We start from the raw sequence: 72,089 nt of genomic DNA, 5'->3' as shown, positions 1-72,089 counted from the left end.
TAAGAATCACACTACTAACAAAGTGCAGGAAGCTCTCCGGCAATGAATACAGGATTATGCTAACCTGGCTGCCCTCATTGATGGTGGACCCATTCAACTTCGCCAAATTGAAGTGGACCATCATGTTAAGCACATGTTCACGAACAGAGGTGCCTTTTTCCATTTTAGAGTTGAATATATATTTAAGAGCCTCATGCATAAGCTGTTCAGACAATTGTCCAAACATCCCCCACAGGGACTCCATGATCTAACGCGCTAAGACCATGGGCTCATGTTTCTTGGCCAAGACTTCAGAAAGACTTGCCAAGATGTAGGCTCGGGCCTTTTCATTCGCCCATGTTCATCACTCGTATGCCTCCCGAACATTTCGAGTGGCATTTGGAGCTGGAATAGGAGGACAAACCTACGTAAGAGCGAACATGAGATTCTCGATGATTAGGATCGTCGTGACCATGTGTTTCCATGTCAAAAAATTATTTCCAGTTAATTTTTCAGCACTTAGCAAAGCTAACGTGACTGTTGCCATTTTGAAAAGTTGTTGCTGAAAATACGAACAAAACTTTATAAGATTTTGCTAAACTAAAATTAACCAATTAGTTTTGCAAAAAAGTTTCAAGTACCCTAAGTGAAAGACTTCTATTTTGTAATGATGCCCCAGTAAGACAAAACAAACATCACCAGTGGGGTGATCAGATGCCTTTTCGCTGGGATGAGATATTCTCAACCATTAGGCAGAACCAACTCTTGTAACTGAACCTAACAACTACCATTTTTCGGTCTAGAACTGTTAACCTTTAAGAATTCTGCGTCCCTCGCTTTTGGTGCCAGAGTCCTGCCCTAATAAGCCCACCGTAGGGAAGAAGAAGATTAGGACAAGAGACTAAGTTACCTTATCCTCTTACAGGAGATCAAATGAAAAAACGGCCAAAACTGCCATCCTTTAGGGGGACACTCCCAGGGTGCCTCGAGGCGATGTGCAGTAACTTTATTCAATCCAACGAAGGAGACCGAGGGATATGCTGTCGCACTTCCCGCTCCCACTTACTATGAACACTCTGTCCATCCACCTTGATATTGACCTACCCAAACACCATCCATTAGGGAGACACGCCAAAGGTGCCTCAAGGCCGAGAATAGATCTCATGGTGTGGACTATTTAGGAGAAGCGTGAAAGGTTTAAGTGAAGCATCTTATGCCCCAAGTACCTCCCACTGAATGTTCTACCTAGGGGTTGATTAACCTAGACAATCCGGCTACAGATTTTAGTCTAAGTCGTCTTTTTAATTCCTGCTCATAAACCATGTTTGTCTATGAAATATGAACATGTTAATGTAGTCACATTTAAACACTTTAATGGACTGTCCTTAACTTGCATGCATGCATCAAATCTATCTAATTCACCTTTCCAAGTAAGTTCCCAGGTAGGGGTGTTACGTTTCTATCAACTTAAATACCCCAGCCTAGATAGAACCCACCTTAGACAAAAGGTCCCTTATAGATAGATTTGCTACACTTTAACCTTTTATTAGTCAATTTAATCCTATTAAACTAAGTAAAAGATTAAAGCCTTAGAGTTGCTAATCATATTAGAACCGTGATCTTAGGTCTATGTGATCCAAGTTTTAAACATTTTAAAACCATGAATTAAACCTAAGTGAGCATACATGTCTTTCTTATTTCTTTTAGTTCTAATTTCTCTTTAACTTTTAAAAGAAACAACTAAAAAACAACATTGCGCACAACAAGGGGTTTATAACACTTATAAAAGAACCTATGTGTCATGCTTCATGTAATGTCTGATCATTACTATACATAACTTTTATATACACGTAATAACCAAGCAAAACATGCTTACCATTCACCCTTATACTATAACAATTATAATATAAAGATGATGCATGTCAATACTTCTTATGCATGCATAAATATAACTCTAATATTATATGATGCATGAGCATGCACTTACATAGTTAAATCATGCCTCTCTAAATTATAACATTTACAATAAAGAGATGATGCATGACCAATGCATAACCTAAGGTGGGATTTACTATATGTTCATACCATATGACATATAAAAACCATACATCGCATGTATTAAACTAAGGATTAATGGACCGGGATGTGCCTTTACAAAAAATCGAAATGAAATAATCCAATCTATTACATTTTCCACCGAGCGAACCGTTTCACAGGTGATCCGGTTCTTGAACCGCCAGAAGGACTCCATCGTGTAGTAAACACTGAAGGTAGACAATCGCTCAGCGCGCACTAGACGATAAGCGCAAAAAAAAAAAATTAAACAATCACTTAGCGACAACGAGGCTACGAAGCTTGATCATCTAGGCGGTCGCTAAACGCGGCGAAAGGTAAACGATTTACCATGCGTTGCTAAGCGATCATTTAGTCAGTTACTAAATGATGAAGTTTGCTGAGCTAAACGATCGTCTAGTGCGCGCACGCATTAAGCGATACGTGAGCATCCCATCGTTTACACGACCCGCTACCCAGCGATTGCTTACCCCATCGTCTACACAACTTGATTAACTTTTGATCGTCTCCTTCCTCGAAGAACTATAACCCTTGCTTCGATCTTCTTTACGAATGACTCAAGACTCAAACTGACTTTGAATTACAGACTCGATAACGATTATCAATGCCTAAAAATGCAAAGGCCTTTACAATCAACTGAAAATGTAAAATAATTAAATCAAGCCGAGGATAACATGCATGAAAACATCCATTAATCCGTACATCCACGACAATTTAACAATTAAATAGATTGTAATTCGTTGTAACAATGAAATTGGAATATTAGAACCTGGCTCTGATACCAATTGAAGGAACTCTTAACTAAGAGCATCCATGAGCGTGTTCGGATCTTTCCGATTTCATTGTGATCAAAATACAACATATACATTCTAACATATAGTTATGCGAATTAACAATAATTAATGACATGCTTCGAACAATAAAACACAAGGGAAAGAGTTCTCATACCAATTGAAGACTCTCTTCAAACGTTAAACTCAAAGTAGCGGAAGAGCCTCTCCACTAACTATCGCCCAGCAAAACAGTCGACTGCGGTAGACCGATCGTCTATATGAACGGTAGCAACACGAACAGTCACGAACAAGCAAACAGCAGGGACGACACCACCAGATGGAGCCCTTGGTATTCTCAGAGTGAGAATCCAAAGTGTGGTCTTTGGTGAATTTGGTAGTGGTAGGAGAAAAGACAGATCGTGTAGACGATAAGCAAGTGGGAGAGAAAGAGCTATCGTATAGCAGGGATGCTTATCGTTTAGATGAAGCTACACGATCGTGTAGGTTTTACTAAGCAATCGTTTAATAAAAGGTACACGATCGTTTAAAAACACGACACACTATGTGATTGTTTAGGAAAGCCAAGCGATTGTTTAGAGATAGGTGTGCAATCGTTTAGGTGCTGGTGTGCGATCGTTTAGACAATGAGCTACTATCGTATAGGCTCTCAAGCTAGGCGATCGTTTACGTTTCCACGCCGATTGTGAATTTTTGAACTTTTTGCCAAATGAAAACAATTTTCATTTTATTCATCGGTTACCATAACCAAATGTGGTTGTTCCCACTAACGCACGATTGAGGAGAATAAAACGGCCAATTATCTCATTATTAACCAATTTAATAATTAATGGATATAATCATATTATATTCTTATAGTTTTATATCACATTTCTACTATAATAATTTCTCTTTTGATATAAATCATATTTATATCTAATTTCCTCTAAAATAATGTATCTCATACATTTAGCCAATTATATCATATATAATTAACCAGTTCAATTATTTCATATATAATCGAACTCCTCTTGTCAATTTGAACATTTCAAACCATCCTAAACACTGATTCTCGACTTTATCCAAGCTACCCAGAGGACCTAATGGACCTATGGCTCGAAGCTTCAATGGTCCGGAATAGCTAACTAAACTCTTTAGCCACGAGATCCACCATCCGTTAACTATCAAGCATTCCACTAAAGACCAACAGCTGAACTCTTCTTACCACAGATATATTTTTGTGTCCATCGGATATAACCAATCATGAGTATGATGACCCTTCACAAATGCTCGTAAATACAGCTAGGCCAATTTACCGTTTTGCCCCTGTAGTTACATCTCGCTCCTTAAGTACCACTGATCTAATGAACAATACAACATAGTCCAACTATGTGTGAACACCTCTCGAGCAAAGAGAAGGTGTGTGGCGTCACATCATTTAAGCCCTGGAATCAACCCTTAAGGGAGTTATCTATCTACTTACCCCTACCTTGGGGAAGGAGTGAATTTCATCTTGTGTAGCTGAGTTCCCAGCTCCTAAATCAGACGAATCCCCAAAATGGTAGGTTTAAATCGGTGGCCTGGCCACTCTCACCCATACAAATCAAAGGACCACCCTCAATGGTAGGAGTTCCCAACTCACTCAAGATTGAGGTCATGTTACCTATGGTCATCCTAGTGAAGTGAAGTCTCTGTCATGAACGATGTTATATAACGAGACGTTAACACTTTGTGGTCAGGTCTTATACAAACTCTTTGTATAGGACACCCCCGCGAATGATCAGGATCAGACTATTTGTGTCAAGTCATAACACTTGTGACCATATGACAAAGCGAGTCGCATCTGTAGCGTTACCAGGATAAGGTTTCCCTCCTACATCCATAAACTACAGACTATTTTGGTTATCACTCAAGACATGATCCACTTGTATGTCACCACACACATGCTTAACTTATATACAAATAACCTGGGATTTTATGTTTATTGGTTTGAGGTAAAGCAAATAAAACATACAACTGAGCAAAATCAAGATGTGAAGTAAATATCATATATTATACAACACAAGCGTTCGTATAATTTGTTTACAAACTACAAAACACGAGACTTTAGGGCATCAATCCCAATCGGTGTGAGAATCCAGAGGGTGGGCTCTGTGTGGACATGGTTTGAGGTAGAAAAAAGGAGGAAACACAATCGTGTAAGCGATTGAGCAAGTGGGAGATGAAAGAGCCTATCAAATAGGTCAATGCCCAATCATCCAGCAAAATCTAAGCAATCATCTAGCAAAAGCTATGCGATTGTTTAGCTCATCGCTTAGCTGAGTGTCTATCTCTTACTAACACTCCATGATCGTTTAGCTAACTCCAAGCTGTCACTTAGTAAATCTCATTTACTTGACAACTTCCCGTGAGAATTTTTCGAGATTGGAAATCTCAAAACATCAATTTCTCAACCCTTTCACTTCTTAAAATTAGGAAAGCATTTTTCCTTTTATCTCACGGTTACTATGAAACCACCAATAACCTCCCACTCAATTGGTTATTAGAGAAAAAGATATAATTATCAAATAATTAATATTATTATAAATATAAATGACAACTAACTTATCATACTATATTTATAACCTATAGTTTTAATATTTCAACTCATGAAACATTTAAACCATAGCTCATTTTCTATTTCATGGAACTTAATGTAAATCTCATTCATATAAATCCTTCATTAGATGTATCTCATACACCATACCGATCATATCATATATAATCGAATTACCTCTTGTTAATTTGAACATTTCAAATCAACAACAAGAACTGATGCCCAATTTGAATCCATTGAGCTACCAAGAGGACCTTATAGACCTGTAGCTCAAAGCTCCAATGGTACGTGAATAACTGACTAAACTCTTTAGTCACGGGATCTACCATCCGTTAACTGCCAAGCACTTCACTAAAGACCGATAGCTGAATTCTCTTTATGACAGATATATTATGTGTCCATCTTAACTAATCAGTAGTGCGACAACTCTTCATAGATTGCTTGTAAGTACAGCTCGACCAATAACCATTATTACCCTGTAGTTACATCTAACTCCTTAAGTACCACTAAATCCTGTAATGAACATAAGTCATAGTTCTGTTATGACTGAGTCCCCTCTTTCAAAGAGAAGTTGTGGCCACTATATTCAAGCCCCAGAATTAGCCCGCTCGTATGTCTCCACATGAAATGGTCAGGATCTGCCATTTGTACTAGTTTACAAGACTAGCAAACCTCTACAAAACAGGCCGTATCCGTAGTGTCACCAAGATCAAGTATCCCACCTTAATCCTTATACTACAGACCTATTTAGGTTATCACTTAAGGCATGATCCACTTGTATATCACATATACATGCTTAAGTTTACATAAGATAACCATGGAGCTTTGTTTATTGGGTATGAGTAAATGCCAGAATGAAATAACAATTATTTTATTCTTAAAAATATGTGTATCATTACAAACAACGAGACTTCGGGAGAATTTGGACACCAATCCCAACAATCTCCCACTATACAAATACCTCGGGAGACAAATGTACAATACAATACAAAACATGTACAATATACAATAAACTAGGTATACCCAAGTATCATCTTCCACTTGCCCTAGACAAGGTGCCACATGTCCCGCAGACCCAGACTCTCTAAGTGACCCTCGAAGACTTTAGCCATGAAAGCCTTTGTAAAGGCATCAGCAACGTTGTGCTCCAACGCGATCTTTGTGACTTTCACATCACCACGATGCACAATCTCCCTGATCAAGTGGTATTTCTGCTCTATATGCTTACCCCGACGATGACTCTAAGGGTTTTTTGAATTTTCCATAGCCCCGCAGTTATCACAATAAAGAGTGATAGGCAAATCCATATTGGGAACAACTTCCAAATCTAAAAGGAATTTCCTCAGCCAAACAGCTTCCTTAGTTGCTTCACAAGCGGCTACGTATTCGACTTCTATAGTAGAGTTCGTGATGCATCACCACACTACAGCCTCTTCATTCAGAGTGAACACTGACCCCGATGTCGATTTATGAGAATCTCTATCGGTCTGAAATTCAGAGTTTGTGTATCCTGTAAGGATCGGATCCTTATCTCCATACACGAGCATGTAGTCCCTTGTTCCCTGAAGATACTTGAGGATCGTCTTAACTGCCGTCCAGTGATCAAATCCTGGATTGGACTGATATCAACTATCAATCCTTACTGCATAGCAAATGTCGGGTCTGGTACACAACATTGCATACATTAAGCTTCCTACAGCGGAAGCATAGGAAATCTGTCTCATCTTCTCAACCTCTTGAGGTGTCTTAGGACATTGATCCTTAGACAAAACGATTCCATGCCTAAAGGGTAACATACCCCTCTTGGAATCCTGCATCCTATACCTGATCAACATTTGATCGATGTACGATGCTTGAGACAGGGCTAACTGTTTATTCTTATGATCCCGAATGATCTGGATCTCTAGAACATATTGTGCCTCACCCAAATCTTTCATTTGGAACTGGGAAGTTAGCCACTTCTTAATGTCAGTCAAATACCCTACATCATTCCCAATGAGTAGAATATCGTCCACATATAGTACTAGCAAAGCTACTGAGCTATTGATGATTTTCTTGTAGACACAATGCTCATCAACGTTCTGATCAAAGCCAAACGACTTGACCGCAATGTCAAATCTGATGTTCCAAGATCTAGATGCTTGTTTCAGCCTGGACCTATTAAGCTTACAAACTCTTTGCTCTTGATTTGGAACTCTATAATGCATAGTTGTGTCGAGCATAAGATCGTGCCTATCTCTAGGAACAATGCATACTTCGCTTTAGTGTGTTCCACTACTCTCCCTCTCAGGCTGTTAGTTGCGACTAATCATTCATAGAAAAACATTGCAACAGCCCATAAACAAGCATTGCTACAGCCTCACACCAAGTGAAGAGGATTAACTCACTATACTCGCATAACATACACCTCTTGGTGGGTTGCTACATGCGTTCTATCTCTAGGCTACACGATTGAGTATGCAATCGCCTTTGATAACTAAACGATGAAGGTAAGCGATGACAAAGATGAAGAAGATGAAGAAGATGTCGCTGAAGGAATTAAGATATGCATTGATTACAAAATGTATTAATATCTTAAGCCAAAATATAATACAATACAGAGACAGGAGGAGAAATGGAAGGCTAGATGAAAACAATATCTTGTTTTTCATCCAAAATGCGTCAAGACTACTGGTGGCGCCATGGATGGATGGTGAGACGTCTCTCTCGAGCTCTATCTCTGGCGAAAAATCTGATCATCACTCGGAATGGCTTATAGAAGTGAAGAATTCTCAAAGAAATCTCACTCATGCTCTCATCTGTGATCACAAGCATCTACCTTAAGGCAGAAGCTCGGATGCTTTAAAGTGAAGGTCCAAGGTGCTATTTCTAGAGGTTAAACACCGACAATGTTCATGATTGTGTTCTGCCTCCCTGCTACCTTTGTCGTGGTATAGGCAATGTCAACGTCATCTTATCTTGTTGATGCTCCCAAGGTATGCGTCCGAGCTTATTTATCCTAAAGCGCCAACGCATTCCATCTACCTTGCGAGCAGACTTTTATCACGATTATCACTCTGTGGACGTAACATTCCATGTGGCGAACTAATCTTTATGACAATTAATTCATGTAGTCAACGGCGATCTGAGACCAACACATGCAATCAGTTCCTGTTATATCTGCAAAAATGGACATTTTGACGTGGAATAATGCATGGTATAGGGTTAGTAAGGATTTTTAGTGCTAGTTGATGTAAGCTCACTTTTCACATGAATTCTTAGTATTATTAACACATACTTTGATTGTTAGCCCTCATAATTCTAAGTAAAAGGCTACAATAGCTTGTATTTCTACGAGCTATCAGTCAGAATATGCTAAATTTTAGGGGTTTAGGCCGAATCTTGGAGCTGAAGTATGGAGGTCAAAGTCAAGCTTTCTTTCTTCTTCTATTCCCTTTAATTTTTAGTGTCCTTAGGTTAGATTTATTTTATTTTCAAATTATGAATTTGTATTGGATTGTATCCCATTGGTTTGTCTATGAATCAATGAGGTAATCTTTCGATTAGTTCTTAGATTAAGCATTCTTGTATTTTGATGAGTTTCCAGTTCAATTTTTATGCTATAATCTAGAATTATGTTTTTCTTAAATCTTGTTTGATTTATATTTGCTTTTATGTGTGGATTAACGCCCCTATCATGAATGCACGTCTTTGCTAGTTAAATTCAAGTTCGCACGCATCCTTGTATCTTCCATACTTTGAATTTACCCTTGTAGCACATATTAGATAAGCATGCTTAGGTTTTTATGCTATCCATGAATCTTTGTATCACACGTTTAATCTAGATTTAATGAACAAATTGATTATTTGAACATAGCTTTCCTGACACTTAATCAACATAGTGGAATCTTGAATCTTAATGCATGTGTTTCTAGTTCTTTATGGCCGCTGAGGACCCAATTGCATCTAAGAGTATGTAGGTTAGTTAGGGCACGACTTTCCAGCCTCAACTATGAACTATGATGCTCAATCAATTCATATTAATTGATTTTCGGGCTTATAGAGATTAGTTAATTCGCATTGATTGGGTACTTATGCATGCATAATTCAAATATATGATATTTTGGCTAAAAACAATGATTTAATTTACATTGAATGAATACTTGATCCGAGAACTAAATGAATCCATCATCGTTTCATATATCCATTGCATTTTATTTCAATTTCATACATGTTGTCTCTTCCACATCAAAATCCCCCATTTATCGCTCTAATTAGAAAATTAACTTAACAAAACCAATCGTGCTTCTCTACGGATCGACTCAAACTTACCACTGTTACTACATCATTGTAGTAATAGAAGTAGTTCGGTATTATAAATTTTCTTTTGTTTCAATTTGGAGTCGAATTAACGACTTCAATTCCCGATCTGAATAGTGTGGGCAGTGGAAGTCAAATAAAAAAGATCAAGTTGGTATCTGATATGAAAAGTTCATGGCAAAGCCAATGAATCTCTGACGCGAGGCAGACTACACGACATGACATGAAATTTAATGCAAGGGGTCAATATAATCATTAGGAAGAGGCATGGAACCTTCCTTTTTGACAGCTATAATAGTCCATCGAAGAATTGCCTAAGTATCAGACTTCTAACCAAGAAATTGGTCAAAGCTCTACTCATTTTCCATCTCACATCCACCATAGCTATCACCTTTTAAGCTTTTCTTTAAGGAATTTTGGGTGAAAGCTCAATTTTCTCTCTGAAAAGGAGAAAGAAAAACATCACCATCATTACAATCGTCGTGAAGTAGCAACCATCGGAGCCAAGGACGTAAGAAATTGCAGTCTGGTGCTTAACATTCTCTCTTGTCTTTTTATTTCATTCTTCTTATCATTAATATTTGTATTATTCTGTAGAGATTGGAAAACTCTCATTACCATATGAATTCCGTTATATTTTTTCATCCATGTCTCTTCCATCCAGCATGAGCAACTAAATTCGTAATGGCTTGGGAAAGATAAGACTAACATGTTACTAAGTAATACATGAGTAAGCATTCATCTTGTTCAGCGTATGCTTCATGAACTATTTTAGATTAAATCAAAATATTTCTCTAAATACAATTAATCACTTCTTAAGAAATTAAGAGAATTTAGAATTCATTAAATAAGAGGATAAGTAGCTTTAGAAATAAAAAACAATCTTCTGCATGAAATAGTCATTGCATGCATCCTAGAAATAGGGTATTGTGACTGAAAGCACTAATAGGTGAAGTTTATAATTTACGAGTAATTCGCATGAACGCGTGACTTATGCATTGCTTAGGAAATGTTAGTAGAAATCTTTTTCAGCCCTACTTTGTTTATTGAAATCCCATCTCTCAACCCCCACAAGTTACTTCTTTTCACTTTGTATTTGTCATTCCATACGTATCATCCATCGCATCATCACTCACACACCCACCATCATTTATGCACTATACTTGTAATTAATAATTTAGATTAAGCAAATCCAAATCATCACATAATTGAAGAACATTTCGCATAAGGTCGAAATAATTATTTCATCGTGAGATTAGATGTGATCCCTGTGTTTGACCTTAGACTCTCCAAGACTCTTATTGAACTTGCACTTGGGTTCAATTGGACAAAACAATGCATTTATAAGTTTAAAAGGCACATGTTAGGATTAATTTTCATCACATCACACAAAAAACACATCAAGTTTTTGGCGCCACATGTCTTGTGTTCCTAGTAACATTTTTATCTTGATGCTCCAGTTGTCATAGTTAAGCTTGATAAGCATCGGTCGTTGAAGCGAACTCATCCCACCTTTGGCTATTGTTCTCTTAAATTTTCTATAAGACTCTGATACCACTTTGTTAGAAGAGAAAAATGTGTGCATGACACAAGTATGGAGAAAGTGATATCTTCATCTAACTAAACATGCATTTATATAGGCTTACAGAAGATAGGTATAGAATCTCAATGGTTAAAAAACCATAAATATTACTTAATACTCATAACTTCTAACACAAACAAAACTCCCAAAGATCTCAATGGACACTATTGATTACAAAATTCAAAAGTCACGGATATAGTTTAATAATGAAACTTTCATACTCTCATTATTAAGGAAACCTTTCATATTCTCAACAGAATCAAGCTCTCCTATGAGAGGATATTCTCACTTTAGTAACTAATTAGTGCACTAAATCCAAGTTATTTTGTAATTATGTTGCTTCTACCTCTCAATTGGGAGGCTTTTCTTTAGCTTGTCCAAGATACTCTCTTATTATAAATGAAGCTCAGCAGGTCATATTTCTGTCAACGAATATAAGTACCTTTGACAAAAAAGAAAAAAATTATAAGTAGCTCAAAATATCAATTTGTTTTCGTTTTTGTTTTTTTAATTCATATATAATTGCAACAGTTGTCTTTTAAGTTCTCATGTAACAAATGTACAAATGTTTTTTCCCAAACAAAATAAACGTACAAATGTCTTTTTTGCTTTTTTTTTTTTTTTGGGTAAAGAACACAAACTAGTTCATTCTTTAGTCACTATATTAATTAATTTTCATTTCATTATTTTAGGTTAAATTTATGTCAATTCCTGAAGTACAAATCTAAATTAGAGAATCATCAAAGGTTTCAATATAGAGTTGAAATTAAAGAAACTTTTTGAGAAATATAGTTATAAACCAAAAGTACGTTTTTTCCCACTCATTAATCCGAATCTCATAATGGTCTATTACAAATATACAACAAAAGTCAAGAGGCAAAAGCAAGATATAGGATATGCTACTTTACCTAAATGAGGAGGAAAACCCACTTTTTCAAATATGAATAAATAAGCACTGATCTCTAATTTAAAAAAAAATAAAAAAATAAAAAAAAGTAAAATTATGTCTCATTTAATAACTATTTGATTTTTTATTTTTTAAAATTATATTTGTTTTCTTAATCATGATTTTCATCTATTCTATGTAAACATTTGAATTGTTAGCTAAATTTAAAAAATAAAATAGATTTTTAAAAACTTTACTTTTTTAGTTTTCAAAGTTTTGTTTGTATTTTAAAAACAATCTAAAATGTAAGACCAATAGGTGAGAGTAGTACTTATAAGCTTAAATTCTTAAAAATTAAAAATTAAAAATCAAATGGTTATCAATAAAATCTCAATCATCTCAAAACAAATAAATAAATACCGTTTGACTCCCCCGGTATGTTATCATGAGGAATTTATTAAAAAAAATAATAGAAAAAACTCTTCAAAAAAATTTAAAAAATAAAAAAATCTAATAGCAAACAGAAAAAGGGTAAGATTACATTGAGGGGCTTTTTGGGTAATTAACTTGCTCCACCCATAAGTTTTCTTTTTCTTTTTATTTATTATTATTATTTAGGTAAATAACTGAAAAATTAGAGATGGTAATGACTCACTAAAATTGTAGAGATTGAAAAGAAGTTTTGTTGTTTTGGAGAGAACAGACAAGACAAGACTGGTTTTATTACAAGACATCCCTTTTTTCTCCCTTTACTTACTATGATTGAGGTTACCCAATTGTCTCAATTAGGGATTTCAAAAAATCCGTTAGACCAGAAAAAATCGATCAACCAATTTAATTTATGTGATTTGGATTGAGTTATCAATTCAATTAGTTTGGGTTGGGTTCAAACAAATAAAAATTGTATGAGTTGTTTAGTTCATGAATTCACCTACTATAACTCAAACCGACCTGAACTAACTCGAATTTTTTATTAACTTTAAAATATATATTTTTTGTTACTTACCATACAATTATTTATACATATGTTAATTTTAGTTTTATTTAATTTCTTTATCTTTTTAATAATTTATTCTCCAACAATTCTTAAAAATAATTTCTTAACAATTTGAAAAGAAATCTTTCATTATAAAAATTGAAGTTGAGTAATTAATTTTAATCCAATATATGAAAAAAAATTAAATTCGATTTTTACATATTTACATTTTGCAAAATTTTAATAAATGACCTGAATAACCCGAACCAACCCAACTCAAATATTTTATGGTTGGGTTGGGTTGGATTTATTTTTTAATAAGAATTATTTGGGTTGAAGAAATTTATAATCCAAATAATTAAATTGGATCCAATAAGTCATTCAACTCAACCAACCCAATTCACGAATACCACCAATCTCAATTTCTTTATCAATATCTTTCTTTCTTTTATCCCTTTAAATCATACGTACCTCCTTCTTTCCTTTAAAATATACTATTCAATAACAAATTTGTTTCTTGGGTCAAACAATCAAAACTTGTTAGTAATTATTAAAATTTTAACAATCTAGTTAAAATGTCATGTACTATGTATTTTAGTTGGCAATCAATAAACATACTTATGCAGTAAATATGTAATTACTACTATATTTAGTGTTCTAACATATATGATAATACATTAAAATTATTTCTTTCAATATCCCCTAAATCTCAAACTGATTAAGACGATAGTATGGTTTTATTTATTTTGGAATTATTAAACCAACAATTGTTTAGAGTTCTAAAGAGGACTTTTTTTTAATAGCAGTTTTATTAACCACAAAAAAGGAATACAACTAGCTATTCCTCACACATGTGAAATCTAAAATGTCTAATTCAGAAAGTTGAACAAAGAGGTCATCGCTATTTTTCTATTTTACTTATATTCGATATCCGATTTTCGGTGGATTTTTCTCTTCTTAGCTAATGTGAAATCTTGTTTACAATTGTAATAATCCTTTTTCAATAACAAAATACTACTTGAGTCTCGCTTCGAACAATTTTATTTCGTTTGTCCGTTCTCAATTGACAATAGGAATTATTTGCTCTTATGAAGAATCAAAGCAAGCTTAGATAAAGCATGACTACAAATCATTTTGTGGGACGTACTTGGTGTTGACATTTATTGTATCTTTATTCTTCTACTCTCGAATAATGATATACTGGTTCTGTTAGTCTACCTAACATTTCGATATAGAACGGTTTTTCATCTTTCTGTTAGTCAATTATAGTAGTAATTTTATCTATACAATATTAAAGAGTTTCTCCATTTCTAACCCATGTGAAACAATTCCATTATAGCAAATAGCGTTGCCCCTCCATTTGTAAAAATCAATTGATTTGTTTCCTTCCCAACCTAGGTCTGAAAACACCCTGATGTGTGTAAAATTTCAAAAAGAAATTTATATGCATTTTTTTACTAAGCCCATGGGCATAATAAATGTGTTATGGGCTTCACAATCATGTTTTACCCACCCCTTTTGTGTGATGATTCAGCCCAATTACTATACCTTGGCCTGTTTTTCTTTTTTTCTTTTTTCCTCTTCTTTTCTTCTACTTGATAGAATACTTTGTACATAATTTAGGAGTAAACATCCAAATCCGATAATCAATTTTTTTTTTTTTAATTAAAAACTCCATTTAGAATGGAGATATCAATCTTTGGCATCTTAGCCATTAGTATTTATATATTTTTTGACTAATCTGACTAACATTTGCATATATATGTGAAAGAATTAGAGTTCAACGATTTCACATGGTCTTTCTAAGACAATTTTCTCACTTCAAATGCATTTTTTGATTTTCCCAATTTTTGTGCATATGATTTTATGTAAATCTATAGTGGGTTTTAGTTATTGCCAAAAAAGATAAATCCAAGTGGTTTTATTGAATCTTATATTGTCCTGAGAGGAAGCTTAATGTTTGATCTCCACCTTCACTCATATGAATAGAATCATATTAGCACCACTTGATGATCTCCACGTCACTAAACATGATCAGTATTCCAGTGCATATTTATTTTTCCTTATTGATTTTTTTCTTAGAAAAGTTTTTTTTTTGTTATTTGGAAATGCAATTATTATGTACTTTTTATTTAAATGGTATCTGCATTAACTTTTTAAGAAAAATTTTGCATACATGAGATACTAAATATGTTTATTATTATTATTATTGTTGTTTGTTCAAGATTTTTTCTCAGTAGATCTTGAATTGTTGAATTATTTGTGATACTTTCTTTGTTAGAAGTGAATTAGGTCCCTGAAAATTGATTTGTTTATGATTTTTTCTCTCTCGGCTCAACTTTACAAAAATATAAAAATAAATCTCTTCTTTTGAATTGCTTAGTCATTGGGAACGTTTTTTTCACTTCCATTCGGAGATTTTTATATATATATATATTGAGAGTGGGATATCTCATATTCTACTTTAGAAGAGATGATCCTCCTTTTATTCTATTTCTTCATAGATTGAAAACAATATTCCATCGACATGAAATTCAACATTTGGTATATGTGCAATGGGTTATTTTTCTTTTTCTACACTAATGTCATTCAACAGTCATATGTATGATAATAGTGATTTATGCCATACGAGTATGAACTTTTTTTGTATTATTTTTCATTGGCTTATTTTAGTATGTTTTTACTATTATGCATAATAAGTATAATGTTCTTGTGTCGTTTTACATTTTGAGCCTAATGAATAATATCTCAAGTTTATTTGTTGCCTTATTGGTTTTATTTTGTGAGAACTTGTTTGGTATAATTATTTTACTTTATTTCAAAAATATTTGATGATCGGTCTCACAAAAATATCATCAATGATATGAAATTGTTGTACCATATTTTGGTGGAAATCATTGAGTAAAAAAGGGGAGGGGGAAAGGAAAGCATGGGAGGTGGATGGCGATTAGCGAGAGGAGAAGTGAGATAGAGGTAGGGGGAGGCAAGAAAGAGCACGACTAACATATACATTTAAAAATATATAAAAATGAAAACTATGCCTAGGATTAATTTCGACAATAGGGTAGTTTGTAAAAAAAATGATAAAAGTAGGGTAGTAGCATTTTTTTTCTTTAAAAAAAAAACAATATAGCTTAAAAAAATTTAAAAATAGAGAAGTGAAAACTATTGACAAAAATGTGATTGGTAAATCGTATATAGGGTACACGATTTCAGAAGGCTTAGAATGTTGGTGGTATTAGGTGGCATCCGATCCAAGACATGCTTGTGTTGCACTCTATGTGATTAAAGTCGTGTATCTCGTCTACGATTTATCAACCATATTTTTTTTTCAATACTTTTCTATCTATCTTCTTTTTCTTTTTTTTTTTTTTATAAGATATTTAATAAAAAATTTTCATGTCCCATATTTCAATTGCTTTACTAGAATTAAAAAGAAAATACATTACTATTTATGAGAATTAATGACAAAAAAATGCAAAAATGAGATTACTCACCATTCAAAAAGTTGCTTGATTTTGGACATTTTCCTCCACAAATAATACAGTAATCAAGGTACAAACTTCAGCCAATTGGTGAGTTATTATTTCTCTTTCCATCTCTGTTGGGTTTTGGAATTTGTGTATTGGCCATTTATTTTTTTATTTGCTTTCCTTGCTCATAGGCAAACAACCCATGTAATTGATGGACTCAACTCAATCAAGACTCTATCAAAGTGATCTTAATGGATCTCTTTCCATATCTATTTTTTCTCATTCTCGTGCCTATTACGAACTAATTTCATGTTTACTTGTGAGGTTCTACATGCATAAATTAAAAAGTCATTTATAAAGGTAATTGATTTAGATATTTATTATTGGTTAATTTCATGTTTAGTTAAAAATTTATTTCATTTTTAATCGATAAATTTATAAATTGTGATATTTTTATTGACTTGGGATCACGAAATTGTGTACCCGTCTATGATTTTGTGGTGGCATCCAAACTGGCATGAAGTCCATGAACAGTAATCTATATGGACTAAAATTGTGTATTCTGTCCACGATTTAACCAAAATTGTGCACCCCATCCATGTTTCATTAAGATACATGTAGATCCGATATATAATTTTAAACAATCGTGTATCCCGTCAAAATTTTTCTACCCACCCCATTTTTATTATTAGTTATTAAAATAACATTATTTTAAAAAAATCGATACCATTACATTACTACTAAATAGTTTGAAGAAAAATCCAACACCAACTCCAATTTCTATTAAATTAATCATAACAATGTTAGAGTTGTATTTTAGTGGCAAAAATTAAAAAATGTCTAATAATTTTTTTAAATTATTAAAATACTATTAGATTCTTAACCATTAAAATGTAATTGAACTTTTAATTTTAAAATTTGATAAATCTTTGATTCTACTAACTTGTATATTTTTCTTAATTCAGAAATTCGTTTAGTACAAAATTGAGAGCAGTAGAGTCTGAATGAAATAACAAAAATAAAATTGTGAATTTTTCGGAATGAAATAACAAAAATAAAATTGTGAAATTTTAAAGAAATTTAGATCTCAAACACAATCATAAAAATTCAAACTTCTTTGTATTTTTAGCCAAAATGAAAGTATTTCAATTAACATAGTTTGGTTTGGGAAAATAGAAAAGAAAGTGATGGGAATAATTAAGAATAATTAAAGAGAGAAAAATGGTGTCTTGTTGTTGATGATAGTGCCCGAAACCCCTTGAAAATTGGAACACGCGTCAAGTTAATATTGGTTGTGTGGAAGTGAATAGATGGGCATCTGTTGAAAGGGGGATGGCAGCGTGTGACACGTCTGAAGATGCACAAGTAAATGGACCCCACAGTTAATAAAGGGAGGAAAAGGACAATAATAATAAGTTGGGGGAGGGTAAGGACATTAAAAAAGAAATAAAGAGCAAATAGAAAGTCGACACGTGCAAGTCGACACGTGTAAGTATATGTAATCAGAGTTACAGAAGATAAGGGACATGAGATGAAAAGCTGAGAGTCTATTGCTACGGAAATAACCTGCTTTGAGTGCCACGTGGCAGCCTCCGAAGACCATGAATAGTCTGTAGAAGTGACCTGCTCTCTTCGTGTTGGGGCCTTGTGGGAGCACATTCTCTTCTAACAACGACAGTGAAAGGACACCCCTTTTTCTTTTTTTGTTCAATTAACAATAATGTTTTATTTTTACTTTTATGTTTTCAAATTACTCTCACTAATCTATTTTTCATTCAAATAAATGATAAAAAATCATGTCATGTGTTAAGAAAAAAAAAAAAAAAAAACTTATGTGCTAATTTACAGTTATATATTTAAAATTAGATTGATATTTATATCGATGGCTCAAAAAAATACTGATGGACCCAAAAACTTAATTTGATTGGTAAAAGTAAATTTAATATTATATCAATGATCTAGCAATATCATTATTAAAATCATTTACATAATCAAGTTTTACACCTTAATTTTTCATGTTAGTTTATGTGAATCAAGTTATAAATGATGTTATTATGTCTTTTAAATCTTACACATTAATTGATCCGTTAATTTTCATCTAATTTTTTGTATTAAAAAACTCTCTGATTGTGTTTTTTTTTTTAAAAAAAAAAACATGACCCATACTAATATATTTTAAGAGCATAATTGAAAAATGTTCCAAAAGTTTGGGGTATTGGTATAATGTAACCTACATTTTATTTTATCAGTTTAAAAGTTTTGACGTGTTTCATTTATTTTAGAATATGAATATAATATAAAATTTACATTCACACGTTAGTTTACGTTTTTTTTTTTTGTCAATTGATAATTTAATAATTTATTTTGAATTTAGTTTCAATTTTTGTTCACAAAACTTTTAAAATTTTAGTTTCATTTGTACGGACCAGGTTAAATCTCATAAAAATAAGAGAAATTATATTGGGTAGAACTTTTAGGGATAAAATTAATTGTATAGCAACGTACTTTTATAGAATTACAAATATAACCAAATCTATCAGTTGTGGTAGACATTGATATACTCCTACCAATAATATGGTCTATCATTGATTGACTTCTACTAGCAATATGGTCTATTATCGATAGATTTCGAAAGTAAAATCTAAAGTTTGTTATATCTACAATTTTTTTTTTACATTGTACTACATCTATAAATACTTTGAATTTAATTGTCATATTTACAAATGTCCTTAAAAATAATTGTTGATATCATAAGGCTTAATGTTTTGCCGTGTAATTTTATATACCGTGACAGTAAACTATAGTTGGTGTGTTAGTTAATTGTATGAGGCTGAAAAACAAGAAGAGAAAAAAAAAACCTTTTTTTTTTACGGCTAAAAAATGGTTTTAGGACAGGGTAAAGTTCTAACTCAATTATAGGAATTACATTGAGATTAAATCATAAGGATCCAAATGTAAATTAAACTCTAACCATGCAAATTATGGCGACCAAATTTAAACTACGTAAGTACAATATCAAATTATTAATATTTTCTTTTTCGTTCTTTTTCTTAATCAATAAACATGAAAAACCCAACATCTATTGAAGTTGTCAAAATGGTCAATATAAACACTAATATGATAATAGAATCTCTACAAACGGTATAATCAATACTATCAACTTTGAGTATAAATTCTCCTAGCTTTACTTTTTAGAAACTACTTAAAAAGCAATTTGACAGAGCTCGATTTGAGGCATTCATCTAGACTCATTATTTTTATTCGAATCATTGAGGAACTCACCAATATAACTATGTTTAGACCATAGAACCTCAATTTATCTTTATAATGGTGTGATATTATCCACTGACATGTGTTTTTCTTTATGAAACGCAAATTTAAATCTTCCTACATAATATCTGTATACTTAAAAAAGCAATGTTACATTGATCACATCGTTGAATTTTCAATTTCAAAAACTAAAGTCTGGTGAAAATTATAAAAAAGATATTAAAATGGAACCACAACAAATTTGAAAGTCAAAGAAGGTAAAACAAAATGTATTAGTGACAACAGTTTTAAAATGTCAACTATATCTTGATTTCTAAATTTGGTGGAATCTAACCCAACACTACTATAAAAGAATTTCAATGATGGGGTTTAATTGCATTGTTTCTGTAATTTTAAAAGGTGATTCTTCGTAACAGAAAGGTAACAATCTATATATAATTAATACATAGTTAAATATAACTTGAAATTATTATTTTATCATATCCTTTTATCTTAGTCTATACGACTCTACACTCTCACGTACTTTGTTTTATCTTCTATGTCCTTCCACCATTTAATGGTATGCATAAATGTTAACATATCTAGAAGTGTTTCGGGAGAAATTGGGTAGGTAGAGATATTTTGTCCGAATTCTTAAACTAAATTCGAACTCTACAACTTATTAACATCAATTTTATGACTTATTAGTTCTTTATGGTGTGAATCTCAAGACTAAATAGCTACTTATACCCAAATGCTCTTAAATTGAATAATGGTTGTAATACGAATGTCTGAAGTGAAAACTAGAACTATAGCCCATTTGATCTATTTTGAATTATGTATTGGATTCTAAGAAAAAATATCTTTTCGATCTATTGGTTTTGGATCTAGTTTTTATTTGGTTCTTATATTTGAAAATCTTACCTTTTTAGTTCTTAAGTTTTGAGTTTAATTTTAACATAAATTTGAAAATCTTAAATTTTTTAAATTAGAAATAAAATTAAAATTAAACTCAAATGTAATATTTTTAAATTTAACTATTAAGTAGAAATTAGAATCAAAATCTAGGATAAAAAGGTTCTTTTTTCCTTGGATTCTACTCTACTTCATGTGAAGCTATTCATTAATTATTGAAATACATTGTCAAACGAATATTAATGACCAGAAGCTAGAAGACACCGAGGCAAACTCCGCAAAAAGAAAAAAAAATGATTAAAAGAACAAAAACCATGGCAATTTAATTGTGCGTGTACTTTCCCGTAAAAAAAGTGTTTATTATATTCAATCATAATGTATCACACCAGTATAATAATTTATTTTGATAATGCATGATATGACAAATAAGATTCACTAGTTATATAATCTACATGTTATTCAATACTTTGATGAAACAGAGCTGTTTACCCTTTTTTTTTTTAATAACATAGAAAGTGAGCTCAGTATTTTATCGAGGGAGGTCTTCAACGAAACCATTTACATAAAATAACAAAATTTTAATTGTCTTTAAGAGTGACTAATAGAGGTTGATAGAAGTCTATCAGTGTCTTTTAGTGATAAAAACTGATAGAAGTCTATCACTGATAGACATTGATAGAAATTTATCAATGTCTATTAGTATTTTTATTTTTTGTTATTTTTGTAAATAATTTGATATTTTTTCTATTAAGGAAAATTTTCCTTTTATTTAATGTAAATTAAATAACCTAAATTTGAAGTATATTTATAATTATCTATAAAATAATTATAAGATGCAACCTAAACCTAGCACCTCTTTAGTTGCAAACCCTTGAAACTCTTGATCATATTTTATTGCAATGCGATAGGTCACTCTCTATTTATGACATAACTACCTTCATCTATTAACTTAAGTTTTTGGGTCATTCAATAATTTAGAATGATATGTTGCGAAATCAACAATTAAAGAACACAAAAAGGAACGTAGAGTAGGGAAGATCAACACACAGATATACGTGGTTCACTAACAGTGTGTTAGCTACATCCACGGGCAGAGGGAGAACAATATTATTTCGAGAGAATGTTTTCAGAATTACATCAAAAAACGGCGCCTCTAGGTTAGAGAATTTATATATCGCACTGCTCTAAACCCTAGGGTCAAAAAACGTAAATAACTGCAAATAAATAAATATGACATCGTACTAGGTTGTTCGAAGTGCCAGTAAACAGATTCAAGGCATTTCAACAAATCTCCACCTTGACTTGAATTCTCTCCCAGATAATAGATGTACCAAATGCAACATAAATCAATATCGCCAGACGTACCTAGACTTCTCCCTCATGCCTCAAAGTGTCCCACAAAGGGGATCACTAACAATTCAGAACATTCAGCAAGTCCAAACAATGTTGGAACTTGCCTTATAGAACCGGTTTGGTGAACATATCAGCAGGGTTATCAGCAGTACCAATTTTCATCGCTTTAACTCTCTGTTCACCTTTTAAGAAGTGATATCTTACATTTATGTGCTTAGTTCTCTCATGATGAACTTGATCCTTGACTAGACATATTGTACTCAAACTATCACAATATACAATAGCTTGGTCATGATGCAAACCAAGATCACCAACTAACCCCCTCAGCCATATTCCCTTTTTAGCAGCTTCTGTCAAGGCCATGTACTCTGTTTCAGTAGTAGACAAAGTAACTGTAGGCTGTAAGGTTGCCTTCCAACTAACAACAGAACCACCCAGAGTGAACACATAGACAGTCATAAACCTCTTACTGTCAACATCTCTAGCATAATCAGAATCAGAATAACCGGTCACCAAACACTCTACGCAATTCCCATAAACAAGACCAACATCAGATGTATCTCTAAGGTAATGAAACATCCTCTTAACGGCTTGTCAATGCTCCTTCCCAGGTTGACCCATGAACCTGCTGACAACACTAACAGCATGGGCAAGATCAGGCTTAGTACAGACCATAACATACATCAAACTTCCCACTGCACTAGCATAAGGAACTTGAGACATGTACTCCTTCTCAGCTTCAGACTGTGGTGAAAACTCAGATGAAAAACGAGCATTTACAGCACTAGGAGTATCTATAGGCTTAGCTGATGACATACCAAACCTGGACAATATTTTCTAAATATATCCTTTCTGTGGCAAGAAGGGCTTATTCTTACCTCTGTCCCTATAAATCTCCATACCCAGAATTTTCTGAGTAGCACCCAAATCTTTCATATCAAACTCAACACTGAGAAGATTCTTCAATTTCAGAATATCAGACTTGGACATTGCAGCTATGAGCATATCATCTACATATAAAAGTAGATAAATCATCGAACCATCATCAGCTTTGTTGTGATATACACAACAATCATATGGACTCCTGTTATAGCCAAGTCCAATCATATAGCTGTCAAATCGTTTGTACCACTGCCTTGGAGACTGCTTTAACCCATACAAAGATTTCTTCAACTTGCAAACATAATCTTCTTTACCTAGACACTGGAACCCATTTGGTTGGGTCATATAAATCTCTTCCTCTAACTCTCCATGTAAGAAAGCTGTCTTCACATCTAGTTGTTCAAGTTCCAAATTTTGATGTGCTACTATAGCTAGTAACACCTTGATAGAAGTATGTCTGACTACTTGTGAGAAGATCTCATTATAATCAACTCCTTCCCTTTGTGTGAACCCTCTAGCAACAACTCGAGTTTTATATTTAATGCCCTCTGAAGGTGATATTCCCTCCTTTTTCTTGAAGACCCATTTACAAGTGACAATTTTTCGATCCTTTGGTCGTTTAACTAATTTTCAAGTTTGATTTTTGTCAAGAGATTCCATCTCATCCCCCATAGCAACAAGTCATTTAGTAGACTCACCACATGACACAACTTCTCTATAGGTGGATGGCTCATGAGGATCCACCTCTTCAGGAACCTGCAATGCAAAAGTAACCATATCTTCAAAACCATACCTCACAGGCGGTCCAACACCAACTTTTCTAGTTCTATCACGAGCTATACTCGGTTGATCTACTCGTGATCTAGAATTCTCAGGCAAATCAACTTCTGACATTCTAGGCACATTAATTTCTGGTTACACATCAGTTTCTGTAGTAACGTGTTGATCTTCTCCACCTTGATGTTGTAATTCATTCACAGTTTAAATGAATTGCATCTCCACCTGTTTATCAACAATACTACTTTCTCCCACATCAGTAGACGTCACAAAAGACTTTACAGTTGAGTTAAACATGAAATTTTCATCAAATATCACAGTCCTACTAAGTATGACTCTATTCTTAGAAGGTGACCAGACTCTATATCCCTTTAACTCCATCCCCAAAACCCACAAATATACCCTTATTAGCTCTTGGTTCTAATTTACCCTCATTAACATGATAGAAGACAGTACAACAAAATTTTTTTAATAAAGAATAATCTAGAGGCTTACCAGACTACACCTCGTAAGGTGTTTTACAATCAATAGCTGTGTGAGGTCCACGATTGATCAGATAACATGATGTATCACTGCTTCTACCCAAAACTTTCTAGCCAACCCTGCATTAGAAAGCTTGCATATTGCTCTCTCCAACAACGTCTGATTCATACGTTCTGCAACCCCATTTTGTCATGGAGTATTCCTAACAGTATGATGGCAAACAATCCCCTCAGCTTTACAAAACTCATTAAATTCAGATCCACAGAATTCCATACCATTATCAGTTCGCAGCCTTTTGGTCTTCTTCCCAGTTTGATTTTTAATCAATATCTTCCACTGTTTGAAATTCTTAAAGGCTTCACTTTTATGCTTCATCATAAAAACCCAAGTCATTCTTGAGTAATCATCAATTATAGATAAAAAAAATATCTACTGCCTCCAGTAGATTCAACTTTGGAAGGTCCCCAATAGTTTGAATGAATATAATCAAGTGTCCCTTTTGTACAATGAACACCTCTTGGAAACTTGCTGCAATGAAGCTTTCCAAATACACAATGTTCACAAAATTCAAAATCCTGCACCTTATGCCCATAAAGAAGATCTCTTTTTGACAGAATTTGCATCCCTTTTTCACTCATATGACCAAATCTCATATGCCATAACTTAGTCATATCATCCTTGTGAACGACCGACGATGCAACAGTAGCATAACCTGTTATTGTGAAACCTAATAGAAAATACAGTGTTCCATGCTTTATGCCTTTCAGAACTACCTTAGAACCCTTATAGACATACATTGCTCCACCTTTACCTTCAAAACTGTAACCCTTGCTATCAAGTACATTAAAGGATATCAAAATCTTCTTCATTAGTGGAACATGCCTAACCTCTTTTAAAGTGTAGAAGGCACCATTATGTGTTCGTATCGTGACTGAGTCAATTCCAACTATCTTGCACACAGCACCGTTAGCCATGCTAACATTCCCTCCATCTATTTTTTGATAGATTGAGAACCACTCTCTATTTGGGCACATATGATAAGATGCCCCATAATCAAGAACCCACACATCATCAGAATGTGACTGTTCATTCACAACTAAAGCTAGATCTCCATCAGAATCGATCTCGACTTCTTTAGAATCAATCTCAACTTGTGCAACAGAGGCGGATGCTTCCCTTTTATCACTCTTTTCCTTCTTTTCCTGATTCCTTTTTATCTTAGGACATTCAGTTTTCCAATGCCCCTTTTCTTTACAGTAATTACAAATATCATCTGATCTAGAACCCTCTGACTTCGAAGACCTTTTATTTTGATTAGACTTCTGCTTACCAGAATTTCTATGTCCCTTGCTTCCTGTAGCAGCTAACCCAGATGCCTGACTTTCTGAAACTGAACTTCCTGCATTCTGACAGTCCTCTCTCATAAGCAACGTGGACTTTGTATCTTCTAAGGTCAGAGTTTCTTTCCCTTCAATATATGAGTCAACGAAAGTCTCATAAGATGGCAACAAAGATGTCAACAGAACTAGGGCAGCATCCTCATCATCAACCTTAACCTCTACATTATACAGATCTAATAAAATTTTATTTAATTGATCAAGATGGTCTCGTAGGGATGTACCTTCCTGCATACGTAGATGATACAAATGTTTCTTCAGAAACAACTTCTTGGTTAAAGATTTCGTCATGTAAAGACTCTCCAACTTTAACCAAAGACCAACGACAGTTTCTTCATCTGCGACCTCGATGATGACATCATCAACCAAACATAGCATGATCGTCAAATGAGCCTTCTCCTCAAGAGTTTGCCACTTTCGTCATCCACGACAACCTTCTTTGACTTACCTGTCAGTGGCGCCCACAGCCCCTGCTGCTTTAGCAAGGATCGCATCTTGATTTGCCATAAACCAAAACTATTTCTCCCGATAAATTTGTTGATCTTTACGTTCACGCTAGACATCTTCAATTTGTCGAACAAATGCGGAATTTTGAAAAATCCCTAACAAGGCTCTAATACCAGTTTGTTGTGAAATCGACAATTAAAGAACACAAAAAGGAACGTAGAGTAGGGAAGATCGACACACAGATATACGTGGTTCACTAAAAATGTGTTAGCTACGTCCACGGGCAGAGGGAGAACAATATTATTTCGAGAGAATGTTTTCAGAATTACATAAAAAAATGGCACCTCTAGGTTAGAGAGTTTATATATCACACTGCTCTAAACCATAGGGTCAAAAACGTAAATAACTGCAAATAAATAAATATGACCCCTGTACTAGGTTGTTGGAAGCGTCATCAAACAGATTCAAGGCATTTCAACATGATATTAGAGAAGCTGGTCCAAGGAGGTCCTGTTTTCAAGCCTCTGCGATGTTTTTTACTCCCCAATTAATCTTGATTTTCACTTATTGGACATTCTTCATATTTCAAGCCCACAAGGGAGAAGAGTGTTAGATGATATAAAATTAAATAAATTTACCTTCACTTATCAGCTTGGATCAATCGGTGATTTAAAATGGTATCAGAGTAGGTTCATTTAGGAGGTCTTGTGTTCAAGGGAAAAATATTACATAAAAGCACTCGAGTTCAACAATATCGTGGTTGGGTTATCCCACGTGATCTCACGATGTACGAAGAGATGGTCCATAGTCTTTTGTGGCCTCACAAGCCTTCGGTCTATTAGATCAATGTCCATTATTAATTACAACTATTCCTCCACTGTTCTTAATATTTTGATTGTGTGTGGTTATAATTTACAAGTCAAGAATCTATATCATTTTTTTTAAAAAAATACTATATACACGTATTTATGAGTTTCAACTATTTTCCTTTGAGTCATTAGGTGCTATAACGAATTCTTTTACTATTTTTCTAAAGGGGTGTACCACGAAGATTTCTTAAGTAGTAATCTAATATAGTACTACTCTTGTCCAAATATATTTAATTGTAGAGTTTTCGTGGGATCTAATGCATTAGTGCTATTATGATCGGACGTTAAATATATATATATATATATATATATATATATATATATATATAAACAACTTTTTCTCCTTCGCTGATTCTATAATTGATTTAGATGTTTTTTCTTTTTCCTTCATGTTTCCTAAGAACATTCTTATATCACTGTCCATAAATTTTCATTCATTAAAGACGACAAAAGGTCTTTCCATATACAATCGAAGTTAAAAATCCTCAATTCATTATTAGAAGAAATAGTTAAAAATCCTCATTCATTATTAGAAGAAATATTTAATCACAAACTATTACAAAGATAGTTTGAAAATCTTACAACTATTTGTTGGAGAGAAGATAATAAAGAGAACACTTAATCACGTTTAAAACGAGAATTTGGAAATTGTATAAATATTTTTAAAATATCTAAAAAAGATTATTTATTTTTTTATTATTTTTTTTTCCCAAAAAAATCGTCAAAACTACTCAGCATTTACCAGTGGTACACTATTGGAGATGCAAAAGTAATCTCAAACCTAATTAGCCAAGAAGAGAGTAAAGATACTTATTACTCGTACGGAAGGTTTTCAAATGAGACAAACTAGATGATACCATTTTAGAAACATATTCAAGAAAACGTTTTTTATCCTAACAAATCATATCATACACAGTCTGATCCAAGTTTAGTCTAGTAGATAAAAACATTTAATTGGATTATCTTTCTAAATGGAATAATGTTCATTCCCTTCACACCCTGTACTAAAAAAATGAACCATTATAAAAAATAAAATAAAAAAAATAGCCAACATGGTTTAATGATCGTGTTAAAAGGATCACAGTTGAGCATCTCGCATTGAAAAGATTATGGTACCTTACCTTCTTTATAATAAGATATTTTTATGAGTTAGAAACTAGATGATAAAAAGGATCAAAAGATGCATCAAGATTAGAGATGTCCAATTTTCCCATAGATCCCGCGGTGGGGTGGGGATTCCTTGATTAGGCGGAGAATGGGGGAGGGAGTGGGGGGAAAAATTCTCCATGAGTTAAACGGGAATGGGGACGGGAAATGCATCTCCGTCCCCCTCCCCCCCGATTAGCTTCTACATATTTATTTAGTATAGTTATTTAATGTTATGTTATTATTGTTATATAAATATTACATTTAAATTTCAAATTTGATTATTTATTGGAAAAGATAATGAGTATGTTTAAATCGATATTTAAATTTAGATTATATATGTGAATAATTTGATTTATATTTATTTCTTTCTATTAAAAAAATTAATTAGCTTTTTTAGGCCAAAATTTGAGTAATTTATCCAAATTGTCATGTAAAAATAACCCTAATAAATATTTCAGTGATAAAATTAATATTTAATTAAAATTTGCTCACATTAGTGATTTAAATTAATTGACTTTTTTAAAAAAAAAACAAAAACAAAAAAGGTAACGAGGAGAAATTCCATGTGGGGACTCAATCCCCGCGAATTCCCAACGGGGAATCCCCACCTCAATCCCCGTGGAAAATTTCACGAGGATGGGGAATGAAATGGGGAGCGAGGATGGGGATGGGGAATGGCATCCCCGACCCCGTCCTACCGTGTAGACATCTCTAATCAAGATATCTCGACTTTTGGAAATACTCCTCCAGCTTTTGGAATCGTCTAGTATCAGAGACTTCATATCAGCAACCTCACTCTCAAATAGTTTTTTCGATCGCCTCCTTCACCTTAGGTTGAATTTGAAAGCTGGCATATTATGGAGTAACATTATGTTTGCTAGCCTCTGGTGTTCATGGGATGAAAGAAATCGAAGAATCTTCCAAAATGTGATCAAGCACCAAAGCCATTTGTGGGAGGATATTGTATCGACGACAACCTTTTGGAGTACAAAATCTTCTCTATTTTGTAGCTATGATGCTTTCTATATTGCCTTAAACTGGAAGTTGTTTTTGTAGCCCCTGCTCTTGCTCCTTATTCCTCTTTTGATTTGAGCTATCCTCTAGCTCTTTGTATATATAACTCTTATTATTGGAATATAGCACTATTGGCATCGAGATATGATGGAGGTGTCAACTTATTTGAGATGTCCTGGTGCACTTCCTGATCCCTCCCTCCTTTAGTATTTTGTTAAAAAAAATCAACATATCTCAACTAGGTTGAAACATTAGTAGCACCACATTCTTTATTTGATACACGAGTTATTCTTACTCATTTCACAGCCCAATTGATTTTGAGATAAAATCCTAGCTTTCTCGAAGATAAGAACTATAAGAAATTAACAATCAAATATAAATAATATAGAATGACCAAAGCAGAGATTTACGTGGTTCATCAACAGTATATTAGCCATGTCCATGGCAGAGGAAGAAAGCAATTTATCATTAGTAAGAAAATATCATATTACAGATTTAGATGTACCCGTAGAGTTAGAGAGATTATATATTACACTCTAAATCCTATAAGCCAAAATCGTAAATAACATAAATAGAATACAACGTGTTCAACTCACTCTTTAGCGAGATCTTGTGCTTGGTCATTCAAAATGGCATATAATAAATTGAAGACATTCTAACAGGAATGAAGGAATGAACAATGGAGGCATGGTGTAGTTTGGACATAAAAAGCAATAATAACACCAAATTGTTAGAAGAATGGTTTGATTTTAGGAGCATATTAAGGAAAAGACATGTCCCCCAAGAATTTAAAAAGAAAAAAAAAATGAAAAGAAGAGATAGAGAAAGGGAAAAAGAAAGAAAAAGAGAGAGTTTGGTCATAAAATGTTTAGGTTGGAGAGTAACAAGAGGGCACACCACCCATTTTGTATGTCATAAGGTTGGAAAGGGACAGGCAGGAAGTATAAAACCAACACAAACACACTTTGTTCTTTTGTTTATTAATAGTTGTAATTGAATTAGATAAGGGATAGATCGATCATCATGGGAAGGGGAAAAGTAGTGCTTGAGAGAATAGAGAACAAAGTGAATCGTCAAGTAACCTTCTCAAAGCGAAGAAATGGGTTATTGAAGAAGGCTTGTGAGCTCTCTGTGCTTTGTGATGTTGACGTTGCTCTCATCATCTTCTCTAGTCGTGGAAAGCTCTTTGAATTTGGGAGCACTGAGTATACTATGTTTTATTTCAATTTAACCCTCTTCTTTTTCTTTTTTTCTCTCTCTTATTATTTATTCTTTCTTTTCCTTCTTGATTTGCAATGGGAATTCAGCATGAACAAGATCCTTGAGAGGTATCACCAGCGATGTTACAGCTCTGGATCAAGCACCAATCTTGATGAGAGTGACATACAGGTTTTCATTCTTCTTATTTCCCTTTAACTTAAACAATCTCAATTTAACCTTATGAGAGACATATTATTTGAGGCCGACCACATTTTATGTCTTATTTACTAAGTTATGCTTGGATCGATTTAAAAAATATAGGGTTGATTTAAAAGGAAGATTTTTTCTTTTGGAATTTGTTAATGATGATGATGATCTACATCTTGATAATGCAGATAGAGGAAGTGGCAAAGCTGAGAGCCAAATATGAATCTCTTCGACGTTCCAATAGGTTAATTTAAAAGGAAGACCTTGTTTTTTTTTTCAAAAGAAAAAAGTATGTGTTTAATTGATGCGTGTTTTGTGAATTTGAAGGAACTTTCTTGGAGAAGAACTTGAACCACTGAATCTAAAAGAGTTGCATAACCTTGAGAAACAGTTGGACAAAACTCTTTCACACACTAGACAGCGGAAGGTATTTTCAGGATAAGGATTGTTTTTTCCTTTCTTTTTATTATGTTGGAATCACTAAATTTCATTACAATAATGATTCCTCTACTGAAGGTGTTTTCTCCCAATTACAATATTTTTGTTTATTTTCTTGGATCTTTATCATAAAATCGGATTTGGTCCGACCCAAAAGTGATTTTGATATCTGTCGTATTTCTGAATTTTACTTCTCAATTTTTCAGATTTCTTGATTATAAACGAGTTTACCAAAAGAATATGGAAGGATTTCTTTAATTGTTTAGAGATTGTGATTATTTTATGTGTTCTCCTTTTTTTTCATACATGGAAATGCTTTTCATTATCAACAACAGTGTGTTTAGATTTAATCAAATTCAAAAATTCATGTTTTTTGCTTTTGATACTGTGATTTAACTAAGCAACAGAATATGTAGTATTCATAAAATCAAATGGTTAATTTTCTTTTAAAAAGATTTAAAATCTTTAAGTTTATTGCATATAGTTGAGTGATAATTGACTAAAATACATTTTCAAAGTGTTTAATTTAAAAATAAGTTATTTTAGAAAAAAATTGAAGTGTTAGATAACCACTTAAAAAGATATTTAGAGTATATTTTAAACCGTTTTGATCTTAATAAAAATGAATTTTTTGAAAAACATTTTTTTAAGTTAATCCAAACGGATCCGTACTGATATTTTTTAAGTCTGAAAAGATCAAAATCTTCTTACTGATTCTATTAAGAAAAGCTTTTAAGTCTATAAATTGTTAAATCACTACTAAATCCCACGGCTCAAACATTAAGGAAAGAGACCAACATGGGATTGAATGTTGGGAACGAAATGATATAGACACAATAAAGGGTCGCATGATTTGTCATTATATTCTAATATTACATTAAATCGCCACCCAAATGACATAATGATGATTAAACCTTGTAGATTAATTAGGATATAAATGGTAGTGATAGTAACCATTCATAGAAACCGAATAGACTCGGATATGAATAAGTTGAAATGTGGCATTCCATTATTAAATGAGTTCAATTATCATTTAATCCTTTAACGTCTGGATTGATAACCATTCAATTTACTTTTTGTTTTTTGTTTTTTAGTTTTTGAAAAATTAAGTCTATAAATACCATTTCTTTTTCTAAATTTCTTATTTTGTTAACTAAGGTTTATCTATGTTTTAAAAAATTAAAAAAACTAGAAAAAAAATTAGATTTTAAAATCTTTCTTTGTTTTCAAAATTTGAAAAATGCAAATTATAGTAAAAAAAATGAGAGAAAATAGACTTAATTTTTAAAAATCAAAAGCAAAATACAAAATAGTTTTCAATCAAGGCCAAGTATTTAAGATTACGTCTGATGGGAATCTCTATTATTTTTTTCTTTTTTTGTGAAAAAAAATCTCATGAACTTTTTTTTAGTACCAAAAATCTCATGAACTTGATTGTGCCTATCTTTGTCCATTAAAAAAAAATTCCAAGTTTTGGGTTCAACACCTCCAAATAGACTAAAGCTTAGAAATTTAGAAACGAAAACTGATATAATAGTGTTGTATATGAGTTTGGGATGAATGTAAAAGATGCATATTAATGTGTCCGTTGTTACTTGCAGGCTGAGATAATGCTTCAAAAATTAGCAGACTTGCGCAAAATGGTAAGAAAAACCAGCTTTAATTTACCTACAAAATATGATATCCAATGGTTATTATGCATACAGACACCTAATCTCTACCTTTTTTAGGCATGACTGTAATATTCTCAATTAATTTTTTTTTTCTGGAAGATAAACGAAGTTGTATTTTGTAAATATTTCCTATTATATATATATTTTTTCATTTTTCAAGAAGGAAACTAAGATGTATGTTTTATATAAAGATGTATGTTAGAAACAATGTCAATCTTTCACATAATTCTTGTGAAAGTGTATTCTCCTCGTTAGTTTAGAAATAACTATTTGAAACTCACACTTACAACAGAAATAATAAACAGATTACCAGAAAATAAAATTAATAACTAAGAGGGCGTTTGGGACAATGACAACCATAAAATTATAATAATCATCTCTTGCTACATTAAATACTATTTCAGAACCCCTAATTAACTAAGGTCAATACTATTTTAAAACCCCATTTGCTATACTATTTACTATTTACTATAGTTTTTACTATTTTACATTTATCATTTTTTTATTTTTTATTATAATGTTTACTATTTATTTCTCAAACTAAAATAATCTATACCCAAACACAAACTGTTATAATTCAACTATAATAATCCAAGATTGTAATAACCAATTACTTGCTCCAAATGATCCCTAATATTCTTTGATAATGTACAGTAATATTGATTCATATGAATTAGTGGGACATATTGTTATAATGTTGGGAATTCCGTTGTTACATAGCAATACTTTTTTTGTTTTGCATTCATTGGTAGTTTAATAACAGCACTTTGTATTATTATATTAGGGTGTTAAGCCTAACATTATTATAGAATGTACTGTAATATTATAAGTATGAAGAAAAGATGAAATGCATAATTATGCATGCAGAAAGAGATGAAATCAAAAGTAAATTATATGAAGTTTGGATAAATTTATGAAATTGATAAGTTAACAGTGTGGTGTGAATCAATTGAAAATGAAATTACGGAGAAAGTTTGTGTTTGTTGTTTAATTTATGTGTTTGTGACTGAGAAGTGACAAGCATTAGTTTTTTTTGAGACATACAGGAGCAGGACCTTGGAGATCAAAACACTCAGCTCAAGTCAAAGGTTTTCTTCTCTCTTCCTTTTTAACCACCTCCATCAAGATCCACATTTTTTAAATTTTAATTATAACATTTTTTTTTTCCTTTTAAGAAGATACAGAAATATATCTTCAACTTATTGCCTCTATTCAAGAAGAACATTTAAATTAATCTAATATTTTAAAGAGCTTTTAATCCATTAAGACTTTTTTCAAATACGTTTTCTCTTAATATAAACCCAAAAAGGTTTAAATTGATGTTATATATTTAGTCTCACTTTGAATTTTATGTCAATTTTGTTGAATTTTTTAACTATTGATTTGTTTTAAATCATGAATTTAGTAGGCACGAAATTGAGGATTTAGAATTCTATTAAAAATAAAATTTAAATTTACAACTATGAATTGGTTTTTTTTTTTAAAAAAATAAAATTGGCATGCTATTAAATTGTACGCAGTTGCATTGCAGCAGACCCTAGTGTGGTTTAAATAAGGGCACCTTGCTTGGTAGCCCTCACATGTTTCTAGAAAGCATGCTTATAAGCTAGAAGCACTTTTTAAACACTTGCTATAAAGGACGTCAAAGAAGAGGCACATGGGCTAGAAATTAGAAAGATAAAGATGTCTACGGTGAGTGACTTGTTACTTATTCGATAAAGAAAAATATTAGTCAGACATACAAATTAGATGGAGATTGAGCTTGAAATATAAATAACCTGAGACAGATAAAAATAAAGGACTAATTAGATTAAACCCTTCTAATTTGATAAATTAGGTATGATAAACACAGATAAAAACAAAGTTTTGAGACTCAACCCAACATAATTGTTGATAATTAAAAAATATAATTAAACATCCGAGTTAGTTTACCATGAAATTTTAAAATGAATCTAACACAAAAAAACATACAAGTCAAGCACAATGTTGTAACAAAATACTTGATAAATAGATAAACTTATTTACAAACAATAAGCGTGTAAAAAATTCGATCAAATGTGATAAAAACTTATTCAACTCTACTAAAGCAATCTTGACGTATAATTACGATAACCAAAGAAAGAATAATAAGAATTTTTTCAATAATTAATTGGAGAAAACTCCTGCTACACTCTATGAAGAATTGTCACGTGGCAATTTGGTTTTTTTTTTTAAAAAAAATAAATTATTAACTATTATCTTTTGTGTATAAAGAAAAATGTGGAGTATGTACTTACATGCAGCTTAGGTTACATCTATGTATTATTCTAATTAATTCACCAGGGCTGCACCTAAGTATTGCTTAAATTAATTCACCTTTGATTTTGGAAAAAGACCAATTGTATTAGTTGAAAAATATATTAAGAAACTATTTTCTCAAAAGGAAGAAAATATAATGTAGAGAAATATAGGCTTCCTGGTGAGAACCATTGTATAAGGAAAGTTGAAAGACTCTATTGTGTGTAATATCCAAACAAGGAAAATAACATCTACAATATTAGATGTTATAGTTGTTAGAAATTTGTGCAGAAATTATGCACCATTCCATTAGAGATATTGATGGTTGATCTATTGAACTGCAATTTCTTTGCGTTGATCTGTTGGGTTGAATTTGCTCTTGATTGATGAAGTGATGGTTAATATGACCATGTACTGACATGACTTGCTCATGAGATAGAGAGACATAAAGATCGATAGCCAACTAAGGTGTAACATCACCTACTCTTTAGTTTGAAATCCCCTAACTTCCACAAATACGCTTTCACTAAGTATTGTTTGAGATCTCCTCAAATAGATATACTTAGGCTCCTCTTAAGCGTGAGCTCCTCTCGTCTTTATGAAATTGCTTTTCTCAAGCTAGAGTATGAGATCCCCTCAATCCAAGAGAACTTAAGCTCCTCTTAATTGTGAGACGATATGCTGTTTTTTTTTTTTTTTAAAAATACGGAGTGGGTCAATAGATACACCCAAATATCTCAATTAGGTTGACACATTCTTAATACCTTCATCATATTCCATGATCTTATACAAATATTCAATAAAGTCCCGAAGATCACACAATCAAAAAAAGAAGCATAGGGGCTAGAGGGAAGCCTAGATATTGGAGAGACAACAAAGGCAGTGTTAAATATTACATAAAGCAGCTAAGTTAATGGCAATTGAGGAAGGGTTGTAGTCTTTGAGCAGTTTCGATGTGTGTGACCAATTTCTCGTGTGGTTGCATATATCCTCCAAAGCTTGACATGACTTCTGGATATATCTTTAAAGGTGCCATTATTCCTTTCAATCCAAATTGTCAAAAGCGCCAGTGTCGAAGTGTTGTGCATAATTATATTCCTCCTGGGAATTGTGTTTAATCGAGCAGAGTTCCTTACATAAAGATTGGATGGTGACGCTTTCATTTTTGTTGGTTTTCAATATTGTTCCACATACACTGCAGTGGAGAAAAAGATGCTCCATCTCTTCACACAAAGGGCACCAATTTGGGTCTAGAGAAGTCGAAGGTAGTCTTCTTTGCAAACATCCATCGTGTTAATACTCTTTTTCACTTACAGCAAATGACAATAGTTATAAACGCTTCAACCCAAGTCTAACACCTTCAAAGTTCACTAATAGTACGGATGAAAAGACTTAACGTAAACAATCTCACAAAAACATAACACCAAAATCTTATTCAAAGGAGCTAACCCTAAAAGAGATGAGGCCACAATATATATATGACACGGTCTCAAGAAGATCTTCAAGAACGGAAATAATCTTCTCCACAAGTAAAAGGAAAGTCACTCCTACGAATCTGCATAGCACGTTAAAGAAAATATTTTGCATAGCATGGAAAAATTTGCTCACGTCTGTCCAGACAAGTTACATAACATTCTGCCTGTAAATCAGCCAACGATTCTACAATAACACATAAGCGTACGTCGATAATTATTAAACATCATATAATCTAACAAAAGGTTTTGGCAATAGCTTGAAGAAGAACAACAATGTATGCAAGAAAAGGAAGATGGCGAGGAAGATCCAATGAATTACAAACTTGTGGGAGCTGACCCAAACATGAACATCCCTAGGTACTATTTACTTACGAACAAATATTAAACAATATATATATATGTATGTATGTATATGTTTCTTTATAATTTGAGAAATGTCAATTAAGCTGTTAATGGTTATTAATTAGGTAGCCTAGTCAAAATAATTATTTCTGAGTTTGGTCTGTGTGTTAATGAAAATTAAAACACGCAGATACTTTGATCCCCAAGAAGAAGAGGGCAGAGGCATGATAGAAGCGGGGAATAACGACTTAATCCCAGATTGGCTACTTTGATTCACATATCTATATGGATATGTTCCCCTAATTTTTATTTTCTATGATCCTTATACAATAAGGATGATGATGATGGGAGAACCTTTGGGCATTAAGTATACTATATAATACATCTTAGGATAATTTAATAAATATGTCTCTTCGCTTTGAATAATGTTTGATTCATACTTTAGGTTTAGTTAATATCTATATATAATTACTGCGAAATGCATATGTTGGATCCTGGCTATGTATTGTGGTGTGATACTTCTGACTTAAGATAATTGCATATGTTTTTTTTTTTTTTTTTTTTTTCTAGTTTGAATGATGAAGTTGACGATGAAGTAACACGATCTACCTTTAGTTAACAAAATTTTTATAGCTTAATTTTTATTTTTAATTTTTATTTTTGGTATTAAGTAAGAACTGTATGTTATTTTTCTATAGAGCCAGGGAAGAAAATCACTTTTGCATTATATTCATGGTGGAAAATCCTCCGTGGCCTCAAAATTTCAGTAGAGGAGAATCTCAAATTTTTTTCCAATTTCAACGAAATTTCGAGATATTTTGATTTTATTTTTGTTCTTTTTCTCTTTTTTCTAAAAATTAACTTTGTTGGCTTAGTTCAAATTTTTTCAATTTTATGATATCATGATTACATACAATTGTGTAGTTTCATACCCTCAATGTTATTTTCAAAAAAGGATGAAGCTTTTGCCAATGTACTTTTTTAAAAAATAAAAAAAAAATAAAAAAAAAAATTCTAATTGTTCTGAATTTTCAGCTCTATTTTCAATCAAAAATATTTATTTCCAACGTAATTAAATTTATAAAAGAACTTATATTTATTTTAGACTAAATTATACAAAATAACTCCTAAACTTTGTATTTTATATTAAAAATACCATTCAACTTACAAAAGTTTCAAAGTTACTCTTAAAAATTTCTAAGATGGGTTAAAAATAATCTTACCGTCAGTTTTGGATGGAAACCGTTAGTATTTTGTACAAAAAATAACCCTAAACTTTCAAAAGTTTAAAAAATACTCTTAAACTTTTAAAAAGTTAAAAAATATCCTTACCGTTATATGATTAGAAACAAATACCGTTTTATTTCTCTCTTTTTCATATTTTTTTTTTCTCTAATCCATTCTCCAATACCCTGTTACTCCCCTTTTTGTTAACATTTATTTATAAAAATAAGTAAATAAATAAAATTACATAATTTATAATAATAATAATAATAATAATAAGGAAGCATAAAGGGGTTTTATGACTTAAATGTTTTAACAAAATTGTATGTTAGTAGTTGAGTGTTTGTTAATAGTCAAATATATATACTATGTATGTTTTGGTAAGCTTTAAGATGAGATCTCTTACTTTGAAATTTTGTGTGATTTTGTGAGATTTTATGATTTAACTTAAAAATTTTGGTTTCTGAGAAAATTTGTGTAAACTAAGAATTGTAAAATTAAGTTAAAAATAAAAGTACATGTATGGAAAAAAATTAAGGATATATGTATAAGTTGTATTAACGGGTTTTGTTCATATATTATCAGTGAAGATATTTTTTAACTTTTTTAAGTTAAAAGGTATTTTTGAAAATTTTGAAAGTTTATGAGTATTTTTTAAACAAAATTTTAACGTTTTCCATCCAAAATTAATGGCAAGAGATTTTTGAACTTTTTTTGAAAGTTTAAAGGTATTTTTGAAACGTTTGAAAGTTCGGAGTATTTTTTTACACAAAGTATAAAGTTTAGAGTTTTTTTTTTTTATATAATTTAGCCTTATTTTTAACTTCAATCAAACTTTTTCAATTAAATTTTCATATCATTTCACGTCAAAATTGAATTGATGTGAGTTTTGTTTCTTTTACATCCAAAATTTTCATTTTCACATCCTTTCATCTCAAATATTCTTGAACTTTATATTATTTTGTAATTTTTTTTTTAATTTATGCTCTCTCAATCGATATTTACAATATACATCTCAAAATTTGCCATAGTTTATAAAAATGATGATTAAAAATTATCAATCAATTATAGTTAAAGTCATAATCAAAGTTTGACTAACTAATTATTATTATTTCATAGTATGGAACTACATCTTAAAACAAATTGATAATGAAATAAGTAACTCATCTATCCTATAAGGAGTGTGTGATCCCTTGATTTTTTCAATATAGGATTACCACTTTCCATCAATTCCCATAAAATTTCCCTAAATTTCCATCAATATTGATATTTCTATCAAACATTTTTTTAAAAAAATTGGTACCTCAATATTTCAATCGACATTGATATTTCGACTTTGGATTATATTACAAAATTACTTCCAAATATAGGGCTGACCCCAAATTATCCAATCAAATCTAGGATATGATTAAACAAAAATGCAAATTCCAGTAGATTGATAAATCAAGTATTCAGTTTTTGTCACTTAAACTACGTGCAAGCTACCCACTTTATAAGGAAATGCAACAAACTCAACGAAAACATAATAAATACAATCAATTTATCAAAGGTAGGGTCAAATTAGAGATGTAATTGAGAGAAATCCTAATTTTTCCATAATTGAATTTCTAAGTTTGTAATTCTTTTAGCAAAGATAGATGGAATAAGTAGGTACACCAAAATATCTCAACTAAATTGATACATTTATAGCACCATTATCATACTTCAAATTCGATAGAAGATATATATTATAATAAAATGGAAGCAAAAAAATATAAAGATAATAACATAACAAGAGCTAGAGGAAGACTCTAATTTAAAACTCTGATCAAAGAATCATAATTAAAAAAAAAAAGAAAAAAAAAGAGAGAGAGAGTTAGAGCACCAATTGGCGATAACAATGGCAATGCCTTCCAAAAGAGTAGATGGAATCTTTGATATATTTGAAAAAAGATGACCGTTTCTTTCCAACCAAAGGTTCCGGAGCAAGGCACCCATCCTATTTTATGAACATAACTTTTTGGGAGTTCTTTCACATCCAGACCCTTAATTGGGGTCTGTTTGGATTGACTAGAGAAAAAATGTTTTTCAAGTAAATCATTTTTATTTATGTTCTTTTGATAAAATTTATTTAAAATACACTTTAAAAATATTTCAAAAGATATTTTGACTTGTTGTCAAACACTTTAATTGTTATAAAATGACATTTTTAAAATTGAACACTTAAAATGTAGAACCATAACCCACCCTAAATCTTCGTGGGAATCTAGATTGTATGCATCATGATTGATGATGTGGTTCTGCAAAAAAAAATATGCATATGAACAATGTAGGAAAATTTCTAAGTTTCTAAGTTGTAATTTAATTGCCTAGTTTTCTGCTTTTGGAATTGTTTGATTGAGCTACTAAAAAACAAAAAAAGATTTAGAGCTACTATTCTTGCCAATGGTTCTCATTAGGTTATATGAAATATGTTGCTTCTAATTTGATTTCATTGGTTATGCTGACTTTGATTCTAGTCTAGTCTAATCTAACTTTTATTAATGACGTGCCAATAATAGATTCTAATGAAACTATTTTTAAGTAGATATGCATTTCCAAAAAATAATATATTCAAACTCAACTATACCATCAAGTGTGTCTTACGACATAATAATTTATAATTAGTTTAAGAAATTCAACAATTATAACACACAAAAACTACACATAATTTTGAATTTTATGACGGTTTGAAATTGAATCCAAGAACTCCAATTAATTTTTAAAACATTTAAAATTTTAAGTCCATTTAGTAAATATTTGATTTTTGATTTTTTAGAAAATTAAACCTATAAATTTGATTAAATCTATTGGTTTATATGTTTTGTTGTCTAGATTAGACAAGTGTTCCTAAAACTAAAACCACATTTTTTTTAAACTAAAAAATTAGTTTTCAAAAACTTATTTTTGTTTTTAAAAATTGGCTAAAAATTCAAATGTTTAATAGAAAATATGAAAATCATAAATAAGAAATTTTGAAAAAAAAATGACTAATTTTTAAAAATGAAACTTTTACCAAATGAAGGTTAAGATTTCTTAAAAACAAATAGATCATAACACTAATTTTGAGTATTTTTAAAATTAGTTATGAGGCATTTGGTTGGAGCTTTTTAATCCCATGGTAATGGGTGGGTTTTTATTAGGGGTGAAAACGATTCAATTCAATTCGATTTGATGATCAAATCGAACCATACAAAACTTTTTTATTAAGCCCTACCGTTTTTCATTCCTTTTCGATTTTTTTTTAAATAATGTTTTATTAAAATATAAGGACAAAAATAGGGTTGGAGGGAAACTTTTTCTAAGAATAGGTGTTTTGGAAAACTATTGACAAAATTGGGATAGTGAAATTGTGTACCGGGTACATGATTGCCATGTGGCAAACTCGTGTACCCGTACACGAGTATCGTTTAATCCAGTCAGTACCACGTCGACTGGCTGGTTGACCGGTCAGCGAACTCGTGGACCCGGTCCACGATTTGCTTTTTTTTTTTCTTTTTTTAAAAAGTACATTGACTATTTTTTTTTAATTGTAGATGTACAACAATATTAAAACTTTAGGAATTGGTCCACAAATTCCTTAATTATATATTTATTCTACAATGAAAACATCTTGCACTCATATTAAAAAAAATGTCATGATATTAAAGAATATTTACAATTAGTTCTTTAATTTACAATTTGAAAATGAAAGTTTACATGAAATTAAAAAACGACCCCCTGACCCTTACCCCTCATGGGGTTTGTCTTCGTATCCCTCTAAATTAGGTTCACCCTGTTATCGCTATCGTCTACGATGAATACGTCTTCGATCGGTATCAGCAACATTGAGTCGTCTTGTTTGTTGAATAATACTTTCTACGTTGACCAATGTTTGCTGACACATTGAACCCAATTCTGGTAAGTTGTTCTGCACTGAATATTATTGAACATCGCCGATAAAATTATTCTGTACAATAAAAAAATAAATATTAAACAATATTCATATCATATATATGGAAAATATCTGATTTTAAATCTCTTACCATGCAGTAATAGTAAGCGTCGTCAGGTGTGATAAATCGCCTCGTGATCGAATTGTATGAGGAAAAATAGTCATCTGATGCAGCTGGCCCATTTGTTAATTCTCCCTGTGCACAACAATCATGTCGTCCATGCCAGTAGGATAAATATTCCGCATGGACTCGACCAAGTCTTGGTCGTGCTTACTGCTCAAATCGATCTAGTATAGTGCTGGGAGTGTATAGGACAACGAAGGTATCGTTTGTCGCAGACCTGTCTTCACACACAATCTGGATGATGCCACTCTACTATATGGAAGCATATAAGAGGACTAACGATCAACCAGATGTCTTCACCATCACGACAATAATCAGGTAAGGATGACCAAATCTGTTGTGTGTATCGCGTCCAAATTTTCTGAAAAAAAAAAGTATAGATATAAATGTTTTAAATATCCATTTATATATACATTTGCTACCTGATTGTGCATCAGCATGTCAAATATTTTTCTGTACACGAGCAACATATTTGTTGATTGTTTAGAGGCAGCTAATACACCACTCCATCTAAAATTATATAAAAAAATATAATTAATTTATATTCTTACAGAAAATGGTAATGAAATAAATATAAAAATGAAATACCTGGCATTAAGTGGACGATGATCTGAGGCCTTTAGCTGGACTTGTGGTGCTATAATTGGAAATCGAGCATAAGCCCATATTTGTAATAGTATCAATGGCCTTGCTATTTCCAACGCTTGTGCATTGGAAGCCCGACAAAGTTCTCTATACAACCATGCAAGACATTCACCACCCCATGAGTAAGTACTAGCATGCTCGAAATCAGACAATAGTGGGAGGAACATGAGATGCACTAGAGTATTTGACTTATCAGCAAACAAAAATCCTCCAAAAGCTGCAGGATGTATGCTCGTGCATACCTACGTACGCTGATGTCGTCGGCATCGAGAGATAATTCTGGAAACTGGGACACCAACCAGGGGATACTCAATCTTGATCCCTTCAGATCCTCTAGTAGAACGCCTAAGAGCTATTCAAAAATGTTCTTCCAGTCATACTGTAGTGAACTTGTCAATGGTTGCTCGTCCACTCGTAATCAAATTGTATGGAAACATCCGGCAGCGTAATCGTACATTCCCCACAAGGCAGGAGAAATGTGTGGGTTTCTGGTCTCTAACGCTCAAGTAGAGCAGTAATAAGGTGCCAATCAAGCTGGATAAAACCAATTTGTGCAACCCAAGAAAACCTGCCCGCTGAACATATGGAATAATGCGGTGATCAAATGGGATAGTATGATGTACAGTCGCCTCCCTTCTCCGACAACTCAACACTACAGTGGAAGAACTATCCAATACTGTTTGTGAACGATGCATATTTTGTTAATATAATTGTACAGGATTAAAAGGATCATACTCCATTACCTAAGAAGTTCAAATTACATTACATAATAAAATCCATGACATAAAAGATACATAAAAAGTACATAAAAAATATAATTACATAAAATAAATTCATTACATAAATTCATTATAAGTATATAAAAAATACAAGTACATAAAATATACAATTACATGAAAAATATAAGTACATAAAGAATACAAGTGCATAAAATATAAATATATAAAGAATACAAATACATAAAATATACAATTACATGAAAAATATAAGTACATAAAGAATACAAGTACATAAAATATACAAGTAAAAAAAATACACCTAATGACCCGAAGACGAAGCACCCAGTGTACATTGTGGACAAGTGTGTCTATTATGTCATTCTCTCTTGTAAATTGTACATCGCACTTTTTGGCTTGCTTCTCTCCAATCCATTTCATTATGAATGCGCATACTTTTTGGCCGACCTTGTTCTCTTAGTAAGTCCGCATTTGGACGAACTTTTGTAAATGATAATTCTGACCAATAATCTGGGTGTTGAATTGGATGGAAGCGACCATCATAACAACACTTGAAATTGGACAATTTGTGGCATTCATCAATAAGTGGTAGGTAAGTCATACGCATGTAATTACAAACTGCAATTACATGAGAGCATGAAATCTTGAATGATTGCCACTTATTGGAAGAACATGTTCCTTCTTTCAAGCTCAAAACTTAGGTATGTTGTCCTTTATAGGAAAAAATCATACTTATACCAATTTGTACTTTGAAAGTTTGACTTTTCCTGTCAATGGATGTCACCATATGTGCAGATGCTCGTTTTTCCCACCTCTAAGTTTTTTTAGGGCATATTCTGTATACATGTCCCCACGATCGGGTGCTTCACTAATTTCTTGTCTTTGGCGTTCAAAATACAATATTGTGCGATAAAATGTTAGCCTAACCAAAAAAGTAATTGGTAACATTCTAGTACCTTTGAAAACACCGTTCATGCATTCAGCTGCATTGCTTGTCATCCACCCATAGCGGTACCCACCGTCGTGTGACTGATTCCATTTTTCCTAGTCAATGTCTGAAAAATATTCAAGACATTCAGGATGCAATTGTTTCAATTCTTTCATGCACCGAATGAACTTATGCCTTTGGTGTTGTTTTCCTGCCTTAAACACCAAATTTTTTAGTTGCTTTTATTTGTATTTCGTATTGAAATTACTGGCAATATGGCGAAGACAATATCGATGGTACGCTATGGATTCACTCCAACCAATTTCTTCATTATTAATTGCAGCAAGAATGCCTTTATGTCTATCAGAAATCAAGCAAATACCCTCTCTTTGGGTAACATATTCACACAATGCCCACAAAAATCATGACCAACTGGACGAATTTTCACCTTCGACGATAGCAAAAGCAAGGGGAAATATATGTCCGTTTGCATCAATAGATAAGGCTGTAAATAATTTCCCCTTATACTTTCCGTAGAGATGAGTTCCATCAATCTGGATTAATGGCCTCTAATGGTTGAACCATTCTCTTGCAGGATCAAAGAACAAAAAAACTCGTCCAAAAATAGTCGTACCTACACATCAGAGGGAAGGAAAAACCAATATGTTCGTGTTCCTAGATTGTAATGAATAAGAACACTCAACCAATACGGAAGCTCCGAATATGATTTCTCCCAATCACCAAACACAGCAATCAACGATTTTCTCTTGGTTTGCCACACTCGTTTATAATTAACATTATAGCCATATTGTTTTTTTAATGGCTTCTTGGAGTATGGCCACAGGTACTCCAGGATCAGCTCTAACCAAATTTTGAATTTCAATACTCATAAAATTTGAATCAAGTTGTAAATGATCCTGTGTCAATTCTAAAAACAAACACGAGTGTTCTCCTTGAAGTTTGGTGATTTTGAATATCCCATGAGTTTTAAGCCGACATGCTCGTAACCACCACGCACAACCGTCACTCCATGATTTACATTTAATATACCAAAGATCCTGATTTGATTCCACTACAACAATTTCGTAGTGTTCTGTCACACAATATTTTTTTACACCACACTTCTTTGGTATTAAACAACCCCTATATTTCTTTCTTCCAAAGTAGACCCTAGTTCACACATTGAATTGTGAACATTTTTTACAGTACCAACTCAAGATCATGTTCCCCACTACTGTCGTTTCCAAATAATTCATCAACCTCAATGTCAATGTCACTATCTCCATCATTTTCAGGTTCAAGAATAATTAAATGGGCAATTTATCTACAAATATAGTAAAATAAGAAAAGGTTTCCTTAGTCCATTGGAAAAGTTTTTTTTCTTTTTTTTTCCCTATATTTAAAAATATTTATAGCGGTTTTTTTGTTAAAAAAAATTTCTCAAAATTAACTAGCGTAAATTAATTATTAAAAAATAAATTTGTTTTAATTTAATACTTTATAATTACTCATTAATCGAGTAACTTTAATTATAAATTACTCATTTACAAATACTTGCAATTATTAATTTAACTAATATTATTATTTGAATGTTAAATAATTATTTTTTCTTAAAACTTTAAATTGAATTAAAAACAAAGATAATTTGTTTCATCAAATTCAGATAACATTCACACGTACAACCAAACATACACTCATTCTTGATTCCGAGCAATCTTATTCCGAAGCTTATTATTCACAAGCATCTTTAATTTCTATGTAACAACCCGACCTTTCGAGTACTCTAACAAGGATCGTTACAAACTAAATACATATTTAATACCCAAATATTTTTACCATAAAAATTCATTAAAACAATAAGGATAGTGCTTCAAAAATAAACTAGAAAATAAATAAATAATAAATAAATAAAACTTTTATTCGGAGTCTCTTAAAAATAATATTCATAAAGAAAACATTCAAAACATTAAAGCTTGCTGTCTCACATAAAATTCTAGTTTTAAAATATTCAAATGACAAAAACATAGACTGAGCGGAAGCGTTTTCTAATGTCTCCATATGGCTCTATCACGAGTCCCATTTGTTCCTCACTAGTCCATTCTTGTCATTGCCTGAAAGAAAAATATAAAAGAGGAAAGGATGAGTATACAATACCCAGTAAGTGACTTGCTACTAGACTGTCTATGTTACTTGTTAGCTAGTTTATCTAGGCACCGATGTACACCCATCATATCAGTCGTAGTGATCCCGCACTACAAGAAAAATGAACTCCCCCGATGCCTAAATCGGTCGTAGGGAGACAGGGTGTCTCCCGATGCCGTAAAGCACTGTCAGGAGTTCCACGCCTTAAGGGGCTATCGAAACTCCCGACGATTAAAATAGGCGTCTGGAGTTTCGATGACGCCTTAAGCTACCCGTCGGGCAGCGTGGGAGATTGGATTTAGTAAAAACCAAATCCCCTTCTTCTTCATTTTTCCCCTTCTTCTCTATCACAAAACTCTAGCCATGCTACCCCCCATTTTCCTTCTTCCCTCGCTGCCCCCTTCATGCCCATCCCTCATTTTCCTTCTTCCCCGCGCCACCCCCCTTCACGCCCCCGCCGCTCCCCTGCCCCTGCCGCTATCCCTTTGCCCGCGTCGCCACCGCCTTCCCCCTTCATTGCTTTCAAATTTGTTGTTTATGTTCAAGCTTTCAACAAGGTTCGCACACATTCATTTAATTTATTTTCTCTTATTTTGTATATAAATTTAAACCTTTTTTTTTTTTTAATTTCTAGCATGTTGGTAATATTGGTAATGGTTAATTTCTAGTATGTTGGTAATGTCGGTAATTAATGTTGGTAATGTTTAGTTTCTAGCATGTTGGTAATTTAATGTGGATTATGAATTATGGATTGTGGATGTTATTGTGGATTGATTTTTTTTCCCTTTTTAATTCTTAAGGTTATGAATTACTTAATTTACTATAATAGATGTTACAATTTCTGCAATATGATGGATTATTGTGAATTGTGGATTATGGATGTTACAATTTATGCAATTTGGTGGATTATTGTCATTTAGCATCTATCTCATTTGTTGTTTTTACGTTACAATTTCTGCAATTTGGTGGATTATGGATATTATTGTGGATTGTGGATGTTATTGTGAATTGTGGAATATGGATGTTACATGTAATTAATATTATGGATGTTATTGTTAATTTACTATGATGTTTGTATCCCTAAACTCTATACCCCTAAAAACCCTTTGGTTTTCAAGGGAAAAAATGGACCACTTTTACTTATTACTTAATTTTGGACTTAGTTTAGGAGCAAAAAAAAAAAAAAAAAAAATCAATAACATTAGGGGCAAAAAAAAAGTCAAATCACCTATTAGAAATTATTTAAAATTTTAAATTCTCCAAAAAAACTTGAAATTGTTTATTAAATTAATCAAAATTCATACTTAATAAAGACTTTGTACTTTGTCCTCTAATCCAGGTTATTGTTTTGGATTACAAGTTGGTCAGAAAAGATTTATTTTTAAGGATGAATAAAAAATTAATTAAACTATGGAATAAGTTATCAGTGGAGTATAGAGAAGGAATATCCCATTTTTTAGATATGGCGAAGTTTCATGTTAATGATTCCAAACGAATAAGATGTTCATGCAAGAATTGTATGAATTCAATTTGGGAAAAAATAGATATCGTAGAACGACATCTATTAACATATGGAATATCTCCTTCATACTGTGAATGGGTATATCATGGAGAGCCAGTAAACTTATCTAAAAGTTTTTTAGAGGTTTTGAAAGTCATACAACTCATTCAATACAGAATGTTGAAGTAGATAGTATAGAGGGTAATGTTGTCGAAGAAAATGAGATGTTGAATCTTATAAAAGATTTACAAGTTCCAATTGAAAACGAAGATGCAAATGAAGAAGGGATTGAGAATGAAATGTCCTCTAATGGTCAAGAAAGAGATACCACGAACTTATTCGAGGTTTAATGACCGAAGCACATAATGAATTATACCCTGGTTGTTTGCAATTTTCATCCCTGAACTTTTTAGTGAAATTGATGCATATCAAAGTTCTCAATGGCTGGAGTAACAAATCATTTGACATGTTGCTGGAATTGTTAAAAGCAGCATTTCCAGCTGACACCGCTATACCTACTTCCTTTTGTGAAGCCAAACGAAAATTGCGTGATTTAGGCCTAGGTTATAAGTCTATTCATGCGTGCAAATATGATTGTGTATTGTATTGGAAAGAGCTTGTAGATTTGCAACAACGCTGCATTTGTGGTGAGTCTCGGTACAAAGTTAATGATGGCAAGGGTAAAAAAAATACCACATAAGGTATTGCGTCATTTTCCATTGATATCGAGATTAAAATGATTGTTTGCATCAAAAGAATGAACTTCTGACATAAGATGACATAAAGATAAGTGAGTTGAAACGGAGGATGTATTGCGACATCAAGCTGATGCAGAGGGGTGGAAACATTTTGATCGTGAATTTCCTCATTTTGGTTTAGATCCCCAAAATGTTTGTTTGGGATTAGCTTCATATGAGTTCAATTCGTTTTGAAATATGAGCACTTCTTATAATATGTGGCCTGTGGTGATAATTCCTTATAATTTGCCCCCTTGGAAATGCATGAAGGAAACAAACTTCTTCATGTCTTTGCTCATACCTGGTCCAAAATCTTCTAGAAAGAAGATTGATGTTTACTTGCAGCCATTGATTGAAGAGTTGAAAGAGTTATGGATAATTGGTGTGCGAACTTATGATTCTGCTACTGGTGAGTTTTTTCAACTATATGCTACCTTATTATGGACGATTAATGACTTCCCTATGTACGGTGACCTATCTAGGTGGAGCACAAAAGGTTATCAAGCATGTCCAATATGGAAAGAAGATAATTCATCCTTCGAGATAAGAGGGAAAATATCATTTTTGGGACATCGACGTTATCTTTCAGAGAATCATAGTTGGCGTCGAAGTAGGCAACATGATGGAAAAGTTTAACAATAGACCTCCTCCAGTCGTAATGAATGGAGAATTGATCATACAACAAATAAATACGTTAAACTTTTCTTTGCTTAGCAAACATCCATCAAAGCAAGACAAAAAAAAGAAAATGAATTCTAAATTGGACTGAGAAAAGTATTTTTTTTCCAACTTCCATATTGGTCCAGACTAATTTTACAACATAAATTGGATGTAATGCATATTGAAAAAAAAAACCATATGCGACAATTTGGTGGGCACATTGTTAAATATTGAAGGAAAGAAAAAGGATACAACGAACGCTCGATTAGACTTACAAGATTTGAAGGTAAGAAAGAACTACACTTGATACAGATGATAACAGATTTGTAAAACCACATGTAGCATACACATTAACTAATGGTGAACGGATTTTGTTTTGTAAGTATTTGAAATCAGTGAAATTTCCTAATGGATTCTTGTCTAACATATCACGATGTGTGAATGACAAAGCATCCTATGTAAAGAGTTTACATAAGATTGAACCATGAAATGGTCACTTTTTACGTTCTAAACGCCATTTTATGTATAAAACTGACAATTTCGTTAATTGATGACCTAGGTAACTTAATCTTAATCCTGAGCTAATTATGAACTCCTGTTCACTCGGAATTATCCTTAGATCTGCATAGGTGAGGAAAACTCATTATCGCTGGCCCAATAAGCCTTCTATTTTAGGGGTAAGATCAGGTGGATAGCTGAGAACATAAGGTGCAAGATGAAATTCACTCCTACCCATTATAAGGATAATAGATAGGTTGTTCCCTTTAGTACTGAATCCAGATCTTGAACAAGAGGCCCCATCCTCTCCTTGACCTGAGAGAGGTTCGGTTTATAGGTTGGACCTTAAATCAATTGTTCATTAGAGGATCAGTGGAACTTAAGGAACAAGATGTAGTCTTGGGGGTAAAAGGGTTTTTATGACCCAACCGAGATTACGAAAAACCCGTGAAGGATTAGTTTACTAATCATGGTTATATCATATGGACACAAATATATCTATAGTGAGGGGAGTGCAACTACAGGACTATAGTGGAATGACCCGTGAGTTAACGAATGTTGATTAGTTCCGTCTAAAGAGTTTAGTCAGCTAATCTCGGATCGTTAGAGCCCATGATCTATAGGTCCATTAGGTTCTCCTACCAGCTCATATGGAATAAACTTAGAACAGTATGATAGAATAATTCGAATTGTTCGAATTAGGTGAAGAGAGAGAAACCGACAAGTACATGTGATAAGGTGTGCGGTTTTTCAGTTTAGAGATACAACTTTAATATTTAAATGTGATTTAAATGTCAAGAATATGAATACGTTCAAATTCGAAAGCTCGAAAATAATGGAAATGGTCAAAGATGCAAAATGTCAAATAGTTGACTTTTGACTTTGAAAAGTCAAACTTTGACCGACCTTATATTCAAATGTGATTTAAATTTCGAGAAAATGAATGCGGATTCATGCTCGGGAGGTCAAAATTAGTCAACACGGAAAAATCATAAAAAGTCAAAATGTTGACTTTTCGGTCAAAGTTTGACTTTGACAAAATGACTATTTTGCCCTTTGACTAAAGTTAGTGGGAAAATCCAAACTTTTGTTGGATAATTTCACTAACAAAATAGTGGGCTAGGTGTTGACTTATAGTAGAATATTAAGCCCACTTAGATAGTAGATTCTAGGTGTTGGGTTTTTACGAATTGGTTTCATGCAATTTTTGCATGGCTCTTTTTTTATAAATATGGGCTTTCAATTTTGATTAAAAACTTTTGACATTTTGCAAAAATTAGTTTTTAAAAATTAGGCAGAAAAAAAATCAAAACCCAACCCAAAATTCATTCTTCTATTTCCATCTCTTTCTCTCTCTCGGGTTCTTCATCCATCGAGTCCCACAACCCGGTTCTGAGTCCAGAGGATAGTAGGTCAGCTCTAGTAGGGTTCCGGTTCGTGTTCGACCGAAGATAGAAGAGTGTCGAGAGCTTCAAAGGTAAGATTTTAAAAAAAAAACCTAATTAATTGATTTAGGGTTGTATGTTTAATTTATGCAATTAGAGTAAAATTGTTCCTCATTTCCGCTACGCATGCCTATTTTTCCATCAGATACATTCTCAACAATTGTAAGGAAATAACAAACTATTGCAAGTACATTTCAAACTTTTTAAATTTCTAAGTTCTAAGCTAAATCCTTTGATATAACTTTCAAATGATTAATTTTGTAGGTAACACTTGAGATTAATTAATCATGAAGCTCAAAGCGCCTCTAACTTATATATAAAACATCAACACAAGTTTTCCGATAGATTCAGATCTCAGATATACATAATATTGGAAGTTGAGAGATGATTCATTTTTCGTAGTCATTTTTAATGTATAATTAATTATCAGGTTCTACAACGGCGCAAAAGAGAAGATGTAATGACCCGAGTTCAGGAGGGGTACATGAATGAACCGATATCACATCTAAATGAGAGGGATTCTGAGGACATGAAAGTATGGTTAAGAAAGGTTTAAAAGAATTGAAAGTTACTACCTATACCAACAAGGTGCACCTTCCTTTTCAGTGGCTCAATCATAAGAACTTCAAAGTTAAGCGTGTTTAGTTTAGAGCAATCCTATGTTATGTGACCTCCTGGGAATTTTCCTAGGATGCATGTGAGCGAGGACAAAGTATGTTGAAAGGACCTGTATTGGTTTGTGGGGACAACTTTCACTTCTAGAAGTATTCAAGGCAAGTGAGGATGACGTAGCCAGGTCGAAGGGGAAGCAGGGGAATGCCAGGGCCATCAGGTGCCGAATCCAGATTCCAAATCCTGGTCTAAATCCTAGGCCTGGGGTGTTACAGAAGATATCTCTGGTGATTTCTTTTCACTTGCAATGGGACCTTCGTCTGAGATGCGCTCTTACAACGGATGCATTGTTAATGGGGTACTGTTTCACACTGTAGAGTGTGATAATCGTCGAGCTACACAAAATAGTGGAGTCCTAATGGCCAGGGATATCAATGGGAACGGAAGTGTGGACAACAATTTCTATGGTGTTATAGATGAAGTATTAGATTTCCAATATGCAAACAGAAGACGTGTTTTTTTGTTGAAGTGTTGATGGTTTGACATGGATAACAACAAAAGTAATAGGATACATATGGATTTAGGATACAAATCAATCAATACATCATACTTTTGGTATGTCGATGAGTCTTTCATCTTTGCTATCCAAACACAACAAGTCTTTTACATTGATGACATCAAATATGGTAGCAATTGGAAAGTTGTTCAAGTAGTCCAAAATAAGCGAATATGGGATGTACCAGAAGTGGATGATGTTGAAAATGTACAACTAGATTTACTAGAAATTATCGGTGGAGTTCGAGTGGATGAAACCATTGAGGAGGTTACTTTATGCAGAGTTGACGTTGATCCTATAGTTGTGGAAAGACCAATTATTGGACATGGCGATGATGACTTCATAAATGATGATGATGAAGAACAATTATCTCCCAATAACAGTTCAAATGTTGATGAATAATTTGATTTAGATTACGATGATGAGTAATCATGTATCTACTCAATTCTCTTTTTCTCTGTTTACACGTATTTCATATTAATTTAATATTATTTTATCTCTTTTTGTGTTTGTATAGATACGATGTCAACCCTTAATAGGCAACAGGAGGCTGATAAGGAATTCTAGGAGATATATTTAAGCAACACGAGATCTTCTGTGGGTGACACTTCAGGTTAGTATATTTTGAAATATAATCTGTTAACTGAAATACATCATAAATTGTTTTAAATTTTTTATTCCTCAGATAGTAGCTCAGCATCCACTCGAAGGAAATGCAAGCATTCTCGGAACATCAAGTTGGAAAAATATGTCATAAAACATGGTAAAATTACAATCGTGATAAATGAGGGGGAGACGAAGCTGATTTCTCAACATTTGGTACGATTTAGTAATGCGATTTGTGTTGCCATGAGATCTGCATTTCCAGTACGGTGTCATACTTTTACTGAGGTTCCAAACGAGTTTATAGAATTGGCTAAGAGTCAATTATTGGTAAGTAATTATAAGTTTATTCTTTTAGAGTCAATTGTAGACTAAGAATCAGAAAGTTTGAGTTTTATGTGTGTTCGTTCTTGTTTATAAAATTTATGAAGTTTGGTTGGACGATTATGAAGTTCTAATGTGTTCTTGTTTATTTATAAAGTTTGATTGACGATTATGATATTTGTGGATGTTTTGTTTATGAAGTTTGAACACATTGTGGAAGCTTAAAGATGATGACATTTGAATGTTTTTGTTTTATTGTAGGATGTTGTTCGGAGATGAGGTTGGACGATTGTTCAATATGCTGTGTTCCAGACTTTGTTTTTTTTTTTTTTTGTATTTATTGACGTTGTTTTCATTTTATTTCTTCTATGTATTTGTGAAAACAATTTTTTTTTTATTAAGTATCAACTTTGTTTTATTGTAGAATATTGTAATTTTTCATTTATTTGTTATAGTATGGACTTCGTTTTTTTTAATTTATTTATTATGTGAATTTGTTTAAGTTGGTTAATTATGTTTTACAGGTTATTCAGATCAAATTTTATAAAATGCAAATTATAAATTAAAAATATTTAAATGATAATATTCAACTAATGAAGGAACTCCCCACGCATATTTTACTGTGTTGGAAATTTTTGTAACTCCCGACAAATAAAATAAACCTTCGGGAGTTCGAGAACTCCCGACGCATAAAATAAGGCGTCCGGAGTTAGTCGAAGAACTCATGACGCATGTATAAGGCGTTGGGAGTTCCTCAAACTACCAACGTCATATTTAATGCGTCGACAGTTTGAGGAACTCCTGACGCCCTATACATGCATTGGGAGTTCTTCGACCAACTCTTGACGCTTTTATTTCATGCGTCGGGAGTTCCTCTCTCGATGAATTTTTCTTGACCAAAGTCCTGAAGATCTATTACTTATCGCAAGAGGTTCTCCTGACACATTTTCTACCCTTTCTCGGCGAATTATGACGTCGAAAAAGTGCGATTTCTTGTAGTGCCGAAGGAACACCCATCAATCACAGTGTGTAACCCAAAGGTCCACTAATCAGTCATAGACATGAACCCAAGGGTACATGAATCAGTCATACACATGAACCCGAAAGAACATGAATCATTCATAGTGTGTACACCTACCTAGATAAGGAAACCTAACAACAACCCTATAACTTAGCATGCATCAGTTTCCATATAACTCCTGTGTTATATTTTACAGTTGTTTAACTCAGGGGTTTCATATATATCCTCAACCAATGGTACAATTATCATAGTAAAACAGTCCAATCTAATCGGTCAATACCATTAAGTCATGTAATTCAATCAGTCATAAATTATCAGTCCAAATAATCTAGAATAATTAGTCAAATCAGTCTAAGGAGTCTCAATAAACAGTCTAAGTAATCTTAAGTGAACAGTCAAAGTGGTAGGGACGACTGGTTCGAAGGCGAACTAGTAGAAAGATACTTACCTCAAGTTTTAGTCAATACGAGATCAAACATTCTTAACTTTTATTTGCCCAAAAGATCACGAACCAAAATAAGGCCAAAATTTTCAATCACCCAATTTACATCATCCATCAAGGCAAATACGTTCTAAGGTCTAATTACTTACCCAAATTGATCTCAAATTTGGCTAACAAAATCTCATAATCCTTCAATTTTTTAATCAAAACCTATACCAAAAATCAAAATTAATTCCATTATTTAGGACATAATTTCAATCACAACTTAACCCCAATGTCTCCAAACAATTTATCCAACACATGGTTTGATCTCAAAACCACTTCGAAGTTTCAAAATCATCACGATCCAGCAACTATATTATCAAAATCAACTTTTAACTTTGATGGACTGTAGCTTTAGACCATTTAATCCAATCTCCAAAAAATCAGCTTTAGACTCTTTAATCCAATCTCCAAAAATCATAATTAAAACAAAAGTTAAGCCGACACTTAGTGGGTATCCAAAACTTCTCAACAAAGACCCCAAACCTTACAAAATAAGGACACCTAACAATTAACAAAGACCCCAAACCTTACAAAACAAGGATGCCTAACAATTTTAATCTTATCAAAAAGCACCTTGAATGTCTGTAAAATACAATTTCAATATCAAAACAATATGGGTGAGCTAAAAATTAAACCAAAATTTGATGGGTATTCAAGTTCTTCCAAGAAAACCCATAAAACACCAAATAACTTACCCAAGGTATCAATTCCAATGACAATGGCGCCAACAGTGGTGGGTGTTGCTGTCAGACGGCACAAATTGTTTAGACTAGCGATTGGTAGCGGAGTCTTGCATGAGGAGGGTTTGCAAGAGTGAGAGAGAAGGAGAATTTTCAATTTTACAGATTTGATTCAGCAGTAGTTACGGATAAACTAGAGCTTTAAATAACAATCCAACCGTTCAAAATGAAACTCTATATGTCCCGAACAGACTGACCAAATTTGAGCACGATCCAACGGTTCAAACTCTGGAAATCCATAATTTTGTAGAAGTTATCGTTGAAAAACCAAGTTGCTTTCTCCCCGATTTTCTACCTCTTTTCACTCTCCTTCAATTTCGAAAAATCTCAATTTTTTAATTATTTTAATTTAATCCCAATTTCCAAAAATGAAAAGGAAATTAAAACTCAATAATTTTAGAAAACTAACTTGAATTTTTCTAAAATTCAGAATATTACATTCTAGACCTCTATAAAACCTTATAGAAGTATAAATGGGCCGGATAGGGTTGGATTTTCTTTAAAATTGACCCCACCCGACCTAATTCGATTTTCATACGGACGAATTTGGCTGGATCTAGTCGCGTCAGGTCAACCTCAATTTATATGAATCTATCTCATATTCAAACTATTAAAAAGGTAACGGAGATCTGATAGGACATTAGCCTCTCTTCTTCTTCATCGGATAAAAGAATTCTTCATCGAATAAAAAAGAAGAAAAAAAAAAAAACAAATCACACATATCCAACATCATCAAAGAAGGCATCAGCATCTATCCTCCTCTTCTTCTTTTTCTGTGGTAAATACTCCATCATCTTCTTCTCCTTCTTAATCTTCTTCTTTTAGAGAGATAAAGAGAGAGATGTGAGAGAGAGCGTAGAACAGAGAGAGAAGGAGATGTGAGCGGCTGAAAGAAGTTGGAATGGGAAAGGTAGAAAATCCTAATTCTTATTTTAAGTGGTCTTGGTTCGGGTAAAATCAAAATCTAACTAAACCGAACGAAATGGATTGGTTCGATTCTTTTTTAATTTTGATAAAATCGATCCAGACTAAATCGAATCGGTTTGATTTGGTTTATTACACTTCTAAATCTTAAACCAAATGGTCGTTTAAAATTGGATCGAATCGGTTTGATTTGGTTTATTACACTTCTAAATCTTAAACCAAATGGTCGTTTAAAATTTTGACTAGACACCTATTGATTTTTTTTAAAAAAAAAAAAAAAAAAAACTGTTTAGCCGTTCTTTATAGTTGACAATAGATTCATAGTTTAGCCGTAACTTATTGTAACATGTTACATCTAAGTTAAGTTAGATAATTTGAGGTGGAGATAGATGTTTAGACAAGGGTGAAAAAGGTAATTCGATTAATGATGATGATAATAATAATAATAATAATAATCACGCTATTATGATCATTTACCATATCATACCATTTTTTAAAAAGAATCAAGCCTTCTATTCGCTTATAATTAATTGTTTTTACAAGCAATTACAAAAAATCATTTCAAGCCGATCATAAGATGATATTCATATCAAATTACATTATTAAAATATGTAGGTTTGAATTTTTTTAAAAGAAAATATTATTAAAGGGGCATGCCCACCAAAATCTCGACCAACTTTGTGTGACATAAGAACACCATCCAATCATTTAGGGATAAATCATCTCAAAAAGCACCCCGACATCCTTTCGATGGGAGTAGCACAAGCAAGGCAATGCGCCACAGAGTAACTCTTACGAGGGGAAAAAGAGGAGGAGATGGCTCCCTAGGCTTGCACCAAAATCTTGATTTTGGCCACCACATTATAGACCTCCATGAGGTCTTCATCTTCATCAATTAGAAGCTTTATACACTTCTCGAGCATCTAACTCCACGGGGAGGACAGGGAAAGGAAAAGCCAAGAATGTAGAGATATGCGTTTGATACCTTCCAAAAATTTAATTTGATTTCAACCTTTGTATAATAATAACAATCTCAATCAGATCATACTAAACTAAAGCATCATCGTAACAACATTTTTAGAATCAAACCAAAGATTATAATTAAAACTCCATTTAGAAATCAATTTATTTTGAGATAATGGTAAATATATCAATTAGACCTAATATAAGAACATATATAACATAATATAACATAATTTCTAAATATAGCACAATTTATATTTAGCTCATAACATAGACTTTCATCATTAATAGAAAAATGTATCAATAATAGAAGTCTATGATTGATTCAGTCTATCACGGGTATAGATTTTTTTTTTTTTTTTTTTTTTTTTTTTTTAACAATGAGAATGTGAAGAAAAGAATGACAAATACATTCATAATGAGGGAGAAAATAATCAAGAAAATAGGACAAAAAAATGTATGATAAATGGGTACAAGTAGAGTTGTTATTATTATTATTTTACAAATTTATAAGCATCTATCACTTTTCTATAATAATAGAAGTGTATTAGTGATAACCACTAATAAATTTCTATTTTTAGATATCTATATCTATATTATATTAAATGGGCGCATATGGGAGAATCTTTACCTTCCCATATTACCCTCCAATTTTAAACAAATTCCTATTATACCTTCTTTTCTCTTAGTTAGTTATTACCCTCCCATCTCTTATATTAGTTATTACTTATTTATTATACCATTTCATTTCTTAGGTTTAGTTATTACTTATCACAAATTTTATTTACTCCCATCCTTTCATGTGATTTTTGTTACGATTTTGTTTGATATATATTGGTAACCCGATCGATTTCTCCATATTTACATCATGTTCTAAACTTTTCCTAAAATCTCTGCAAAGGAATCGTAAAATTGGTGAAGCATGACATTGGCTTCCTTTTTATATTATCTCCTAGTAAATTGTCTTTTTGTGATTTGAAATTGAATAGTTTGTAAAATCTCTAATCTAAATCCAAATCCAAAATTTATTTCTTTGTTTTTCTATGTAGAGACTAATTTTCAAAGTTATATCCCTATTATTATTGTATACATAGTTCTTTCTACAAGCATTACAAATTCTTCTCATTCTCAATTTTAAATCTATTATTGGAGATGTTTAAGTTTAATCTACCATTATAAATTTAGTCAGTCTTTTTTTGTTAAGTTTTTAAAATTAGTAAGTTAAAATTTTCAAATTTATTTTCAAATTATTATTGTATACACATAGTTCTTTCTATAGGTATCATAAATTCTTCCACTCTCAATTCCAAATCCATCATTGTAGATATTTTAGTTCAATCCACTATTATAGATTTAGTCCATATTTTTTTGTTGATTTTTAAAATTAGTAAATTCAATTTTTCAAATTTGTTTCCTATTATTATCGTATACATAGTTCTTTTTGTGAGCATTAGTTGATTGATTTTTTAAACTTATTGTTTGATTTAGTTGCTCAAACTTTAGTTAAATGGATATTTTCATTAACATACATAAAATTATTTATTTCTTGTTAAAGAAATATTGAGGTCATATATATATATATATATTTGTATTTACATGTTAAAAAAAAAGGAAGTTTTGTATTTTAAGAAAAATAAATTAAAATATTTAAAATATAAGGTAGTTTTTTCCCCTAATCATTGTTTTTGGCATTGTTGTTTATGCTTTACTTTTTGAAAATTCTTAACTTAGTGGCATAGTTAAAGAAAGATTTGTTAAAATCATGTATCAATAAATTCAAAAAGTTAATTTTGAGTAACAATACAAAAATCTAAAACAATAATAAGAGAAAACAACGTTCAATTTCACTTTTCAAATCTTGAGATAAAATTCACAAAAATTGTCTATATCGTCAAAAACAATTATAAAATTGTGTTCCATACATTATAAAAATTTTTGCTTACGATCGAGATTTTTCCTTTAATCAAGATATTGAGATATTTACTTCTTATGAAATATATATATACTTTTTCCTTCTTTTATTTCAAAAAGCAACAATCAAAAAACTACTCCATAATTAAAGTAATATTTTATGTTATTATATCACTTCCATATCAATTATATTTCACAAATTTTATTCTAATTCAATAATTCAACTAAATCATTGTGTATTTTAATTTGATTCATATAGTATCTTTATTTACTATAATAGTTTTATATATTTATTAATTTTATTTCAATGTTAAAACCTCTTGAAGGTTTATATTTTAAAATAAATAAATTAAAATATGAACGTAATTTTATTTTTCTAAATAGACATTTTAGTCTAATCATAGTTTTTACTTTGTTGTTTTTTTAGTTTTCTTTTCAAAAATTCCAAAAAAAAAAGCATCATAATCATATTTCAACCAACTAAAAAATTAAATCTTAGTAACACTTAAAAAAATCTTAAAAACATGAGAAGATTTAGTTATTATAATTTTCTTTTAAAAAAAATGAATTTATAGATTGGATCCTAATAAGAAGAAATATTCAATTTTGATTACAAAGAGATTTTTCTTTATTCAATGTCAAAATTATTAAATATTTATTTTTATTAAATGGAGGTATATAATTCTTAAGAAATATATTTTTGTTTCTTTTTTTTTTCTCCGAAAAGTAACTATCAAAGAACTACCCATAATAAAAGTAATTTATATTCTTATGTTACTTTCTACCAATTTAACTTCACAAATTTTATTAAAATTTTAGTCATGTTCATTGCATGTGTCTTCTAACTAGTAATATTATATGTGACTATGACTCACCTTCCTTATTGTCACATAATAAATTAACTTTTTTTTTTCTTAACACGATAAGAAAAAAAAGACAGTTACTCCCTTACAATTTATATTATATGGTTAATAATGGAATTTATTGGCTAACTTGAGTAATGTTGATTGCCAAAAAAATATTAATTTATTCTTTCAATATCACGTGTTCAAATTCTCATCCTCCCATTTGTTCAATTAAGTGGAGAATATCAAATTTATTCAATTTTTTTTTTTTTTTATAAATTATAAAGTTTAATCCTTATATTTTTGTACTTTTTTCAAATAGATCCCTAACTTTTGGTTTATTTTTTAACTTTCAAGTTTCTTTCGAATCAGTCTTAAATTTTTAACTTGTGGTGTTTAGATCATATATTTTAAAAATGATTAATTAAAAGGTCTCTTATTTTCAATTAGTGCCAAATAGAATAATTATCAATCCAACATTATTCGAATTCATAGACCTATTAGATACAAAATCAAAATTTATGATTGTATTAAATACAAAGTTTATTTTAGATTTGTCACTTTTAAGAAATGTTGAATGAGTAAGGACCTCCTACCTTAGGTATAAATTTGAAATTTTTTTAGTACAATAATTATAGAGTGAGGATTGAATCTCTGACCTCGAAGTTCATGCTAATTAATATTGAGCTAAGCTTGCTTTGACTTAAACAAATATATGAAGTTGAAAATTTAAGTATGTTGTAAAATAAGAGAATAAAGAACAAAGTAGGGAGAAGAGAAAGTAAGGAGTGAATCTATTCTCTATTCAATTATATGTCAAATGTCCCAATGATCACTATTTATAGAGTTTACAGGATACGAAAAGGTAAGTATATGGAAAAGATAATGGAAAAAATATTTGAAAACAATATCTGGGGATATATAATTTATGGACATCTATATTTAATATTCAAATATTTATAACACTCCCCTTAGATATCCATGGTATATAGAATATGTCTTGTTAAAACCTTACTAGGAAAACCTCAGTGGGATAAAAACCTAGTGAAGGAAAAAGAGTACGTTATTTATATACTTTAATAACAATCTCATTAAAAAACTTGCTAAGAAAATGCAGTGGGACAAAATCATAGTCAAGGGAAAAAGAGTGCAATACATTTACTCCCCCATGAAGACATCACTTCATGTCTCTTAGTCCTCGTATTTCAATGTTATAAACCAGCTTATCAGATGTCATGGTAGATAATGCCTTTATGAATAAGTCCGCCAAGTTATCTTCTAAAGAAATTTGTTGAATAGTGATCTCTCCTTTTTCTTCAAGATCATGTGTGAAGAAGAGTTTTGGTGAGATATACTTCATTCTATCTCCTTTAATATATCCTCATTTGATTTGGCTTATGCATGTTGTATTGTCTTTATATAACACTGTTGGGAGATTTTTATTGGAAGATAAGCTGCATGTTTTACGAATGTGTTGAGTCATTTATCTCAACCATACACATTCTCGACTAGCCTCATGAATTGTAAGAACCTCGACATAATTTGAAGAGGTGGTTGTAATGGTTTTCTTCACGGATCTCCATGATACAACAGTTCCTTCATATGTAAATATATAATCTATTTAAGATTCTATGTGGATCAGATAAATAACCTGCATTTGCATAACCAACTAAGTCAAAATTTGATTTGTTTGAATAAAATAAACTCATATCAATCATTCCTCGAAGAGTGCGGAGTACATGTTCAACTCCATTCTAATGTTCTTTTGTTGGAAAAGAACTATGTCTAATTAATTTACAAAAAAAGTTATATCAGGTTGTATGTGTTGGGAATGGTGTCCTAAATCTTCTTGTAATTAATCTCGTAGTTTGTAAACTCTGTATAAACATATTATTGTTAAAATAAATGTTATTTTATAAGTATATACTCAATCTAATAAATTAAGATTCGAGGTTATTCCATGTAATTTAAACAAGTATGTGGAGACATACAAGTGGATCTTGTTTAAATGATAACCTAAATGGTTTGTAGTAAATGGATGAGGTTAGGTACCTTATCTCGGTGACACTATGGATACAACCCGCTTTGTAGGTGTTATAAGTATTATAAAGTGTTACAAATGATCTGATCTTGATCATTCATGTCGAGATATGCGAGCGGGGGTATCCTATACAAAGAGTTTGTGTAAGACCGGACCACGAAATGATTAGTCTCTTTATATAACGCCATTAATAATAGAGACTTACATTTCACTAGGATGACCATAGGTGACATGACCTGAATCCTGAGTCAGTTGTGAACTCCTGCTCATGAAGGCAGTCCATTGATTTATATGGGTGAGAATGACCAGATTGCCAACTCAACAAGCCTACTATTTTGGAGATTCGTCTGAATGGGAGCTGGGAACTCAGCTACACAAGAAGGAATTAACTCATTCCCCAATATAGGGGCAAGTAGATAAATTGCTCCCTTAAGGGCTAATTCTGAGTCTTAAACTTAGTGACCACACCCTCTCTTAGCCTGAGAGGACTTTGTCATAGTAGGACTATGACTTATTGTTCACTAGTGGAATCAGTGGTACTTAAGGAGTTAGATATAACTACAAGGGCAAAACGGTATTTTGGCCTAGCTATACTTACGAGCAATTTATGAATGGTCATCGTACTATTGATTGGTTATATCCAATGGACATAGAAATTTATCTGTAGTACGAAGAGTGCAGCTGTCGGTCTTTAGTGGTGTGACCGATAGTTAACAGATGTTGGGTAATTTAATTAAAGAGTTTAATTATTTATCTGAGTACCGTTGGTGCTTCCATCTACAGGTCCATAAGATTCTCACTATAGCTCAACAAGGATTTAATTTTTGGATTAATTTGAAGTGTTCAAATTAATTGAATGAATGAATTATATATGATATTATTAATTATAATGTATTTGATACATTATGAGGAAATTTGCATATGATTCAAATACCAATTATATGAATGAGATCCATGTAATTAAATATAAATATGATTTATATTGAGAGGAATAAAATATTTGGATATGATCCAAATATCATTTATATGAATGAGATTCATATAAATGGATTTAATATAAATATAATTCATATTAAATGGCATATATAGTTAAGAGAGAATAAAAATTATAGTTTATGTTGTATTTGATGCAATATAAATTATAGGCTATATGTTATATTTGATATAACATATAGCGTATATAATAAAGTAGTTATTATATTCTTTTTATTAATTTATTTGAAATTAATAAAAGGGAAAGAGTTATAACTCCCTCCCATTATTCTCTCAATAACTAACTTGTAATAAAAGAAGTTGAGAGATCATCCTCTTCCAAGAATTCACAACACAGAGAAGTTTTATCTGAAAGAGAAAGGTTCTCTGAAGAAAACTTCCCTTTCATCCTCTCCATCTCCTTCCCTCTTCCCCGGACTCAAACAAAGCCCACAACTCTTGCTTGAGTCTTTGAATCCCAAAAAAGAATATAGAGGGTTCTCAGTTGGTAGTTTCCGTGCATGAAGAAGGAGATCCGTGAAGGAGAAGTTTTGTTAGTGGCTCGTACGAGGGATTACTTGAAGAAAGGTTCTTCAAAGATAAGGTTTCTTGAAACCTTTTTTTCTTTGTAAAGTATGCTGTAATTTAACCTTGAATGCACATCTAATTGTATATTTACTGTAAATTATGTTTTCAATAATTAATGGAATTTGGACGATCTGCTTCCGCTTAAGGATCTCCTCCTGTCGAGATTCCTTCAATTGGTATCAGAGTCAGGTTTTGGTTTCTGATTCCAAATTTCATTCTTGTATTGAATTCGTTTACAGTTCTGCTGGGTTTTATGATTTGCATTGCGTTTATGTGATAAATGTTTGTGGATGTATTATTGATGGATGTTTCGGGATAGAATTCTCATTTTAAGGCTTTCTTTAAATTTACAAAGTTAATTTGTAAGGGGCCCTGCGTTCTGGGCATTAATTTGCAATCAAGTCGATATTTGTTTAAGTTTTTGAGTCACTCGTGAGGCTTCAAAGAAGAAGGGTTGCAGTGTGTTTCGATGGAGAAGACGAAATGGAGGTTGTCGCATCGTGTAGCTAAAGCTAAACGATCGGATAGCTTGTGTTATGAAAAGTGTAGAGTGATAACGGGCAGAAATGCATGTTATTACAGTGCTAAGTTATTAAACAATGGAGGTTTGCGTTGATAAAATATATTAGATTGCGTCCAAAAAGCATTAAGTTTATAACATTGTGGTCGCATGCGTCCATTGCATAGAAACAGTTAGCTTTTGTACTTTTATGCAGAATATGCATTGACGTAAGGCAGAAATCGCGATCACAAGAAATCAGCGGACGAGCGCAGCGTTACCACAAGGCTTTGCGGTGATTTGTGCTCGCAAACATCTGTTCAAGAAGGATTGTTGCATAGAGTCGACACAACTTGGTGGGCGTATCTGGGTGAAAAGCATAATTAATCACGATGGGACAGAAAGCTGATGACGGTCGAATCCGAATTAAGTTGACAAGCCGCTAACGATAACAAGTAAACTCAGCTTTTCGGTGACAAATATTCGGCATGCTAGTTAGAAGCCATCTCATCTGTGCAATCATAAGAGAGAAGCCGCCTTTCACCTTAAAGCTCTATAAATACCGAAGGCAACCTTCAGAGGGAGAGTTAGAGAATTTTCCCTTAGATAGTTTAGTCTTGTTCTTAGATTTTCTTTTATTTTAAGGCGGAAGCGAGATTGTGCCGATAGATTGTTCCGGTGAACTTGGGAGAGTTCCAAAAGCCTCAAGATCAGAGAGAGGGTTAGCTCCTGCAGAAGCATGAATATCTTTTAAACAGAATAGAGTTGACAGTCTAAAGGCCTTAGGAAGCAAAGGATTGCTACCAGGCTCTCTATCTTTATCTTCCATTGTTATTTTGTACTCAAACTCATCTATGGAAATGAAATTTACTTCTCTATATCTATTCACTCTCTGGTTATTATGCATGAGTAGCTAAATCTGTCGAATGGGTTAAAAAGTACTTAGCTAGCATAACTGGGGATCTTCATTCTATGCGTTTATCTTGTATTATGTATGCTTCATTCTTCCATTAAAGATACTCGGGAGAGTAGTCTAAGGACAGGATCTAGGCTTGGAAAAATCAGGTTAGAATCTAGGCTTGGGAGAGTCAGATTAGAATACATAATCAAGAGATAGGAGCTTAGGAATAAACACTGTTTGCTATTAACGCATCGCATGCATCCTAGAGATAGGATATGATTGTGTGCAGTCACCTTGTCTTTGTATGCATCTTGCATCATCGCATAGGAAAAGAGTAGAGACGTAGGAATAAGCTCTATGGACATTGTTGCATTCAACACATGCGTCCTAGACTTAGGAGCACCGCATTTGCATTGGAAAATGAATTGCTATTGCATGAGTGTAGCATAATCGCATAGTCTGACGCATTCCGAGGAAACGTTAGCTAAAGACCTTCTCAACCCGTTCCTCTGCATACTCAGTGTATTACCCATAATCAAACTTTTCTCAAATCCGCCGCATTTAATTATTTTATTACCACAAAAAACAACCCAAACAACTATTGATTTATTTGGTTACCGCAAAGTCTTCTTGAAAATTACCACCGCAAACTGTTTTCCCAAATCCCTGAGTTCGACCTTGGACTTACCAGAAAACTCAGTGGGGTTTATACTTTGATTAAATTGAGAAAACTTGTTGCTCAACGCAATTCCATCACCGCATTTCATTCCACATTTTCATCACATAAAATAACGCATCGTAGAGTTTACTACACGATCGGGTAACATTTGCTAAATGATCAAGTAGCTAATGCTATGTGACCGTGTAGAGTTTGCTACACGTTGCATTGGCTGTATGATCGTATAGGTGCTTGCTTGCTAGATGATCGCGTGATATTGGATACTCGACACATCCTTGCATGATAAACGATCGTGTAGACTATCATGCTCATCACATAGTCATTAGCTACACGATCACGCAATATATGATACTTGATGCATGGATCTTTACTACATCATACACGATCGCGTAGACTTTCATGCTCATCGTATAGTCTTAAGCTACGCAATCGCACATAAACAATCATCTATACTCGACACCTTGCTGCTCGACGATCAGGAATTTGCTACACAATCAGCTGCAAGGGTTCTTTATGGAGCAGTTCGAGATGAGCAGTTCAAAACCCGATTCATTTTGTTCTAAACTGGTGGACTCTATTTGTAATAGATTAGCCTTTTATTTTCTTGTTTAGAGATTTTATATCCCAATCCATCAACTTTAATATTAATATATATGCGATATATGTTTATATTATATGTCATAATGTATGTATATAGCTTCAAAACCCACCATAGGTTATGCATTTATTTTCATGTAGTATTTTATATTATAAGTGTTATAATGTACTACTATGCATGTTTTAAATTACATTAAGCATGCTCATGCATCATATAATATAAGAGTTATAGTATAGTATGCATACATTATAGTATATCCATGCATAATTTATATTATAAGTGTTATAATATAAAGTTGAATGGTTGTATAGAATGTATGTTATAGCATGGTTCATTACTTAGTTATATAATTGCTATATATTAGTAATGAATGAACATTGCATGATGCATGACATTACTTTAGATAATCTTATAAGTGTTATAATTCTATAAAGTATGTCAATGCTTGCAATGTCGATTTTAATTTTTTTAATTTATTTTATAAGAGTTATAAATAAATGAAATTAGAAAATAAAATCAATAACCAAGAGTTGCATGTAAACTTAGGTAAAATTATTTTTTAAAATAGTTTTAAAATATGATTGAGATAGACCTAAGTTCACAAATTTCTAATGAGATTAGAAATTAGATTAATCTTTTAAATCGGTGTAATACGATTAAATTGATTTCAATAAAAGATTAAATTTGTAGCAAATATATCTATAAGGAACCTTTTGTCTAAGGCGGGATCTAGCTAGGCTGGGGTATTTAAGCTGACAAAAACGGAATACCCCAACCTGGGAACTTACCTAGAAAAGTGAATTAGATAGATTTGCTACAAGCATGTAATTGTCAATTAAAATTTGTTAAGGTGTTTAATGAATGTTAATCAAAATTGTTTAACTTTCCAAAGTAAGTGTTACTTTTGGGCAAACTTAAACAATCACTTAGTAAAAATAATTAGCCATATTTTTCCTAAGTAATTTAAACACTAGGTTGTTAAAATACTCAGTGGGAGGAAAAGATATATAGGATATGTCATTTTTTCACACGTTCACACCGTGAAACTCATGCTTGGTCTTGAGGCACCCTGGGAGCATCCCCTTTTGGATGGTGTTTGCATGGGTCAGTATAAAAGTGTATGGAGAGAGCATTTATAGTAAGTGGGAGAGAGATGTGTGTCAACATGTCCTACGGTTTCTTTCAATGGTTTGCATTGTGAGATCTTCTTGCATGGTCTCGAGGCTCCCTGGGAGCGTCCCCACTCAGATGGTTTGTGCAGTTGGTCAATATCAAGGTGAACTCCATTTAGTGAAACGAGAGTGTGTGTGCAGTTAGTCAATATCAAAGAAAGTTAATGATTTATTGACCAAATAAATGATGACTAATCATTATAGGAATAAGATTTCTTTTGGTATAATGATTAGTTGAGAGTGTCTCAATTCAGTGAAAGGAGAAACTAGCTATTCTTCGGTGGCTTTTGTCCTAAATCACTGAAGTATCATTGCAAAATTAGATATTAAATACGGTTAATTTAGATTTTGCTAAGACTGATTAGATTTTTTTAAAAAGAGTTATGCTAAAATCTAATGTAGATCAATATGTTTGTGTTGGGAATGTTCTATAACTCGCAGTTCATAAATTTTGTGTTAAACATTCTATTCATCAATAAAATATTGTTGAGTATCTTATTCAATAAAGTTATTGATTTTGCATTCTATCATGAAAATACAATAAACATATCCATGGCTATAGTATGAATACTTTAACTTTATGTGGTGACATAAAAATGATCAAGTTAATAATATATAGCCTAAATGGTCTATAAGTATATGGATGAAATTGGGTATCTAATCCCGGTAACACTACTGGATGCGACCCATTTTGTATAGGTAATACCAATGATGTGATCTACAGATTATTCATGTAGAGACATGTGAGTGGGGACATCGTATGCAATGAGTTTGCATATAGACTGGACCACAAAATAGTCACTTTTCTTTATAACGACTGTTTATTGTTAAAACTGACTATTTCATACTTAAGTAACCTAGGATAACTCAATCTTAATCCTGAGCTAGCTATGAACTCCTGTTTATTTGGGATTCCCTTTAATTTGCATGGGTGAGAGTAGTTCAACAACACTGCTTAATAAGTCTTCTATTTTAGGGATAAGACTAGATGGATAACTGAGGGACATAGCCCTGCAAGATGGAATTCACTCCTACCTATTTTAGGGTTAGCAGATAGGTTGCTCTCTTAAGTACTGATTCCAGGTCTTGAATAATCGGGGCTCCGCCTTCTCATGATAGAGAAGGACATGATTCATGAGTAGTATTATGAATCAAATTGTTCATTAGAGGTCAGTGGAAACTTAAGGAACAAGATGTATTTATAGGGGTAAAATGTTAATTTTGACCCAGCTATAATTACGAATGACCTGTGAATGATTGACTTAATGAATATGGTTTTTATGGAGAGAAATATATCTAGAATGATTCTGATCTAGTTCATGGCCTATTCAGCCGTAGAAGGCGCTCTGGTGAGATCATCACAGACAGAAAAAGATTGCAGTCGTTCTGCCATCACCATCCGACCCATCCAGTGAGGCCTCAAAGAGGGAAACTGATTCCTTCGGAATACAGGTTCTCTTGGAATCTGATTCTGAGAAAGCAGAGGAATCATCCGTGAATCAGCCACCCCTATCATCATAATGGAAAAGGGTACTTTTGAGTTGATGTGTAACGGATCAAAGCGACCATGCAAAGCTAACCCAACATTCTACTGCTCTCTAAACAGCCCATTCGACGAAGCAATCTTAGACCCACTTGGCTGCGCTGTGCTTGGATGCACTTGTATTCGACACGCCAGCGATGAGATGAAAACTGCCCCCATTCAGTGGTTCCCGTGCCACCACAATGGCATGGCATCGAAAGAGTGGAGAGTGCAACTATCGAGCTATAGTGGTGTGTCTTGATAGTTAACGAATAGTAATTAATTTGATTAAAGAGTTTTAATAAATTAATTATAGATCGCTCATGATCTGTAGATCCATTAAGTCCCTTTACTAGCTCATTAAATTGGAATAACAAATTGAGTATTGATGTATGAAATTAAGGTTAAGAATTTAAAATGTTCAAAATCATTTTTAGAGTTTTCGATTGGTTGTATATGATACAATTAAAAATGTTTAGTTTAGTTGAAATTAAACGAAATTGGAAAATCAATTAATATTAAATTATGATTTAAATATAAAATTGATTTATTGATTTATTGATATTTTATTAATTTAATTTTAGATATTAAATTAAATTTTACTAAAAAGTTTAAAATTAATTATCTTTTGAATTAATTTTGTAAAACTAATTTAACATAATAAAAATGAAATCATATTTTGAAATCAGTTTTAAGTTAATGGGGTTTTCCAATTTTTGGGAAAACCCCACTAACAAATATGATGGATTGTCACAAAAATCCTTTTTTTTTTTTTTTTTGTGATGATCTTCAAACTGGAGCTGCCCTTCATGTAACCCTGTATAATTATATGAATTCTACCTATATATAGAAGCTCCATGCATGTTATCATGAAAAGAAAAATCTGAGTTTTACTTGCTAAAGTAAAAACATGAAAAACCCTACACACCCCTCACTTGTTCTTCATCAATTCAACTTGATTTAAGTGTTTCCACCATACATTCCAGCTTGAGCATAGTAAAGAAGATCTCGGTGGTAGTCCACTTGAAGTTTCAAGCTCTATCTTGGTAGATTTTAGCTGAATTTGAGAAGGAAATCTTCAAAGGTAATATGTATTTCAAACCCTCTTCTGAATATCATATGAACAACGTGCTTAAAACTCAAAGTAAATATAATTTAAGTGCTTATTGATTCTGAAGTCTTCCGTTGCATGTTTTATCATTCCTACAGTTTGTTTTTAGCAAAATATCAAATAGTAATTTTTCGTTAGTTGCTTTTTCAAGTTTCATCGGTTTTAATTACATGACGTGGAAAGAATCCATTAAAACATTTCTCTGGTAAATGACCTTAAAGTTGTCATGAATGAGGATTATCCTCAAGTCCCAACCACTGATGCACCACAAAATGTTATAATGCATATTAGGTGTGAATAAAGGCTAATTCGAAGGCCCGAGTTCACATTTTTGCAAGCATACCTGATGCATTGGCCAAAAGGTTTGAGAACATGGTCATTTCATATGAGATCATGGAATCAATGCGAGAATTGTTTGAACGAAAGTTCTCACTATTCAAGCAAAATGGGATTGAAGACAATGAAACCAATAGTGTCAGCTCCCAAGATAGTCTCTAGTCTATATTGAATGTCAAGGGACTAACAGAGAAAGCAATTGTTGCCAACTCTAATGAAGTTCATCGATGAGGATTATCCTCTGAAATGAAACTTGGAGTTTATGATTTGGGTTCTAGTATTGATCTCACTACTCTCCAAAAAAGAAAGAACTCTAAAGACGATAAATATAATTTATTTGTCTTGGAGACGTGCTTAGTAGAGAATGATGATTCTGCCTGGATAATTGATTCAGGGGCTAGTAACCACGTATGTTCTTTCCATCAAGGATTTAGTTCCTAAAAACAGTTGAAAGCTGGAAAGATGACTCTTAGAGTCGGTACTGGTGAGGCCATTTCAGTTGTTGCTATAGGCAGGCTTAAGTTATTTTTGGACAAGAAACAATATTTGTTACTAGATAGCGTATATGTAGTTCCTCATATCAAGAGGAACCTAATTTCTATTTCTTATCTGATTGAACAAAATTATTCCATTTCATTCTCTGAGAATAAGGTGTTTATTTTTAAGAATGGAATGAAGTTAGGTTTTGGTTCAATGGAAAATAACTTGTATGTATTAAGGCCATTAGTCATAAAAAATGTGCTCAATACTGAATACTGAAATGTTCAAATCAATAACAACTGTAAAAAGACTGAGAATTTCTCCTAAAGAAAATGCCCATCTTTGGCATCTAAGGTTAGGTCACATCAATCTCAATAGGATTGAGAAGTTGGTGAAAAGTGGACTTCAAAATGGTTTAGAAGAAAACTCTTTACTAGTATGTGAGTCATGCCTTGAGGGCAAAATGTATCAAAAAGGAGAAACAGAACCTTGTTAGACATGGTTCAATCTATGATAAGTTATGCTCATCTTCCACACTCGTTTTAGGGATATGCAGTAGAGACTACAGTTTATATTTTGAACAACGTTCCTTCAAAGAATGTTTCTGAAACACCTTTTGAGTTATGGAGAGGTCGTAAAGGTAGATTACGCCACTTCAGGATTTTGGGATGTCCAGACCATGTGCTTATGGAAAACCTCAAAAAGTTGTCTATTTGTAGGTTACCCCAAGGAAATGAGAGGTAGATACTTCTATGATCCAAGTGAGAATAAAGTGTTTGTATTGATAAATGTTACCTTCTTGGAAGAAGACCACATAAGGGATCATAAAC

General features: G+C 32.4%; 1 protein-coding gene across 1 annotated transcript; it reads left to right on the top strand.

The window, feature by feature from the left end:
• The first annotated feature begins 30,009 nt into the window (after nt 1–30,009).
• On the top strand, nt 30,010–37,305 carry LOC120076638 (agamous-like MADS-box protein MADS3). Its single transcript, XM_039030520.2, has 8 exons — nt 30,010–30,374; nt 30,477–30,558; nt 30,765–30,820; nt 30,904–31,003; nt 32,616–32,657; nt 33,734–33,775; nt 36,696–36,796; nt 36,972–37,305. The coding sequence occupies exons 1-8, from the start codon at nt 30,193–30,195 to the stop codon at nt 37,051–37,053; spliced, it is 687 nt and encodes a 228-aa protein (XP_038886448.1). The 5' UTR covers nt 30,010–30,192; the 3' UTR covers nt 37,054–37,305.
• The last annotated feature ends 34,784 nt before the right edge of the window (nt 37,306–72,089 follow it).

This window comes from Benincasa hispida, chromosome 1 (genome assembly GCF_027475165.1).
Source record: "Benincasa hispida cultivar pf3 chromosome 1, pf3_genome.v1.1, whole genome shotgun sequence".
Taxonomy (NCBI): Eukaryota; Viridiplantae; Streptophyta; class Magnoliopsida; order Cucurbitales; family Cucurbitaceae; genus Benincasa; species Benincasa hispida.
This window is presented reverse-complemented; position numbering and strand designations above follow the sequence as displayed.

Excerpts from the sequence above, each read along its gene's own strand:
- LOC120076638 (XM_039030520.2), top strand. The coding sequence starts at position 30,193 with ATGGGAAGGGGAAAAGTAGTGCTTGAGAGAATAGAGAACAAAGTGAAT. Across the intron at positions 32,658-33,733 it reads TAGCAGACTTGCGCAAAATG|GAGCAGGACCTTGGAGATCA; the intron begins GTAAGAAAAACC and ends TGAGACATACAG. Across the intron at positions 36,797-36,971 it reads CCAAACATGAACATCCCTAG|ATACTTTGATCCCCAAGAAG; the intron begins GTACTATTTACT and ends TAAAACACGCAG.